Genomic DNA, 72,089 nt, shown 5'->3' on the forward strand with positions numbered 1-72,089 from the left:
CAATTCATCAGGGATACATGTTTCATAAAAAATCCTTAAATTGTGAGTATCTCTGTAACCATCTATATAACTTTGTTCGAAAAATAGTGATATAAATGTGAGACTCTTTATGAATAGAAGTCTGGGTCAAAACTCTTCTGCTCTCCCAATTCACCTATCTCCCTTTCTGCACATTGCTAGGGAAAAGACGCTGAGTCATTTATCTTAGTTTATCTTAGTTTATCTCTTCAAATCCTAGACTCTAAAGATAAAATTTAATTAATTTAATTGATATAGTTCCTTCACCTACAAAAACGGATCACCCCTACCTTACCTACGTGTGCACATAGGCTGAACTGTGCATAGAGAATAATTAATCTTTTGGGGGCTTTGCCAAAATGAGAACGAATGCACCAAACTATAGCCCCATCCTGGACACAAAAAGCACCCCATCAGCACAAGGCACTCTGTACTCTTCTCTCCTTTTATCAGTCAATGGCACTTTACTCACCATGTAAATAAATACTTCCCTGCTGCCAATTCCTATGATTAAGAAAAAGTATTGTGTCCTTCAGTTTGCCTTAAAAGAATATTTAACATTTTAATAAAGCTAAAAACATGATTTGTATGATAGAATTAGCTATATAAATTCTGACAGTGGACATTCCCAAGAAATGCCCAGTTCCAAGACCTCAGCTGCAATATCTACTCTGCTCTCCTCTCTTAGCTGTCCCCAACCCCTGAGGTCAACTCTATTACTATTAGTGGGATATCTGACTGGCTCCTGAGTCACTACCTCTGAATATCAATGATAAGAATGACAAGAGTGGCCTAATTTACTAACGTAGCAATAAATACAAAACATGCAGATATTTGGAATCCTGTCTGGAATATCTTGACCTTGAACGATGTTCATTTTGTCTCAGAAGCAAGGTGGGGTGCCTAGCACACATGTTCACCTAGGTCCCAAGCATTGATTCAAGATATGAAAGCCACCAAGAAGGTACAAAGCAAAAGTAATGAAGAGTGAGAGAGGAAAAAGGAGAAATCAGGACTGGAACGGGGAAAAAAAATGAGGAAATGGGCAAGAAACAAAAGGTAAGGAAGTAAAATAGGAAAGGAAAGAGGGCTTGAGGCAAAAGAAGTGAAGAGCTGTGAGGCCCCAGAGAGGCACTTACCAACTGCTGCCCTGAAATGGGAAGATAGAGGCAACATGTGGAGAGCAAAGAGAAGATGGACAAAGCAGCAAGAGACAGAGAGCATCCAGCTTCTCAGCAATTACACCACTTGTACCTAATCCAGATCGCCATCATCATCATGGACTATTATAATAGCTTCCTGATGTCTTCCGGACCCTTGTTCCTGTTTCTTCTCTACCCAGAATCAGAAATGATCCTTTTAAAAAGGTAAAATTATGGTCACAGCACTTCCCTACTTAGAACATTCCAATGTCCTCCTTTCCCACTCAAAAATCCTTACTATAGCTTCTGAGGTTACACATTATGTGTCCTAATTCACATCTTCTTCAGCATGCTCTAAGGCTGACTTTCTTTCTATTCCTTGAATATATTAGGTTTATTTCCTCTTTGGGGTCTTTGTGTTTTGTGTTGGAACTCTCTCTTACCAGATCTTCTCTAGGCTGACGCCTTTTTATACTGTAGGTTATAGCTCAAAAGTCATTTTGGCTGTGTCTAACTCAAGATAAAACCCAATAAATATCTGCTGAATGAATGAATGAGGATAATGAAAACTTCAGCATAATATTAGTAATTGATGAATCTGGGGCACAAAAAAAGAGTTGGTCAATGGAAATGTTTGTCTGTCCAGATGATGTAGGAATATCTTATAGAAGACATTAATTTATGTTCATTTAGAGCACAGAAATAGTGCCAATGCATGGAAGTAACAGGAATATAAGTTCCAGACTAATAAAAAAAACTTCCTAAAAATTAGGGCAGTTTATACATCATTGTATTGAGCTACTCACACAGCAGCCAATCCACAGAAGTATAAAAGGAATCAATTGAATTATTTACTATATACATGGAGTTGATTGTTTTACTTAAATTTCCAAGTGGGGTCAGTTGTAATGATTTGCTTTATTAAGAATTTACACCAGACTCCTATTTCACAGCATGCATAGCTATCCTAAGGTCAAGATTTATTTGTTTTCAGGAGACTCCTCCTGTTTACTCTCTGAGCTACAGACTTCACTTCGTTGCTGATGAATATGATAATCTCAGTTGCTATGAACCTGCACTCCATCAAACTGGATCAGCCAGGAAGCAAAATTCCCAAGTCATGTCCACACCTGTCTTTTCTTACGTGTCCTATATTCAAGTAGCATGTTTCATTGTCCACCTACCTGAATAAAATCTCACATATGATGAAAACCAAAAGAAAATTCTTCCAAATCAAATTTTACCATCTTATTTCTAAGTCCATTACTGACCCAATTTTCAAGAGTCACTATCTTTTCTGTTGTTAAATGATATGCTCCCTGTTTAGAATTACATCAGCCCATAATCCCATAATCCCATAATCCCCACCCCACCCCCAGTGCCTGCCACTCTACCCCATCCATCTCCTCTGTGCTCAGCCTTTTAGACTCAGGGAAAAGCTTTAGCTCATCTTTAAAAATTCCTCAGTCACCCAAATCCAGAGAATCCTCTCTTTCATATAAATCCCACAGCAATTAGGGCCTAGACCACTCACTAATCAGCCACTGAAGTAGTTTATTGCTAAACATGACCTCCAAAAAATGCCTCTACTACCTACCTACTTTTCCTCACATCAAGAGGGGGATTTTATTTTCCCAACTCCATCTCACCAGCACAGGCTGGTTTTGTGGCTGCCTGGGCCAATAGAATGGGGTGAAAATGGATATTCTGGTACTTCTGATCACAGGACGTAAGAGTACCAAAAACTTCTACTTCCTGACTCTTGGAAACCTAATGTGTAATATAAGGAAGTCACACTGGTAAAAGAGGCCACATGAAGGTGTTCTGGAGGATGAGATATTATGGGAACACCCCCATCTCAGCTATCATCAGACTGCAATGGTATGAGCGACTTCAACTGAAACCAGAACTGCCCAGCTAAGCCCCAGCCAATCCATAGAATCATGAGAAATAGTCAAATTAATGACTGTTGTCTTAAGCCATTAAGTTAGGGTGATTTGTTATGCAGCAATAACCGAAATAGCCAGTCATGTTAGCAGCATAGATATTTATGACTGGAGTGGCTTTAAATATTAATAAACTGTCCTGTCTTAAGGGCAAGGAATGTGTTTTAATGGTTTTTATGTCCCTTATTCTCTAGCACAGTTTCCCCAAAATTATGGGTACTGATTATTATCTTCTCCACAGACTAAGTACTTTAAAGGCCAATCTAATTTCTTCTGGCTCTTGTAAGTTTTAGAATAAAGTTAATTTTATTTTAAAACAATTTTCTTACATATAAAAACCTTCGAGGACTAGATTATTAACAAGTTTTCATAATCTAAAACATAATTTTGATATTATTTGCATCTTGTACTTTTATTATTTTTATATGTGAAGAAGCATTGCTATATAATTATTCAACTATAATAAGAAAATATAATTATTTTTGAGGCCTCCCTTAGAAACAAACAAACAAACAAACAAACAACTCAGCTGCATCTAGAAAAAGAGTAACATTTAAAATTCCAAATGACTATGAGTAACATTTTAATTATCCAAGGGCATAGAATCTATATTGCCCATGACATCCCACAGCATTTTAGAAGACTTATGTGAGTAACAATGAAATGATTCCATTTCCAGAAAAGACATGTAGCAAGCTTATTGCTGGTTCTTTCTGCACTTCAGTGATTCAGTCTTTTGGCTCTATGTTTTAACTTCTTTTGCATCGTTGGAGGCTTTTTCAAAACATACTTTAAATAACCACGTAGCTTCAAAGCTTCATTCTTAAAACATTCAAGAATATTTGACCAATTCAGTGATCTTATTGGCTAAATATCTTTAGCTATACAATTTTGCACTGAAGTCACATATCATTTGGGGAACAAGTACTATGCATACCTGATAATCTGGCTAAACTTATTTCATATTATAAAATTGTTACAAGTACACTGGTCACTTAATTTAAAGGTTTACCTTCATCTGGGATCATAGGTATTAGAAAGAACATAAAATACACAATTTTGAAAATATAATTTAGTATATTGTTTTAATACTATAAACATGATTATAAATTAAAATTAAATTTAAAAATATTTGAAATCACATATTTATGTAATAATCTTCATATTTATAAACTGGTCCTCAGAATACATGAACTTCTTACATTTTTGCCTGGGTATAATCTGGGTTTCCTCTGACATATAGTTTGAGAAAGCAATCAGATCAAAAACAGTAACAAATGTCCTGAGTCAGTATTCAGACAGCTGAAAGAACTACATCCCAATATGTTAAGGTTTTTAACTTTATGGTTTAATCGATTTTATTGTAAAATCAGTGGGTTATACAAAACATCTCTTCCGCCAGACACCTACCTAATATGTGCTTCTCCTTTTAATGACAGAACTCTTGCTTGGAGAGACAAAGTGCCAAAAACAATAAAATACTTAGGAATAAAATTAACCAAAGAAGTAAAGACCTGAATATTGAAAACTGTAAAACACTGAAAGACACTGAAGACACAAAAAGGTATCCCAGGTTCTTAGATTGGAAGAATATTGTCAACATGCCCATATTATCCAACGTGATCTATAGATTCAATGCAATCTCTATCAAAATCCCAATGGCATTTTTCACAGAAATACAAAAAAAAAATCTTAAAATTTGTATGGAACCACAAGAGATCCCAAATATCCCAAACAATCCTAAGAAAGAAGAACAAACCTGGAGGCATCATTCTTCCTGATTTCAAGCTATTTTAATCAAAACAGTATGGTACTGGCATAAAAACAGTCACATAGACCAGTGAAACAGAAGAGAGAACCCATATATATGGCCAACTAATTTTTAGCAAGAGTGCCAAGAACACAAATAGGGAAATAACAGTCTCTTTAATAAATGACACTGGGCAAACTGGATATCACATGCAGAAGAGTGAAACCAGACCTCTATCTTACATCATACAAAAATTAACTCAAAAATGGATCAAAGACATAAATGTAGGACCTAAAATCATAAAACTCCTAGAAGAAAACATAGGGAAAAAGGTCCTTGGCATTGGTAGTCTTGGCAATTACATCTTAGATAAGACACCAAAAGTACAGACAACAAAAAGATAAACAGGGAGAACTACACCCAATTAAAGGGCTCCTGCACAGTAATAAAAACCAACCCACAGCATGGGAAAAAACACATGTAAATCATGTATCTGATATCCAAAATATATTTTTAAAAAACTCATACAATTCAATAGCAAAAAAGAAAATAAACCAATTAAAAAATGGGCAAAGGGCTTGAATAGACATTTTTCCAAAGACATACAAATGACCAACAGGTATATGAAAAGGACTACTGCAATGGCTTAACATCACTAGTCATCAAGGAAACACAAAACAAAACCACAATGAGATAGCACCTCACACCTGTTAGGAAGTCTATTGTCAACAGGACAAGAGCTAACAAATGTTGGAGAAGCTGTGGAAAAAGGGAACTTTTACACACTGTTGGTGGAAACATAAAATTGGTGCAGCCATTAAAGAAAGTATGGAAGACCCTCCAAAAACTGAAAATTGAACTACCATATGATCCAGAATTCCCACTCTTAGGTATATATCTAAAGGAATTAAAATCACTATCTCAAACAGATATCTACACACACATGCTCATTGCAGTATTCACAGTTTCTCAAATATGGAATCAATATAAAAGTCCTTCAATGGATGAATAGATAAAGAAAATGTGCATATATACACACAAATATTATATGGTATCATTTATATGTGTAATTTAAAAAAAAAAAAGGCCAAGCTAATTCATAGAAACAGAAAATATAACAGTATTTACCAGGGAAGGGAGGAGGACAGGGGGAAATAGGGTGATGTGGATCAAAGGTACAAGTTCTGATGATCTAATGTACAGCATGGTGGTTATGGTTAATAATACAGTATTGTATACTTGAAAGTTGCTAAAAGTAGACCTTAAGCATTGTCACCCGAAGGGGGAAAAAAGTTAGCTCTGTGAGGCGAAGGATGTATTATCTTGATATTGGTAATCATTCCACAATATATATATGTGTGTGAAATGACATTGTACACTTTAAGTATATACAATTATTTTTGTCAATTGTTTGCCAATAAAGTTAAAAAATCATTTTCTCCAGACTCCCCTGCCACTAGTAGTAGTTGTAAGACAAGTTCAAGTCAATAGGATAAAAAGCTCCTTCTCTTCAGATACAGGTATCACCTTTTCTGTTTGGTCTTTTGTCCTCTAGTATGGAACATGAAAGTGGTATATGGAAATGCACCAGCAATTTCGAAACAATGGGAATATAAAGAAAGGTCTTCACCCCAAGACTGAGAGGAAATATGGAGTCCAAGCCCCTGATGAAACATTTAAGCCACTGCAGTAGTCCTAAACTGCCACTTCCCCTTTCTGCCTAGATTGCTGTATTTGGGCTTTCCATAATCCATCTTTACTTTCCTCAAAGTCCTCTATGTCATGGTTTAAATCACAACTATATTTATCAGTATCTACTCCTAACTGGTTAAAATTAAAAGTTGAAATAACATAGACACTAGACAAATTATATATAAATTCTTTTTGTGGGTTCTCCCAGATCTAGTATCTCCTATTTATTTCAAAACTTTGAACCTTTTATGTAATTACTTTATATTTGAACATTGTAACAGCTTTTAAAGTAGTTTCACTGTCTCTATTTTCTCTTAACCCACTCATGGTTATTAAAATAATCTTTAAAAAACAAAAAATAAAAAATATTTTCTTTACTTATAACCCCACTCAAAGAGTCTCACTGACTACCTGTCCCCTGCACTGACTCTAAATTCCTGATGTTCACTTTTCCCACAATTTAGGAGTCTTCCATACATTCTCCTCAATCTCAGCAGATATACCCCTGTACTCTGATCTTGAGTTCATCTTATGGTTTTTCCTTCCTCCTTGTATGTATCATTTCCTGTGTGTTTTATGTCAACTTTCAACCCTCCATTATCCTTTTCCACCAAGTTTGAATTTGGTGTCCCCTGCCAAAACAAAACAAAGCATCTTCAGGAAGTTTTTCTGATTCAAATCCTTTACATTAATTTCTGATTACTATGACTTTGATTTACAAAAAATACACACACACACATATTTAAGCAAACTCTATAGTAAAAACCCTCATATAAATAGTTAGATGTTATTCTTGAATGCAGAGATTCCTCTTTCCTATTCCTCTTTCACTATACTTGACGGCTTAGCACATAGCAAGTACTGAAATAAATGAATATGCCCAACATGATTATTTGAGTGTATGGCATACACTTACAAATTTAGAAACTATTTCTAAGATGACACTCAAAAGACATTATTAGATCTCAAAGATAACTATGCAGGTATGGGTTCATTAATACTTAATTTAATCCACTTAAAATCTAAATTGATCAAAAATGTTTATATATCACTGACAATAAATAGGTATTTATTAAAATTAGGACTGTTCTTTTCTTCTGGGCACTAAACAGTCAAGTTACAATGAGTTGAGGGAAATTGGAAGGGGAGGTGAACCATGAGAGACTATGGAGTCTGAAAAACAACCTGAGGGTCTAGAAGGGGCAGGGGATGGGAGGTTGGGGGAACAAGGTGGTGGGTATTAGTGAGGGCATGTGTTGCATGGAGCACTGGGTGTGATGCAAAAACAATGAACACTGTTATGCTGAAAATAAATTAAAAAAATCTAAGAATATTTAATTTTCATAGCACAGGGTGCTCTATGTACAAAACTAGTTAGGAGAATTTAATCAATTTACTGATCTGAATATCTCACCAACCCACCTCCTCTCATCCCCCAAGTGCTCCATATTGGTATTTGTAACTAAGTATATTGTATTTGTAAGTACATGATATTATAGATAAACTTAAATGCTGTATGATAATTTTAAAGATAGAAAATTTAATGTTATAACTAAAACTTCAATAAGTTTTCTAAAATAATTGAAAAACTTGCATAGTCTTGAAAATTTCACTTCATTAGCCAGACTGTGCAAGAAATTACTCAAAGAAATGTATTCTTTTTATATATAGGCTTCATAATATAAAGTATAAAATAATTTTTTGAAAAATTATAGAATAAAACTTTCATAAAAGAAAAAATTATTTTCAAGGCTCTAACTTCATTTTATAATACAAATCAAATGTAACTACACATTAATTAGACTTCACTGGCTTTTCCCTTTGTAATAAATACAAAAATAATAGAACAGTCTCAACTTTATTTCAAATTTGAATTTTTAGTATTTGTTTTACAACTGCAAAGCCTTAAAATTAAAGTCAGTAGGGATCAAAATCAATGTTTTCTTTATTTAAATCTTGGTAGCCTTAACTCTCAAAGCCCAGAGATAAAATTTGATTTAAAAGCCGACTAAGAACAACTGCTTAATCAGAAACCTTGACTTTACAATTAAGAAATTTCACCACCCACAAAATATGGGGGGAAGGGAACTCCTACGGCCACAAAACATAAAAATGCTCATTTTCATTTAATGTTTTGTAGATCAGAGTGAGGGAGAACAAAAACAGGGATTTTTTCTTGCTTTACTAGTTATTAAAATCCATAAATGGTAGCTTTAGAAGATCATCATAAGCACATATTTTTATATAAATATAACATTATATTTCTTTACACTGTGATATCCTAGTTGTGGTTTAATCCCAACTCATACAAATTTCTGAAAATATTTAATTAGGTAACAATTCCATTTTAATCATCTTTGACCCCTATATTTATAATATTTAAAGCAGGATTAGGCCAGTTGACCTGAGTTCATTATAATGCACCATCTCCAGTAGTCTGTGGTTCTACCTGAAAATTAAGAAATAAAAAAATTCCAGTCATTTCACAGCCTCGTCTCAGGACTTACCAGGACATTTTCCTTTAGCTTTTTAGTCTACATGAAAATTTTCAGCCACAGGCAATTTTGAGCATGATTATAAGAATATCAAGTTACTTCTCTCTGAATCTTAGTTTCCTGGATTGTAATTTAAGTGAATAATTATAAATAACATCTATTTTATAGGATTCTAGTAAGAACTAAATATCTTTACCATCATGCAGATGGGGTGTCTACTGACCTAGTTTTATTCACTCATGATTTGCCTGGGTATTAAATTTACTTTATATGTCCCATACTAGTTCAGCAATTCTCCTTGATGACTCTCAATTCTGGTTGGGTGGTTGAAAAAGAGTTGGAGAGAAACAAGAAACAAATTTCTTTCATTCAAGTTTTCTTTGACATATAATAAAGTAAACAAATTTCTTCACCCATTCACAAGAGTAGATTTTGAAGAGAAAGCAACCTTGACCAAAAAATTACATTTAGAATGGACTGGAACATGGGGACAGCACCAAACATGGAGGGTCACATGATCACAAGAATCAGGATGTCTGAAAGTTCTATGCAGGAAAAGAAAAGCTAGCACTGAGGGTGAAAAATGGTGCTGACACTACTCTGGAGGGTGAAAGCAACAAAAAATTGTAGCAGGTTTCATAAATAGGGAAAGGAAAATCTATCTCAAGAAAATTTTAGAAGCTTTCTGGGTGAAATGCTATAGAAAACACTATACTGTGCCTTTAATGGATGAATAATAGAAGATAGAGTCTTATCTGCATTATTCTTCAAAACCTTTGAAAGCAGGTTTCTGTTTTCTTGAATGTGAAACAGCAAAGACCAGGCTAAGTGGTCAATTTTATGTGACTTACATTACTTATCCATTCAACAGATGTATAACTGAGTGCCCAACTGATGTAGCCAGAGTAGCACATTTTGCAGGGCTACCCTCTAGAATTCTAGATCTCAGATTTAGTACCAGGGACACTAAGAGATGCTACAGAACTAAGACTCGAATGCATTTTCACCATGTCTATCAAATTCTTGGGAGTCAGGATGCAATGGATTGAGTAAAAGATAGCTAACTCTGTGCTATTTTGCTTCCTGGTACAGCATTATAAAGGAAAAAGACATTATTGAGATGAGCACAACTTGAGAAGATTCCTTTTGGTGCTGAATATACAAAGAGCAAATCCTGTATAGCACTATTACCTGTGCAACATATACAGGAAGTCTAAGAAACTCCCTTAGGAAATTGCAAATTGGACATGAATTTTAATCCAACTTATATAATACAAGAAATCTTGAACTTGAGTTACTTTTAGAAGGGTGGGATAAGGTTGATCGAGGAGATATGCTTGGATAGATTCAAACACTTTGCCCTCATCTGTTGCCAGAGACCAGATTCTTTAAGGACCTGGCTGCTACTATTGGACTTAGAACAAGCCTTGGAGCCAGTGGTACAAGCTAATCCTTGCAAAAATTTTGGAAAATACCATGCTGAGAAAGAGAACATAACTGAGTCATGGCTAGGGCATGCCACTAAAATTGGCAGGAATGTCAAGAGAAAAATGCCAATTTTTAAGTTTCCAAATAGATTGTGAACTCAAATGCTTACAAAGGTGCAGAGTTAACATAAGCAAGTAAAGCAGACTGATTAAGTGGAGTGAAAAAAATAATGGTGTCATCTGAAAGAAGCTAATATTTAGGCCCACTGATAATGGATGTATTATTTCCATATTGTCTAAATTTACAGATGAAATTTAATTTTAAAATGTAATTAACTCAATTAAAAACACCAAAACTATGTGTGTCAAGCAAAACTCTGCAGCCCAAATATAGCACTTGAACCACTTAATTTAATTCATGGTGGTTTTCACACTCCACCCGTTATAGGTAGTAGCTGATGAAATCCCTCCAATATGAACATTAACACTTCCCCAACTGGTCTAGTTGTTATGAAGTCAACACACACATCCCAAATACTCTTTATTTAGCAGTATACTGTCTTCAGGTAGTGCTGTTATTCATTAAGGAAAGAGATTTCAGTGCCTGTGGGTCCACAAAGAATCCTCACATTAACACCTAACAGACATAAGCTATTTTTCTATTAATACATTTCTGTGTTAACTACAAAGGTTTTAGTAATGAAATTTAAGTATACAGGGCAAAACCATCCCACCCTCACCAAGCTATCCCTTTGAAACAATATCTATCTTCTAACAGTTTTCCTCTCCTCATTATATGTAGCATTAGATAAATTAAGAAGAGTATGAATCTTAACTCTGACTTGTTTTCAGTACAATTACTAAAGAAAATCATAGGGAAAAAATTAGAAATGAAGAGAACATAGGAAAAACAACTAAATGCAACAGATTTAAGAAAAGTTACCAATAAAGTTTGTCTCCTTTCAGTTTTTATGCAAATGAAATTAAAGATATTAGGGAGCTCAGAAGTGTAATCATGGTGGTTCATGGACTTTAGACAACGTGGATTAAGGCTCTGATACATCCAAATAGAACGTATTCCATATTACCTTTCTCAGAAACCCATCTATTTTTTATTTTTATTTTTGAAGAGCTAGAAGGAATGTTAGAAACTACTGCCTTCAAGTCCTTAATTTTATAGAGGGAGAAACTGAAGCTACTTTGCTTAAGTGTAGTTAATGGAAGCATTGAGATGATTATTAATACTTCTTAAAAGAAGCAGCAAAGTTCTATCCTTTGGATTATTTTTGGAGTTTGGTAAGGTTATGATATACATAAGGATGTATATCTGGATATATGTAACCAAAAGAATTGGTACTACATCTCCATCAAGCCCTGCCCATTGAAAAAACAGTCCTTTCAGGAATTAAATAAAAATCTGTATATGGACTTTGAGGGATTAAATAATTAGAAGCTCTTACTCTAGAAGAGCTTCTATTCTATGGGCAAAACCAGAAATGAATATAAAATGACAATTAATAATATAACCTGAAATACAACTTAAGACAGCATGAGAACTATCACAAGGCAGGTGCCCAAACTTGAATCATGTACAGGATATTCAATCTAGCATTTTAAAACCTATATCTCCATTAATAAAAAAAAAAAAAATCTGCCTTTGTAGCATTATTTAGTGGACAAACTATTTTTTCAAACTTTAAATATCAGTGAAAGAAGATCCAGCATCTACAAATGAAACAAACTATTTCTTGAGGATAATGAATACAACTATTCTGTCTCAAAAGCACAGTGTTCCCCTGTCTCACTTTTCTATGGTGTTCAGTAGCTATGAAGCACTAGAGCACTGAGTCCACTGCTTTAACAAAGGATACACTGGTCAGCATGAATTTTTATTTAGACACAAAAGTTTCTGATCAGAAACATTTTAGAGTCATAAAATACACTTTAAAAAGAGATAAATGAAAGTTAGTGTTTGTATAAAACAACTCCAACTCTAAGGAAGAAATAAATACTATTTCATTTAAAACATTTAAATAAAAACTATTTCAAAGACAAACCAATGATTTTACCAACTTCTGCTTAAAACAATTAACAAAATAATGATTAGATGATCTTCTAAAAATTTCTAATAGGTATAATTTTTAAACAATAACTATTTGCATCTTCCTGAAATATTTATTCATGAAAATATTGACTATAACAATCTTAAGGTAAATAATTTAACAAAGAACCTCAGTGTGAAAAGTAGTCTCTCTCACATGAGTCTTATTTAAAGTACCTTCCTACATATTAGTTCTATACTAAGTTAAATTTACTAACTTCTGCTTCTGGATGGCTTAGAATTAAGATGACCAACTGTCTCAGTTTGCCAGGAAGTGGAGAGTTTCCTGGGATGGAGGATCTACAGTGCTAAACTGGAACAGCTGGGCAAACTGGGATAGGTGATCACCCTCACTGAAGTAAATTTATAGCCAACAAGTGTTCCCTCTGAGAACAAAGTAAACTAGGTAATATACAGAAACCATTTATATGAAGACAAATGAGATTTGCTAAGGTAACAAGAAATGGAAGGACTAAGACTCCAGAGGGCAGAACTTTAAAAAAGTAAGCTAATATTAGCAGCAAATTTTACCTTGGAGGCATCTGCCAATTCTAACAAAAGAAGAAGGTTGCAACTCCAGGCTACTATAGCAGAGCTTTTAATGGAGACCTGGAATGTTGGATTACAAGATCAGTTTTTCCATCAGAGCATTTACAGAATTCTTAGGCCTATGCAGCAAAGACACTGAGAAGTGAAGCAGAGTTTTTGGCATTCTCATGTGTCAAAGATTAGTATTCGGTGCATGCCAGAAGAAGAGCCATCAAAAAAACATAAACAAGCTCCTGGTTAAAACACCTGGAAGGCCAAGGGCAGGTAAGGGGTGAAATGAATCTCTTCCAAACTACACCTCAGCCATGAGTTGGCATAGTCACCAATTGGATTAAGGTGATCAGCCATCACTATCTGCATAGTGCAGGAGAGAATGACCCCTCTGTAGAGAATAACTTTTTTTCAACAAAATATCCAGATTTGAGCAATATTTATTAGGCATGCCATAAGATATAACTACATGAACAAAAAAAAAAAAGTGAGGAAGGAAAAAAGCCTCAGATAACCCAAATATTGGAATTCACTGATAAGTATCTTAAAATACAATTAATATGTCCAAGACAATAGAGGAAAGGATGGGTAAAAATTAAGAATTTCAACAGATGAATCAGCTGCAAGCATTCAAGGGGAAAAAAAGATCTGTAATTTAGAAATTATCAGATATGTTTCAGAGCAGATGAAATAGAGCAGAAGACAAAAATTAGTAAACTCAAAGTCAAGCGAACAGAAATGTCCAAACTAAAGGATAGAGAAAAAAATTTAATGTAAAAAGCATTTAGAGTGTAAGAGATACCTACAGAAGTCTAATATAACACATAATTGGAATACCAGAAGAGGAAAAAGAAAATGGCCAGAATCAAAATGTGAAAAGATTATTATCTTCTAAGAATCTTCCAAAACTTATGAAAGGTACCACCTTATTTTCAGAAAATTCAGGAACCTCAAGCAAAATAAAAGTGAAAACAAATAATTAAAAAAAAAAAAAACAGGGAAATTAATCACACCAACACTGCTAAAGACCAGAAAGGAAAACCTTTGTTAACAGGAAAAAAAAAAAAAAAGTATTGCTGTAAGTCTTATGAACGTCTCAAGGAAGCCTGAAGATACAGTATAACATTTTTAAAGTGCTATAACAGTCAGTTCTAGAATTCTAAATCTAATGAAAATACCTTTCAAATTTGAGGATTAAATTTTTGGGAAGCCTGGGTACCTCAGTCAGTTGAGCATCTGTCTTTGGCTCATGTCATGACCCCAGAGTCCTGGAATCAACCCCCATATGGGGCTCTCTGCTCAGCAGGGAGCCTGCTTCTCTCTCTCCCTCTGTCTGCTGCTCTCCCTTGCTTGTGCTCTCTATCAAATGGATAGATAAACATTTAATTTTAAAAAAAAAAGATGAAATTTTTTCACAGACAAAAAACAGAATTTGTTACCAAGAAATAGACACTAAAGAAAATACTGAAAGGAGTTCTTCAGGTAATTTCAAAAAAATTCCAAAGAAAAACATGGAATTGTAGAAATGATCAAAGGGTGGACATGAAGGTAGATATAAATATACACTGAATACTGGCAGTATCAAGTAATAATAATCCCAGTATGGTTTAACATATGTAAAATTAAAATAATCAAAAGACAGAAGTAGGTAAATGGAATGACAATGTCCTAAGGTTCTAGAATTAGGCACAGGTACTTCTTGTAATCTCTAGTAAAAGAGTACATAGATTAGTAAATAGTATAACAAGTGAATGATACATATTATAATCTCTAGTATAACAATGTATAACTAGGGTAATAGTAAAATGAACCATAAAATTCAAAAGAAAACAAAAAAGAAAAATGCTTGATCACATAGAAAACAATTAGTAAAAGAATAAATATGAACCCAAATGAAGGAGTGTTAATTAAATATAAGTGGACCACAAATTTCAATTACTAATATTATCATATTGGATAAAAGAATAAAACCCAGAGCAAGATGGTGGAGGAGTAGGAGACTTAAATTTTATCTGGTCCCTGGAATTCAGCCAGAGAGTTAGCAAACTATTCTGAATTCCTACAAACTCAACATGAGATCAAAGAAAAGAATAGCAGCAATTCTATAAACAGAAAAGTGACCACTTACTCAAAGGTAGGAGGTACAGAGACATGAATCTGAGGCGATATACAGAAAGATAAAATGTGGGGGAGAGGGAGCCTCCATCAGCTGGCTCCTGCTAAAGGATAGAAGAGTGGAGCACAAAATCAAAAATTTTAGAAGTCAACTCCACAAAAGGACGTTCTCCAGTGGCTAAGTGGGATGTGTGTGTATGTATGTGTGTGTGTGTGTGTGTAATCCTTGCTGGGACAGTGTGGTCTCAGGACCCTCGGGGTCATAGAAAGACCAGGGTTACCTCAGTGTGGCAAAGCTCCCAGGTATCAGAGTGGGGAAGCTGGCTGCAAAGACAGAGCCTAGGAGGGGCTCTCAGCTTGGGGTTACCATAAACTGTGATCCAAGGCACATTTAGGCCACTACTCTTTGAGCAGGGACCCCACAAGTGGCAGATCCGGGGAGACTCCTGCTTTTCTCCACCGTAAAGAGCAGCATGAGAGCACGCTGCAAGAATTTGCTGGGTTTGGAGGCTCCAAACAGGGCTGTGTGCCTAAGATAGAAATGTTCAGTCACAGACTGGGTGAGCTTGGAGTGTGGCCAGAGACCAGGGAGACAGGAGTTATTGACTGCTTTTCTCTGAGGGCTCATAGAGAAGTGGGACCCCAAGCTCTCGGCTTGTATGGGGCTAGAGATTGGGAGGCTGCCATTTTCATTCCCATCCTCCAAAGCTCTACAGAAAGTGTTCAGGGAACAAAAGCTCCTAGAGCAAACCCGAGTAGATTACTTAGCCTGGTCCCTGACAAGGGCGGTGCAATTCCACCTCCAGCAAAGACACTTGAGAATCACTGCAACAGGCCCTTCCCCAAGAATATTGGCAAGAACATCCAGCCAAGATCAACTTTACTGATGAATGAGAACTGTAAAACTCCAGTGCCAGGGGAATATAGAAGATAGAATTCATGACTTTTCTCCCATGATTCTTTAGTCTTTCAAAGTTAAACTTTTAAAAAAAAATTTTTTTTCTATTTTTTGAATTTTTCTCTTTCCTATTTTAACCAAGATCTTATCAATACCTCTTTTAAAATCTTTTTTTAATTTTCATTTTTATAATCATATTCTATCCCTTCACCATATTTTTAAATATATCTTGATTTTTTGTATATATAAATTTTTCATTAAAATTTTGGGATACGCTTTGTTCTAAGAGACCAAAATATACCCTAAATCCGTGTATTGCTTTTTTCTAGTCTCCCACCTGATCACATTCTTTTTTTTTTAAGTGTTTTCATTCTTTTTTCAACCAACTTCTTATCTTATCAATTCCTTTTTTTTAAATCTTTTATTATTCTCAGCTTCACAATCATATTCTATTCCTTCTTCATATTTACCCTTATTTTTGTATATATATGTTTTTCTTTCTTTAAAATTGTGGGAGGTTGTTTCTTCTAACCAACCAAAATACACCCAAAATCAAGTGTGTGGTTCTGCTCTATTTACCAGCCAGATTATTAATATAGATAGATAGATAGATAGATCTATATCTATATCTATAATCTGGCTGGTAAATAGAGCAGAACCACACACCAGATTTATATAGATATAGATAGATATATCTAGATATCCAGATATAATAAAATATATATTTTTTTCTTTCATTTCCCCCCAGTTTCAGATCTCTTCTGATTTCTTTAGTGTATATTCTTCTGAGGTCGTTGTTACCCTTTTAGCCCTTTGTTCTCTCATTCATTTATTCTTCTCTGGAAAAAATAATAAAGCAGAAAACTCACCTCAAAAAAAGAACAAGAGGCAGTACCAACTCCTAGGGACATAATCAATATGGACATTAGGAAGATTTCAGAACCAGATTTCAGAATGAAAATCATCAAGATGATACCTGGGCTTGAAAAAAACATAGAAGATACTAGAGAATCCCTTTCTGGAGAAATAAAAGAACTAAAATCTAACCAAGTTGAAATCACAAAGACTATTAATGGGTTGCAATAAAAAAATGGGAGGCTCTTACTGCTAGGATAAATCAGGCAGAAGAGAGAATTAGTGATATAGAAGATCAAATGATGGAGACATAAACAACTACTGAATCACAAGGGGAGAATTTAAGAGATAAGTGATACCATAAGACAAAACAATATTAGAATAATTGGGATCCCAGAAGAATAAGAAGGGGAGGCAGAAGGTATATTGGGGCAAATTATAGTGAAGAACTTCCCCAATTTGGGGAAGGAAACAGGCATCAAAATACGGAAGGCACAGAGAACCCCACTCAAAATCACTAAAAATAGGTCAACACCCCATCATCTAATAGTAAAACTCACAAGTCTCAGAGACAAAGAGAAAATCCTGAAAACAGCTCAGGACAAGAGGTCTGTAACCTACAATGGTAGGAATATTAGATTGGCAGCAGACATATCCAAAGAGACCTGGCGGGACAGAAAGGATGGCCATGATATATTGAGAGCACTAAATGAGAAAAATATGCAGCCAAGAATACTGTATCCAGCTAGGCTATCATTGAAAATAGAAGGAAAAAATTAAAAAAAAACCACCCCTACAGGAAATATTGAAAGGGGTCCTCTAAGCAGAGAGAGCCTAAAAGTAGCATAGACCAGAAAGGAACAGAGACAATATATAGTAACAGTCACCTTATAGGCAATACAATGGCGCTAAATTCATTTCTTTCAGTACTTACCCTGAATGTAAATGGACTAAATACCCCAATCAAAAGACACGGGGTATCAGAATGAATTAAACACACACACACACACACAAGACCCACCAATATGCTGTCTGCAACAGACTCATTTTAGACCTCCCAAAACCTCCAGATTTAAAGTGAGGGGATGGAAAACAATTGAATATGCTAATAGACATCAAAAGAAAGCTGGGTGGCAATTTTTATATCACACAAATTAGATTTTAAGCCAAAGACTATAATAAGAGATGAGGAAGAACACTAAATCATACTCAAAGGGTCTGTCCAACAAGAAGATCTAACAATTTTAAAAATCTATGCCCCTAACATGGGAGCAGCCAACTATATACACCAATTAATAACAAAATCAAAGAAACACATCAACAATAATACAACAATAGTAGGGGACTTTAATACCCCCCTCACTGATATGGACAGATCATCCAAGCAAAAGATCAACAGGAAATAGAGGCCTTAAATGACACACTGGACCAGATGGACATCAGAGATATATTCAGAACATTCCATCTCAAAGCAACAGAATACACATTCTTTTCTAGTGCACATGGAACATTCTCCAGAATACATCACATCCTGGGTCACAAATCAGGTCTCAACCAACACCAAAAGATTAGGATCATTCCCTGCATATGTTTGGGGCACAATGCTTTGAAACTAGAACTCAACCACAAGATGAAACTTGGAAAGAACTCAAAGACATGAAAGTTAAAGAGCATCCTACCAAACAATGAATGGGTCAACCAGGAAATTAAAGAAGAATTGAAAAAATTCATGGAAACAAATGATAATGAAAACACAACTGTTCAAAATCTTTGGGTGCCGCAAAGGCAGTCCTAAGAGGAAAGTATATAGCAATACAAGTTTTTCTCAAGAAATAAGAAAGGTCTCAAATATACAACCTAACCCTATATCTTAAAGGAGCTGGAGAAAGAACAGCAAACAAAGCCTAAAAGCCTAAACCCAGTAGAAGATAAGCAATAAAGATCAGAGCAACAATCAATAAAACAAAAAACAAAAGAACAGTGGAACAGACCAACAAAACTAGGACCTTGTTCTTTGAAAGAATTAATAAGATTGATAAACCCCTGGCCAGACTTACCAAAAAGAAAAGAGAAAGGACCCAAATTAATAAATCATGCATGAAGGAGGAGAGATAACCAACACCAAAGAAATAAAAACAATTATAAGAATATATTATAAGAAACCATACGCCAGCAAATTTAACAATCCGGAAGAAATGGTTCCGTTCCTAGAGAAGTATAAACTACCAAAACTGAAGCCAGAAGAAATAGAAAACCTGAACAGATCCATAACCAGTAAGGAGATTGAAACAGTCGTCAAAAATCTCCCCAAAAACCAGAGCCCAGGGCCAGATGACTTCCCAGGGGAATTCTATCAAACATTTAAAGAATTAATACCTATTCTCCTGAAAATGTTCCAAAAAATAGAAATGGAAGGAAAACTTCCAAACTCATTTTATGAGGCCAGCATTACCTTGATCTCAAAGCCAGACAAAGACCCCACCAAAAAGGAGAATTACAGTGAGGATGAACATGGATGCAAAAATCCTCACCAAATCACTAGCCAACAGAATCCAAAAGTATATTAAAAGGATTATTTACCATGACCAAGTGGGATTTATTCCTGGGCTGCAAGGTTGGTTCAACATCCGCAAATCAATCAATGTGATACATTAATAAAAGAAAGAACAAGAACCATATGATACTCTCAATAGATGCCTAAAAAGCATTTGAGAAAGTACAGCATCCTTTCTTGATCAAAACTCTTCACAGTGTAGGGATAGAGGGTACATACCTCAATATCATCAAAGCCATCTATGAAAAACCCACAGCAAATGTCATTCTGAGTAGGGAAAAACCGAGAGCTTTTCCCCTAAGGTCAGAAACATGGCAGGGCTGTCCACTATCACCACTGCTATTCAACATAGTACTAGAAGTCCTAGACTCAGCAATCAGACAAAAAAAAAAAAAAAAGAAAAAGAAAAAAGAAAGAAAGAAATTAAAGGCATCCAAATTGGCCAAGAAGAAGTCAAAGTATCACTCTTTGCTGATGATGTGATATTTTATGTGGAAACCCCAAAAGACTCCACTCCAAAACTCCTACAACTCATACAGGAATTCGGTAAAGTGTCAGGATATAAAATCAATGCCCAGAAATCAGTTGCATATCTGTACACCAACAGCAAGACAGAAGAAAGAGAAATTAAGAAGTCGATCCCATTGACAACTGCTCCCAAAACCGTAAGATACCTAGGAATAAACCTAACCAAAAAGGCAAAGAATCTGTACTCAGAAAACTATAGAATACTCATGAAAGAAATTGAGGAAGACACAAAGAAATGGAAAAACGTTCCATGCTCATGGATTGGAAGAACAAATATTCTGAAAATGTCCATGCTACCTAGAGCAATCTACACATTTAATACAATCCCTATCAAAATACCGGCAATTTTTTTCAAAGAAATGGAACAAATTACCCTAAGATTTATATAGAACCAGAAAAGACCCCGAATAACCAGAGGAATGTTGAAAAGAAAACCAAAGATGGCAGCATCCTAATTCCAGACTTTGAGCTCTATTACAAAGCTGTCATCATCAAGACAGTATGATACTGGCACAAAAACAGACACATAGATCAATGGAAAGAATAGAGAGCCAAGAAATAGACCCTCAACTCTATGACCAACTAATCTTCGACAAAGCAGGAAAGAATGTCCAATGGAAAAAAGACAGCATATGGTGCTGGGAAAATTGGACAGCCACATGCAGAAGAATGAAACTGGACCATTTCCTTACAGCACACAAAAAAATAGACTCAAAATGGATGAAAAACATCAATGTGAGAGAGGAATCCATCAAAATCCTTGGGGAGAACACAGGCAGCAACCTCTTCGACCTCAGCCAAAGCTACTTCTTCCTAGAAGCATCGCCAAAGGCAAGGGAAGCAAGGGCAAAAATGAATGATTGGGTCTTTATCAAGATCAAAAGATCAAAAGATTTTGCACAGCAAGGGAAATAGTCAACAAAACCGAAAGACAACGGATAGAATGAGAAGACATTTGCAAATGACATGTCAGATAAAGGGCTAGTACCCAAAATCTATAAAAATCTATAAAAAACTTACCAAAACACCCAAAGAACAAATAATCCAATCAAGAAATAGGTAGATGTGTCTTCTGGACCCACAGTGTCCAAAAAATATTGTCACACGGAGAATAAATGACAACAGGATTAGAAGTGTCGCATAATAAAGAAAACAAACAGAAGAGCCAGGAGAGTTCCAAGAGCAAAGAAGAAAACACATCCGATAGGTAGTTTGGGTAGAAGCGTTCTCAATAAATGAACACTTTTACTTTTGCCATCAAAAAAAAAAAAAAAAAGAAAGAAAAAAAAGAAATAGGTAGATGACATGACCAGACATTTCTGCAAAGAAGACATCCAAATGGCCCAGAGACACATGAAAAAGTGCTCCACATCACTCGGCATCAGGGAAATACAAATCAAAACCACAGTGATATACCACCTCACACCAGTCAGAATGGCTAAAATTAACAAGTCAGGAAATGACAGATGCTGGTGAAGATGTAGAGAAAGGGAAACACTCCTACATTGTTGGTGGGAATGCAAGCTGGTGCAACCACTTTGGAAAACAGCATGGAGGTTCCTCAAAAAGTTGAAAATAGAACTACCCTACAACCCAGCAATTGCACTACTGGGTATTTACCCTAAAGATACAAACACAGTGACCTGAAGGGGCTTGTGTACCCGAATGTTTATAGCAGCAATGTCCACAATAGCCAAACTATGGAAAGAACCTAGATGTCCATCAACACATGAATAGATAAAGAAGATGTGATGTATATATATATACAATGGAATACTATGCAGCCATCAAAAGAAATGAAATCTTGCCAATTGCAATGACGTTTATGGAACTAGAGGGTATTATGCTTAGTGAAATAAGTCAATCAGAGAAAGACAACTGTCATGTGTTTGTTAAATGAACAAGATGGGTAGATTTGAACCTAATATATTTGGGCAACCATAGAAACACAACTAGCAAGAAAAGCAGCCTCTGGATTAGTAATTTGCCATTTGGCAAGTCCAGTTTAAGCAATATAGCCAGATTAAGAAAAGAATGATCTAAAACAGGGTCAAACTTTCTGTTAAGAGCCAGAAAGTAAGGGGCGCCTAGGGTGGCTCAGTTAGTTAAACATCAGCTTAAGGCTCAGGTCATGATCTCAGCAATCCAGGATAGACCCTGGGGCTCCCTGCTCTGCAGGGAGTCTGCTTATTCTTGTGCCCCTCCCCTACCTCATGCTCTTTCTCTCTCTCAAATATATAAAATCTTTAAAAAGAGCACTAGATAGTAAATATTTTAGGATTGCAAGACATGTAGTATTTACTGCAACTAATCAACTGTACCATAATTTGTTATCATGAAAGCAGTCATAGATAATAGGCACATGTGTGCCTATATTCCAGAGATTTATAAAACTTTTGATCTAGTGCAACTGTTCTCAAAAGTGTAGTCTCTAGATGAGCAAAATTAGCATCACCTAGGAACTTGATAGAAATAGATTCTCAGTTCTACCCCAGATCTACTGAATCAGAAATTGGAAGAGATTAGACATGGCAATCTATACTTTAGGCCCTCCAGGTGATTCTGAAGCTTAAGAAAGCTTGAAAATCACTTATCTAGGGAGTATGGCATCATGAAACTCATCTCCAGTCACCTCCGTACTGAATGTCAAGATTCAAATACCAAAGAGGACAACTAAACACCCATCTTTAGATACTATATCACCTTCATGTTCAGCAATCAAGGCCTAAAAGTGTTTAAGGGATACAGTGGGAAGGAGAGTACATAGCCAAAAACAAGTTACTACATTACAGATGAGGAAACTGAGCCAACATTTAAATTACTTGTTTTAAGGTCTCACAAGCCCTCCTCAACCTGCAGAACACAATTCACTTAGTCTAACATTAGTTTTTTCCCTACCTCTCCTGGAACTCATATCCTAGATTCTCTTCATCATTTCTAACTGAGATGTGAGGGATGGATGGCATATAACTTCAAGATACATTAGACAAGCCAATAAATTTCTCCTACTATTCTTCTATCTTCATTGTGTCTTGATTCTGGCTTTCTTCAATTTCTAACTCTCATGTACATGTTGGAGTTATATAGTTTACCAACATAGCAAAATTTCTACCTGTAACAAAAACCTCCCAGAAGAGATGCTAAACCCCCAAAGACACCATCATTATTACCTCTACTGACTCTTACTTCTACCAACTTCCCTCATCCCATCCCATTCCTCAGGCTGCACACACACTTCTTCTGGTCTTGTATTTTCCCGGTGGTTAGCAATATTATGGTCTGCGATGATGGGGGCAAAAACCCCCAAGCTTTTCCAAACACCCAATGAGAATACTTACTATTTTGCTCTTCAATTGGAGAAGCTTAATCTTAGCCTACTCTTAGTTTTCATACTTAAAGGTTAGGGTGAGGTAAAAAAAAAAAAAAAATGCATATAGAAACCTAATATAAAGAATAAAAATAAGTCCAGATTATTTTAAAGTCTTTTCAGGAAGTGGTAGTGGGCCTAACTGCATTATGATGTTCATCTGTCACTGTGTAAGAAATAGGAAGGATAAGAAAATCTCATTTTTTAAAATATCTAATGATTCACAAATTTGCATGTCATCCTTGAGTGGGGCCATACTAATCTTCTCTGTATTGTTCTAATTTTAATATATATACTCCCAAAGCAAACATAAGGGAAAAACTTGTTTTTAAAGTAACTTAAATATTAACTCTAAATATATTAGTTGTAGTTTCCTGGGTCCAAAGATTCCCTAATCTAGCTCTTAAAGTGAAGTCAAATGAAAAATAAGATTGATATTACATGTATTTACAGAACTCTTCAGCATAAATTACACATTCTAGTTGTGTGTGTTTTCAAACTTAGACATTCTCATGGAAAATCTTAATATTTATCTATAATTTATGTTAAACATAATTTTATATTAAAATGTGTATTGTATGCAAATAAGATGTTGAAATCTTGGCACATTAATGCTTTGTAAGTATTACATTCAACATAAGTAAAGAATTCATGAGGTTTTCTGTTCAAGACTGACCACACACACACACACACACACACACACACACACATTTTCTTTACTTAGACTCCATTAAAACAATAAAGCATTAAAGGGTATAAGCCAAAATTGAAGAGATAATATACAGATATTCAATAGAGTTCAAGAAACTTCTAGATGCAAAGAGTACCGAGGTAGAGCCAAAGAAGTCACAGGTAACAAGAGAAGATGCTGCAGCTAACCTGGCCAGGCAGAACTCTGGGGCTTCTCCTGAGTCCAGACAGCCATGTACAAATGGAAAAAGAGTAAGATAGGGCAATAACAAAATGACTAACTAGTCATCTATGTGGGGGACAGTCCATTCTCCAAAACTTTATCCCAGAGGGGAAAAAAAAAGTGTGGGGTACAGATTTTTCTCTAAACAAATTAAATAAATTACACAGAGGATTAGGTCACTAGAATGGATGTACATAGTATATGATAAACTCCATATATATGGATATAAATTCCACATCATCTCTATGGATATAAATTCTACATATAAGACTCTGAAAAGTAGAGCGAAAACAGCAGTCTACCTAGAAACTTGAGACCAAAAAACAAACAAAAACAGTGAGGAGTACCCTCGGTTTTCTCTCCAGTTCTATCCTAGACTGGATTATTAGAGAAGGAGGCAACTCAGAAACACCAATAAGCACAGATGGGGGGGAAAACTGAAAAATCCTCAAAAAAAAAACTACCTTCTCTAACCAAAAAACAAGGGGTATCCTAGCAAAACAGAAAATTTTAGACAATAACCAATCTGTTCCAGCCAAATAGCACAGATAAAAACTGCAGCCTCCATTCCCCACTCCCTTCAGCAACCATCAAGTAGACAGCCTAGACTTTTATTTTTGCAGAGACATAATGTAGCTTTCTAAATCCTGCTATCAGGGTGTCAAAGACCAAGTGAGGAGGTAGTAATTTCATCCTGAGCTCAGAATTTCATCCTCAAAGAACTAGCAGTGAGAAGGATTTTCAGCCTCTTGTTGTTGGGGAGGGATCAGAAACCTGGAGAGGCAGGGCTGTTACCACTCAGCAGTAATGAGGGTATACCCTCACAGTCAGTGAAGACCTCATAAGAAGTCTGGTATTTCACACTTATGCTGCAGTAAAAAAACAAAAACAAAACAAAACAAAAAAACACTTATAACTTCCCCATTGGGTGGTATTAGAGACTAGTCAAGTTGGGGCTTTTCACTATTGCTCAAGGGTAACATGACTACCTTCCTACATCATCAGTGGAATACACGCAAATAGCAGTAATAAGGTGACTCCTCCCTCTTCCAACCAGGATGGTATCAGCAAAGACCTAGTGGGGAGCCTAAGCTCCCACCTCCTGCCCAGCAATAAGAAGAGACAGCTCCTTCCTTCACCATTACTGGCGATCAACAGAGGCCAAGTAGAGAACTTGGACTTCTATCCTCACCAGCAGTAACAAGGCAGTACCATGTTTTATCCACTAGAATGGTGCCCAAAAAGTCCTGTGATAGCACAAGATTTAAATAAGATCCAGTCTTGTAACATCCAAGTTTCAATAAAAAATATCACGCATAATACCAAGAATCAAGATGCAAATTTCATGATAAAAAGCAAATTTCAACACCAAGATGGTACAGATTTTAGAATTATCAAACAAAGATTTAAAAGCATCCATCATAAAAGTTCTTGAGTAATTACAAACACACTTAATGAAGAAAAAAAAAAAAAAAGGAAGCCTCAGTAAATATACAGAAGTTATAAAGAAAAAGCAAATGGAATTTTAGAATTAAAAAGTTTAATAACTGGGGAAAAAAATGAGACAACAGAATAGTGAAACAGAAGAAATAACCAGTGAACTAGAAGACAGAACACAGAAATTACCTAATTGGTGAGAAAATATACACCCCACCCCCAAAAAAGGGCCTCAGGAATTTATGGAACTTAAAAAAAAAAAAAAAAATCTGACGTTTATGTCATTAGAGACCCACAAGGGAAGACAGATGGGCTAAAAGGTATTCAAAAAAGCAATGACTGAAAATTTCCCAAATTTGGCAGAAACAAAACAAACAAACAAACAAAAACCAGATTCATAGTGTAATCTCCAAACAGGATATATGGAAAGACATCCATTCCACAGCACATCATATCAAACCTAAACAAAGACATAAAACAAAAATCTTGAAAGTAGCCAGAGAAACAATGCATTAATTACAGATTTTTTTTTCCCCATCAAGGAGCATGGAAGCCAAAAGGAAATGATAAAACATTTTTCAAGTACAAGGAACAGTCAAACCAGAATTATCTATCCAGTGAAAATATGTTTCAGGAATGATGGAGAAATCAAGACATTCTCAGATGAAGGAAATGAAAATTTATCACCAGCAGCCCTACCCTAAAAGAATAACAAAAGGAAGTTCTCTAAACAAAAAGGAAATGACAAAAAGACACTGATGAAGAAATCAAAGATGTAAATAAACAGAGACATTCTATACCCATGGATTGGAAGCCTCAACAAAGTCATGATGCCAATTCTCCCCAAATTGATATACAGGTTTAATGCAATTCCTATTAAAATTCTGGCAAGCTAAAATTTATATGGAAAGGCAAAGGAACTAGAAGAGCCAAAACAATTTTTTTCCTTACCAGTTTTCAACAAGCTTTTAAGTCTGTCTCAGATAGCCATTTAAAAACACAGAACACAAGAATCTGCATGTTATCCTTGTACAGAGGCCATGCTAATCTTCTCTGTACGGTCCTGATTTTAGTATACCTGCTGCGGAAGCCAGCACGAGCCAAAACAATTACGAACAAGAATCACATGAGAGGAATCACTCTGATTTCAAGATTGATTATATAGCCACAGTAATAAAAACTATGTGTTATTGGTGGAGAGACTGAGAAAAAGTAAATGGAACAGAGAATTCAGGAATAGCCCCACAAGTACGACTAACAGATTTGTGACAAAAGTGCAAAAGATCTTCAATGGAGGAGATAGTCTTTTCAAACTAATGGTGCTGAAATAATATCCAGACAAAAAAATAAATAAATATTGACCTAAACCTCATACCTCATATAAAAACTGACTCAAAATAAATCAGACTTAAATGTAAAATAAACTATAAAACTTGTAATAAATAAAAAGAAAGGAAGAGAGAGAAAGAGGGCAAATCTTCAGGACCAACGACTTGGTTAAGAGTCCTCAAACATTACACCAATACCATGAAAAGGGGGTGGGGGGACCCAATTAAGATGGACTTCATCTATTAAAAACTGTTGATCTTCACAAGACCCTGTTAAGAGGGTAAAAGACAACAGGAAAAATATATATATATCACAAACCCCGTATCTGGCAAATGACTCATACTAGACTAATGAACTCTTAGAATTCAACACTGTAAAAACAAACAATCCAAATAAAAAAATAGTCAAAAGAAATGAAGAAACATTTTACCACAGAGGAAAAATGGATGAGAAATATATATGAAATTATGTGCAACATCATTAGCCATTAGGGCAATGGAAAAAACCATGAGACAGACTCTCATCAGCGCAGCTTAAAATAAAAAATAACAACACCAAATGTTTATGAGAATGTGAAAAAACTGGATCTCACATAAATTGCTAATGAGAATATAAATGGTACAGCCATTCTGCAAAACAGTTTGGTCATTTCTTTTTTAAAAAGTAAAGATAAACTTACCATTCAACCCAGCAATCACACTCCCAGGCATTTATCCCAGAGAAATGAACACTTTTATCTGTATAAAAACTTGTACACATTGGTTCATAGAAGTTTTATTTATAATAGCCAAAAACTGGAAATAATCAAAATGCCCTACAATGGGTGGACAGCTGCAGAAAGTGTGGTACATAAATACCAAGGGATATGACTCAGTAATAAAAAGGAACTGCTACATGCAACAACTTGGATGGATCTCAAGGAAGTTATGCTGAGTGGGGGAGGGGGACACAAATCCCCAAAAGTCATTACCTGTATGATTCCATTTAAAATGATAAAATTATAGAGCTGGAGAAGAAATTAGTGATTGCCAGGGCTTAGGGACTGGAGGGGAGGGGTGTCCATAGAAGGCTAAGTGTTAATTATAAAAGGACAGCATGATGGAGAACTTTCTGGTGATGAAATACTTCTGTATCTTGACTATAGTGGCGGTTACACAAATCTACACATGATAAAATGGTACAGAATTATACCCACACAGTGCTAATATCAAATTCCTGTTTTGAGTATTATAACTATTTAAGATGTAACCACTGGGGAATAAAAATAACTTCAGTTAATACACAGTAAACTTCTAAAGGATTCCTTAGGGGAAATAAAACACCCACCTATTAAATCCACTTAAAATAAGTCAGATTGCTCTATTATTTTTTTGACTTGGAAGGAGAAGCAGGTTTTGAAAACACCTTGCTGATGTTTCTAGTTGAGAAAGGTCAATAATGGTGTAAAGTAAAACCTGCATTGCTTTTGTGACAGCATTAAATAGTTAAAATCAGTACCTAGATTGACTGCACATTGTCTTTCTTCAGAAATTGATTCCATAGTTAATTGTAACTAAATCTAAATCCTTGTAAACAATTCTAACACATCTCTTCAAACTACTTCATATGTAAAATGTCATTTTTGTTATGTAAAACATTTGTAATATCAACAAAATGGAAGTAAAATGAGGCTACTGAATGTGAATGAAACAATTTATCAAAAAAACATTTAAATAGTCCTATGTGTTTGAGATATTCCAGTATCAGTTAAAAAAAAAACAAACAAACAAAAAAATACATCCCTCAACTAGTCAATATTTTAATAATAAACAATCTTAGCTGATACGTGAAAAGTGCTTTCACAGTCTGTTACCATCTAAAATAACACATCATATAATTTTCAAAATGTGTTCTTTGACTTCTAACCTCTGCTCTTCTTTAGAATTACCTGTGGGGGGGGGAAAAAATGAAGATTCATATTATACCCAAGGCAAATAAAACAGAATTCCTCTACAAAAAGTTAAATCATCTATGTGCATAATATGCAAGAGTCTGAGTTTATAAAACCCAGTTTGGGAGGTGATTATGGAATGTTTTACTTTATAAATGGTCCTAGACTTCCCCCTAAAATAGTCCACTTCTCATTTACAAAATCTGGTTTTATAGTAACTTCTGAATGTCAATTTCTTCAAATATAAGCCCAAAGTACCCAGATTAGTGGTTCCCAACTTGAATTTGTAGACAATTTGGTAATCTAGGAAGTTAAAGAATTTTCCAAGTCAAAATCCTATTATAAATCAGGCATTAACAACTATAAAGCAATACAAATCCATTGCAACACTAAATTTCTTATATTTGAGCTAGAATTCTATCAATTTAGAGATAAAGACTAGTCATCATATGCTAAAAAAAAAAAAAAAAATTAGGTAGACAATTTTCAAAACATACAGCCCATGAGAAAATAAAATAAAACCAGATCTTTAGCTATAAAAGATCGGAAGCAGTAAACCAGAATATATCCAGAAATTTTTTAAAGAACTATAAGTACACCTATAATAAAAACAAAATCTAAATTTAAAATACACACATATACTCTTCAAGCTCTTAGCCTTACTTTTACCTGCAGAAAAAAAAATACTTACATTGCCTTTAATAGTCTAGAAACATATTGAAATATAAGCAAATTTGAAGCCCCTAAAAAAGTACTAGGGCATGCAATTTCTAGGCTTCCACAGAGACCTTCGAATAGATCTGTATCCCAGGCCAGTACTTGTACTTCTCTGGTTCTACATGTTAGCATTAGCACTACAAAAGAAAGTACAACATACTCAAATTTGGTGAGTATATTATGTACCCAAATCTCTACTATGTTAAGTTGAACAGAGTTCAACAAATTTCTTTACCTCTGTTTCTCATAAACTTTCATAACTTTACATAACTATAGTTATATAAAGATGATAGCATTGTGGAAAACTGGATAAAGACACATGGGAACTCTATTATTTTTGCATCTTCTGTGAGACTATAATTATTTCAAAATTTTAAAAAATTAAACAAAAGTCCACAAAGTAGACTGTCAAAAATATGTATCTCTCCCACATCATCCACCAGTCAACCATGGTTGCCAATTTCTTACATATTATTTTAGAAACAAGCTCTCTATATAACATTGTGACTATTCAATTTCTCTGACCCCCAAAAATTGTTATGGTGGGCCATAAATTTGATTTCATTTAACATCAAATGAAAATAATAATCTTAGAGACATATTTAGAAAAAACTATCCTAAGTATCATATTCTTACATTATATAGAAATACCAGTAAGAAGTAACTTTCTCTGCTTATATAAATGATTTGATTCATAAGTCATTATGACTTATGACATATCATAAGTCACCTCAAAACAAGTAAATAGGAAAACTTAAAATGATCAAGAAGTTTTCATAAATTTAAGGTGATAAGCCTTCTCAACTATATATAGCCTACTTTAAATCATACAGTTTAACAGCCAAACGTTCATTTCCCTTAAGTAATAATAAAGTATTGGCCATGCATCTTCCCATCACAAATCCATAATATATACTATAGAAAAAGAAAATCTCCATAATTAAACCCATTAACATAAAAAGCCACATATCCCCTGTAAGCAGCTGCCTATGTTGCCTTGTACCTAGGTAAGAGTTACAACGCTAGAGAAATAGCAGCTGACAACTGGTTAGCATTCTGTTGCCAATTCTGTTGTTAACTATACCAGGATGCCAGCATAACCGAGGTAGGGTGGGGAAGCCAAACATCAGTCAACAAAGTTAAATAAGGAATCCAAAGCAGACAGAACTGATATACAAGATGATATTTTTTTTTAGTTAATTCTTGCTCAAGAAAAGAAAGATTTTACCTTTGCTGCAGCCTGTACATGCTCCTTCTTAATGATTCCATACTTATTCTCAAAAGCATTCATTCTGGACTCTTCTGCTAACCGATGAACAAACAGTAAACAATTCAGGTGCACCTTTAAAAGAGAAAATTCAAAAGGAATTCTTATTTTTTTCAAGATTTTATTTATTTATTTGAGAGAGAGAATGAGGGAGAGAGCACAAGCAGGAGGAGAGGCAGGCAGAGGGAGAAGCAGGCTCCCCACTGAGCATGGAGCCTGACATGGCACTGGATCCCAGGACACTGGGATCATGACCTGAGCTGAAAGGCAGACACTTAACTGACTAAGCCACCCAGGCACCCTCAAAAGGATTTTTAAACTCAAACACTGATGCTTTGAATAATGATTTTTTGAAAGATTCCAAAATTTGTTGTAGTATTTATTAGTGTGCTTAAGTCCATTCATTTTTATTTAAAGTAACACAGAATTCAATTTAATTTAAGTCCAACTTAAATTCCATACAAAAGAGACTTAGTATCAGGAATACATAAACCAAGGCTATATATAAGGCTGACCAAGTCCACAGACAATAACATTTTGTAAAGCATAATTACAAAGCTTAGGTAGGACTCTATTAAGTAGCAAATATTCTTGCTTCCAACTCCAAATAAATTTAAATTTATAATGGAATTTCCCAAAAATTTAAAAACAAAACATATCAAAAACGTGTAAGGCCGATCATCTCTCATTCTACGAACCATGGGTTTAAGATTTTTTTAACCAGGTATTTAATTCGAAAATTCTATTCAAAAACATGTTAATAACTGGAATGTTAACCTTCCTGAAGTGAAAAGTATATGTATAAAGGTCAAGTTACTTGTCCATCCAACATATCAAGATAATTATATCTACTATTAATCTTTGAAGCCCTTAAGAAATTAAAATCGATAATATATGCAGATAAATAATATTAATTACTTGAGTACAATTAGAAAATATCTTTAATATATTGGTGATTGATATATTACACCTTCTTTGCAGTTAGAACAATACTCATCTAATATTCACTACAAGTACTACACACAACCACTCCCCCCCCAGTTTACTAACGTTAAATAACTAGGTAATATAGTGTTTTAAATTTAAATATTATGCAGAAATCTTTGGTGAATGGTTATAGATGTTTAAGAATGTTTGAGTGATATCTGGAAAAAATAGGAGTTTGGGAATTTAAAATTTAATAAGATAAAGAACCTATAGAAGGACATCTTCCTTTGGTACTTTTTTGATTCATGGTCTCCTTTAATTCTCACAAGAACTCTAGGGTAAAGCACCCAGTTCTGATCCTTTATGTAATACCATGTTATTCGATACCTTTTTTTTTTTTTTAACATATAATGTATTATTGGTTTCAGGGGTACAGGTCTGGAAATCATCAGTCTTACCTTCCCCAATGTCCATAACCCAGCCACCCTATCCCTCCCCCTAACTCCCCAACAACCCTCAGTTTGTTTCCTGAGATTAAGAGTCTCTTATGGTTTGTCCCCCTCCCGATCCCATCTTGTTTCATTTTTTCCTCTCCTACCTCCCATGACCTCCCACCCTGCCTCTCAAATTCCTCATATCAGAGAGATCATATGATAATTGTCTTTCTCTGACTGACTTATTTTGTTTAGCATAATACCCTCTAGTTCAATCCACATTGTTGCAAATGGGAAGATTTCAGGGTTTTTTGATGGCTGCATAGTATTCCATTGTGTGTTTATGTTTGTGGGTGTGTGTGTGTATACCACATATTCTTTATCCATTCATCTGTTGATGGACATCTAGGTTTTTTCCATAGTTTGGCTATTGTGGACATTGCTGCTATAAACATTTGGGTGCATGTGCCAGAAAACCATAAAGTACTCATGAAAGAAACTGAGGAAGACACAAAGAAATGGAAAAACGTTCCATGCTCATGGATTGGAAGAACAAATATTCTGAAAATGTCTATGCTACCTAGAGCAATCTACACATTTAATGCAACCCCTATCAAAATACCATCAATTTTCTTCAAAGAAATGGAACAAATAATCCTAAAATTTATATGAAACAAGAAAAGACCCCAAATACCCAGAGGAATGTTGTAAAAGAAAACCAAAGTTGGCAGCATCACAATTTCAGACTTTAAGCTCTATTACAAAGCTGTAATCATCAAGACAGCATGGTACTGGCACAAAAACAGACACATAGATTAATATTCAATTCTTTTTTAAACTTCCAATGACATCCCATTTCCTATTGCAGCACAAACATTACATAACATGACACAATTTCCTATTAATCTAGATTTCCTACTTCTAAAGATAAATAGCTTCCAGATATGCCCAAGATAAATTCCTTAATACTAAACCCCATTTGACTAGACTTTTCCAGTTTCATCTCCCAGCTTACAGTTGTATAGTAAGTCTTTTGAACTTCTTTCCATATTCAAATAAAACCTTGCCTACAGGCATCCTACTAGTTTGTAAACGTCTCTGAAAAGTCCAACTGCCCCGAGTACATAAGGTTACGCACCCTGAAATTCCTACCACTGCACATACTACATACACCATGAAGCAATTTCTTACTTGTCCTCCTCAATGATATATAAGGATAAGAACTATGTTTACCTTCACCAACATTGTATCATCAGTGATCTCTAGTCCATGCACAATACATAGTAGGTAGTCAACAGTTATTGCATGAACAAAAGATTCCTTCATATCGCCACAAATTAGGCAAAAAAAAATTTTTTTAGTCATTGCCAAGTAAACCACACCCACTGTTTTAGAGAACTGATGGATAATGGAGGGGAAAGGGTAGGGGGATGGGCAAAATGGGTTTAGAAGTGTTGGAGATACTGGCCTCCAGTTATAGAGTGAATAAGCCATTGGAATGAGTAAATCACGGGAATAAAAGGCACAGTTTAGGGAATACAGTCAATGTACAGTTACAGCACTGTATGGCAGTGGTAGTTACACTTGTGATGAGCACACCATACAAACTTGTTGAATCACTATGTTGTGCATCAACTATACTTCAATCTTGAAAAAATGAAAAGCAAAAATGAAAAGGGAAAAAACAAAACAAAAAAAAAAAAACCCACACTATTTTGAGACTTGGTTCACCTATTAATCTATATGGAAAGTCTTTTCCTCTTCATAAGCATGAGCCATAGGTACTGAGACAAATTAATATAACTCTGTCACAGAATTTTTTTAAGCAACCTAACCCTCTCCCATAAAACAGTTAATTGAGTGATGCCACTCAAATGCACTAAGGTTCTTTGGGTTTGGTTTTGTTTTGTTTTAAGATTTATTTCTTTTAGAGAGAGAGCTTGTGGGGCGGGAGGAGACAGAGAGAATCTCAAGCAGACTCCCTTTTGAGCACAGAGCCTTAAGTGTGGCCTGACCTCATGACCCTGAGATCACAGCCTGAGCTGAAATCAAGAGTTGGAAGCTCAATCATTTGCGCCACCCAGGCACCCCTGCACTAAGGTTTAAATTAAAATAGTCAAAACAAAAATAAATTTTAAAGTATTCAGCTAGACATTCAAACTTGAAAAAGGCCATTCCATCAAAAATTTACCTGAAAAAAAATCACCTTGCTTGAAAGGTAAATCAAAACATAATTTACAAAGAAATATCCATTCCTTAACAGTCAATTTGGTCAATTGATCAAAACACTGAGCCAGTCTGATTTCCCCCTCCCTTCATCATAGGACTTTTGAATTTTACATAAACCATAAGCATCCAGAGATTTCCTCAGTGAGAAATCTGAAAACCCACTGAGCCATGAGAAAGCTGAACAATTTATACAGATTAACAGATGTGCTCCCTAGTACTGGCCCTGGGGATATACAACCAAATAAAGCATATAATAAAACAAAAAAACTGGTGCAAAAGAACTATGAAATAACACAAAGAAATTATGAGTAAAGTGTGAGAAATAACAATAAATCCACATTAGTTACAATGCATTCCCAACATTATTTGTACACTCATAACGTTCAAAGTATTATGCCGAACATTAGAAACACAAAAAATTCCCAGTTCAAAGTTTCCACCCAATGAGGGAACCAAACCCATATGAAATTAATGACAAATGTGTGACAATAGATGATAAAGATAAAGTTGGTCCTAAAATTAAGGAGGACTCAGGAAGTGGCTAGCATTTGAACTGGATTTTGAAATTGGAGTCTGCCAAGTGGAGTACAATGAGGTCATCTTCAGGCAGAAGAAATAAAATATAACATAAGACAGCATAAAAGTAAATTAGTTTTGTATTAAAGATAATGGGAGACAAAAAAAAAAGGAGACCTATATGGTTCCTTCCTCTCAAGAAGTTGCGTATCACACTGGGAGACAAAACGACATATGAAACTTATAGAATAGTGTCAGAGTCTCAATAGTTTAATTGTATGATGTAATTCTTATATTGTTATCAAAATTCAGAAAAAAGAGATCAAAACAGAATGCCCTAATTGTAGAAAAGTTTATGGATGATGTGAGACGCTTGTTGGGTAAGATTACGAAGTGTCAAAGGTAAGCAGAAGGCCATAATCAAAGAAACCAGGGTGATGCATGCCATATACAAGACAGTGAGAGAACCAATGCAAGCCAAGACAAGCATACAATGTAGGAATAGATGCCAACGGAAAGAAATTCCTTTCCCCTACCATTCCCCAACTCCTTTTTCCCACAACATCTGAATTCCAATCCCACTCCACAAGAGAGTCCAGGTATCCATGGGTCACTTTGAGGCAGACAGCTATGATGTGGTAGGACTCTACTTGAGAAATTTTTGCCAAACAATCTGCCCCAGCTGTTAATCTCCAGATATTCCTGAGCAGGTACATTTCCTCCCCATTTAGAACCCAGTTCCAATGAAAACTCCAGAATAAATTCCTGAAAATGTTCTGCAGATCAATTTCACTTATCCAGTTCCCTTATGTTACCTTTATCACCATTGGGCGAGGCATTCAAAATAGTAGGTACAGGCTGACCCTTGAAAACAAATTTTTTAAAATAAATACAGTACTGTAAATGCATTTTTCTCTTTCTTATGATTTTCTTAACATTTTCTTTTCTCTGTCCTATGCTATTGTAAGAATACAGTATATATTTACAAAATTGTGTTAACAACTGTTTTATGTTATCAGTAAGGCTCTGGTCAACAATAAGCTATTAGTTAAGTTCTTGGGAAGCCAAAAGTTATACAAGGATTTTCAACTGTGGCAGGTTAGAGGTGTCATTCAAGGGTTGTTCAAGGATCAACTATATTGTCTTTCCTTACAGGGTCTAAGAAAAGAACGGCAAGAGACAGTAGAAGAGCTACTCTTCCAAGAAAGCTGCTTTGGCTTCAGACACCAAATAACAGGATAATAAAGACAATTCTATAGTAGTGTAGCAAAAAGAAATGCTGCACTTGCAGGCAACAGATGGGAAGGCAGTAGTGAACTTGGGGAGGCTGTAGAGAAGAGGGTTGGAAAAACCCAGTGTAGTTTAAGAACAGATGGATGATGCATTTGAAGACATTCTCCAGGCCCTGTGCCCTGGCTAGCAACAATTCTTTACCTTGACTTCCTGGAAATCAGGTGCCCACTTATAAATGGCTCCTTTATTCAAAAATCTCTTGTGATAAAAGGGAGGAGTTGCCTCTTATGGTTTAAACCTAGGGAAAGAGTGTTTATTCTGCTAGAGAAACGTATGTTCCAGGCACTCAACATAAAAACTCCGAATTTGTTTCAACACAGAAATATACAGTGGTTTGGCTATGGCTATTAAGTGAGCATTATGCTGCAGGAATTCTAAGTCAGAGAAACAAGTCTTCGTGGTTTGCCTTGAATACTCAACTAACAGGTGCTCTATTTGTCTAGGAAAATGAATTCACAGTTGAAAGCATACTACTTACAAGTAAAGAATCAGGGTTCTTTAATAAGTAAGCTATAGTACAGGAAATAGGGAAATATGTTTGGTTAACGACGTAAAAAAGGGAAAAAGGCAAAGGAGGCACACACATAAAAGGCCTGTCAGTAATGCCTTTTACAATCGTTCAATAAATATGACCCTGCCTGAATTCCAAAAGTTACTTTTTTTAACTCTATCTTTCGCAAGTTCACTAAGCGCAGTACCAGACTATGCCCTGGAAAAGCCATAAGCAGGAAGTGAACGTTAGTTTTCCCCCTTAAGATGATGTGGCTAATAGCCTCCCGTGAAAAAGGTCCGGATACCTACATTTCAGAGGAGGACCCCAGGCAACTAAGCGTCAGGAATATGAACTGACGGGTCCCGCGAGGACAAACCTGCCTCGTCATTGCAGGAAACGCCTTCAACGTAGGCCTGACGGAGCTGGACTCGCTAGGGGTGACGAAATAAAAGCTGGGGTTTATTTCCTCTATCTCCCTCTTGCTCCATCCCCAGCCAAAGAAGGGACAGAATCTCACCAGTAAGTCGCTACTTGTCTCTAGACGAAGGTGAGGCTTCTGTCGCTTGAAGACGCGCTTAAGAAAGCCCCGGGGAGCCTTCCGTTTTATATACTTTCTCTGGCAGACTGTGGTCGAGAACGCCATTCTCTCCCTCAGGCACCAGCCTCCTTAGCTTCCGAGATCCTCCGGGACTGCACAGGAATTCACCCTGAAGTGAACAGCAGGAACCACTCAGCCGCTACGTTGCTTCTTCAGGCCCCAAAACCCCGGCCCAAACTTTTGAATCAGCCGCCGAAAGAGCGCGCCCGGCGCTAGGTAGTGACGTCAACAGAGTGCAAGCCCCGCCCCTGGAGTGCGGGCTGTTCACGGAAACACCCTGGGTAGGCGTTCTGTGATGTCCTTAAAGGTTGAGGCTTCCTTTAATCGCTACTTGTATTGTACCTGCGCTTTGGTACAGTTCTCCTGTGTTTCTCCCGTGTTTCACAGTTCTGTTGAGAAACTGTGGAAAATGTTGGTATGCCAGGGCAGTTACACTTACTCTATATACTGAGCCTAATACCGGGGAACTAAGAAGTAGATGAATAGAAGTTTGTGATATTTTTTTAAAATATTTTATTTATTTATTTGACAGAGAGAGAGAGAGCGATCACAAGTAGGCAGAGAGAGGAGGAAGCAGGCTTCATGCTGAGCATGAATCCCCGGGCCTGGATCCCAGGACCCTGAGATCATGACCTGAGCCAAAGGCAGAGGCTTAACCCACTGAGCCACCCAGGCGCCCCAGAAGTTTGTGATATTTTATCAGGATTCCTAAAGATTCAATGCCTTCCTAGCAGGGCATGACTTTCTAATATTAATAGCTAACAATTTACACTTTTATGTAATTTCACTTCATCTTACTTAAGGTCTTTTCATGATTCTAGCTTTTTGTTGTTGTTGTTGTTTGGTTGGTTGGTTTTTGGTTTTTGGTTTTTGGTTTTTTTTTTTTTTACAAATGCTGCTCCCTTTCATGTTAAGTTCCCTGCACTTAATCTTGCAATTACTTCAGATATAGTTTAAATGCTCCTCTTTGAAATCCTTGCTATTTCTCCAAGCAATTAACTTTTCTATCTTCTGTGCTATCAGTACAAGTAGTCCCTAAACTTCACTGTGATCAGAAGAAGCACCACTGGCGGGGGGGTAGGGGGCATTGATTCCATAGATATGTATGGGACTTGAGAATTTGCATTTCTAACAAATAGGTCATGTTGGCCCTGCTAGTTTGAGGACCACCCTGAGATCATTGTGATGTTCACTGTAATTATCTCTAATACTATACCTGTAGTAATTTTTGTGATTTCAGTATACACCAATGATCCTTCCACCATCTGGTCTCCCATTTCAAAGACCTCTCTGCCAGAGGAGATGTCTATCAGCCACTCACACCTGCAGTTATACACTATGGCTTGTCATTACCAAACACCATACCCTTCCATATTCTCAGTTAATTGTCTCACTTTTCAACCTCATCTATCTTTTCAAATCGCTCCTTCTGATGTTCCAAATCCAATAATTCTTAGAAATCACTTAGATGGGATAGCAGTCTCTCTCTATCCTTATCAGGCCGCCAGCCCTTCTATACTCATTCTCCCTCCTGTGGTCCATTGCGCATTATTAGAATATTCCCTTGCATTTCTCCTCAGTTCTCTAGCCATCTCCAGCTAATTCTCTTCCCTAATCAGATGTGCATATCCAATTCTCTACTGGACTGGAATTTTAAGTCATCTTAAATTTAACATATCCAAAATTAGCTCTTGATTGGCCCCTATATCCCAAACCTGCTCCTTACACCAACTTCCCTATTACAGTTGATGGTACTTCCATTTTTCCAATTACTCAAGCCAAAATCTTGGAATCATCCTTGGCTCCCCTCTTTTTTTCACCCCACACTCAAACTTTCATCAAATTTTGTTAGCTCTATTTACAGTCTCTGATCACTTTTGGCCAAGTCACTATCATTCCTCACTTGGATTATTGCCAACACCCTCCTGACTGCATCACCTGTTTCTCTTTATCCTCAACAGAAGAGGCAGGTTTAACTCAGATTATATCACTCTACCCCTCAAACCCCTTCCATTTCCATCAAAATAAAATTTCCTACGATGACTTTTGAGGCCTTCCCTGCCTGCCAAGTACAAACACTTAAAAATGCACAATGAACCCTTTGACCTTATCTCCCACAATTAAGGAATTCACTCTCCTCCAGCTGTATTAGCATACTTGATAGCCTTTAGATACCCATGAAATCCACCAAATACACCAAACACTCATCCATCAAGTGTTTGCACTTACTATTCCCTCGGCTAAGAATATTTTTTCCTCATTTATTTGCATAAGTGTCTCCATCACTTCCTTCAAGTCTCTGCTCCAACAAGTATCAGAGAGACCTCCTATTTAATATAGAAATGCCACACATGTATACATGTACATACCTAGACACACACGGGTGCACATACACATACACAGGTCCAACAGTGTGCAAAAGCTGACTTATCTTCTCAGCATTTTGTTCAGTGACATTTTGTTGGTAGCTAAAAATATTTACACCACTGGAATTGGCAAATACACAAATCAGGGGTTCTTGTTTTTGTTTTTTGGAAAGAAAGTTGTTAAACATTTACCAACATAACACTGAATATATCTCTGCTGAGATGAACATCCTAACCCTGTGGTTTATTTTTCTCTCTAGCATGTTTCACAGTATTATATTTGCTTCTACATATAGAAAAATGTTATTGTAGCATTATTTATTAATAGAAATAATTGGAAACTGTTGATATTCATTAAGAGGGGAATAGAAATACCTATGGTTGTAAGTATTAGTTTCCTAGCATTGCTGTAACAAATTACCACCAATTTAATGTAAACAGGACAAACTTACCATCTTTCAGATTGCCAGTCTGAAATTCTAAAATCACAGGGTCAGCAGCACTGCCTTCCTTCTGGGGGCTATAGGAGAGTGTCTGTTTCCTTGACTTTTCTAACTTCTAGAAGCTATTTCCATTCTTTGACTCAAGGCTGTTTTCTCCATCTTCAAAGCACATCAATCTACTTTCTGTTTTGATCAGCACATCTTTTTCAGACTTTGATCTGCCAGACTTCTCCTAAGAACCCCTGTTATCACATTGGGCCTACCCAGATAATCCAGGATAATCTTCTTATCATGAGATCCTTAACTTAATCACATCTATAAAGCCTCTTTTACCAAGTTAGGTAACATTTTCAGATTCTAGAGATTAGAACATGGCTATCCTTAGGGGGAGGGAGAGCATTATTCTGTTTACTACATGATCTCTTTCTGGGCTTGATTCTAGAGTAGAACTGTTCAATAGAACATTCTTCATGATGGATATGGTCTATATCTGTTCTGTCCAATACAGTAGCAATATGTGACCACTGAGCATTTGAAATATGGCTAGTGTGACTAAGAATATCATTATAATAATTTTATTTAAATGTCATTTAAATGTACATGTACATTTACATTTACTAGTCACATGTCGCTAGTAGCTTCCATATCAGACAGTGCAGTTAAAGCAAACTAACAAGTAATTCCAAAAGTAATTCTCTCTGACATTTTTGTAGGTATGTGGAAGCCAGGGAATGGGATTAAAAAGGACTTTCAGCTTATCTGCAGTTTTCATACTTTCTACAATGAGAACACTTTTATTTAAATTTTTGCACATTTGAAACAATAGTTAAGTAGAGTATGATGGTAATAATTGTATTTATCCCTGTGGTGAAGCATTTCTCTAGATACTATCTTATTTGATCTTAACAAAACTATGATATTTGTAGGGCTGGTATAGGGTGTTATTATTTCTACTGCACATGAAATTAAGTGATCAGAGAGCTTGAGTGACCCAAAATAAAAAAGTTTATGTGGAAAATTTAAGGCATTAACTCTGGTGTTTTCATTTTCCAATATATTACACTATCTTTAAATAGAAGAGAAGTTTTAAATTCTGCTCAATTGCTTTCCTTCACCTTCACAGAGTAAAACATTGGAAAATTTCATCACAGCCTAAATTTTCAAAACGTTCTTCTTTTCTTTTATGGTTTTTCAGTAAGTACGTTCCTTTGATTCAACGGGTGAAGAATCACAAGGCAGCTATTGGAACCCTACCCACAAAACTATAATCTTCCCCCAAAACTGAAAGTGTCTTGAGTGATGACAGCCCTAAGTCCAAATCCAGGGAGAGTAAAGGACATCCAAATAGAAAGAGCAAGATCTGGACAGGAGTAGCAGTGACACTAGAAGGATAAATACATCCCCTTCTTTATCCCAACTAGTCTTTTAATGTAAATTTTGCCCTGATTTGAAAAGCACAAAGCCCCATGTGCTACTGCTGTTTACTTTGACATTTTAAATAAAACTTGTTCAAAGAAAATTACTGAGAGATTTTTCACTCCTCTCATTCGATTCTAGTATGTGAGAAATAAATATAAGTATAGATTTTCAGAATCTTTGCCTTTTTTGTTGGTGACATCTTTTGATGTCTGTTAAGATTCTTTTTTTAAATAGGGATGCATTTTTTTTTTCAGGATCTAGCCTACAAAATTTATCCTAAATAGAAAATCCATTTTATGCACAGAGATTTTTAAAATATTTTAAAAAAACAGGGGCACCTGGGTGGCTCAGTGGGTTAAGCCTCTGCCTTCTGCTCAGGTCATGATCTCAGGGTCCTGGGATCGACCCCCGCATCAGGCTCTCTGCTCAACAGGGAGTCTGCTTCCTCCTCTCTCTCTCTGCCTGCCCCTCTGCCTCCTTGTGATCTCTGTCAAATAAATAAATAAAATATTTTTTTAAAAATTAAAAATAAATAAAAATATTTTTAAAAACATATCTAACATAACATATTAAAAAAACATTGTCTAATGTGGAAATTTGGGCACATACATTCATTCAGTTAACTATTATTGTAGCCATATTAAAAATGACACTGATGAAAGACTTGAGCCTAGAAGAAGGTGATGTTAATGTCAAGTGGGAGAAAAATATGTGTACACCAAGTTAAATAGAGTATGACCCCAAGAATATTGAAAAACATGTATGTCCATGCACCCAGACACTACACTGAAAAGAAATATACCAAAATATGAACTTAGTTTTTAGATAATGGGAATATGGATGATATATTTATCATTTTAAATGTCCAATATTCTACAATAAACATACTTTAAAAAAATGATGACATATTTCATATTTTAGCTAACATGTTTACTGAATAAATTTCATTAACATATTTCTCTAAAAAAGCTACATTGAAAAACTTTAAAGAATAATGTATAATACTTTCTGGTATTTGACACCATCTTGGAAAATGATTTGCTTTTGTTTTTCATATATTGAACTAATGCACACCTATGGAATATGTTACTAGATAATGCTTTCATATGAATTAACATTTTTGGATCATTTTAAATGAAATGAATGGCTTAAAAGATTGTTTCTGATTTGTGCTTTTGTGCTTGTTAACAAAGCATTATGAAAGTGTCAATAATAGTTAACACTGTGTAGGTAGATCTTTTAATTTGCAAAAAGTTTGACACATTGTTTTACTAGAACATTAAGAAAATTGGGTTATTGTAATAATGATTAATCTTTGACAAAGCAGGAAAGAATATCCAATGGAAAAACAACAGTCTCTTCAACAAATGGTGTTGGGAAAACTGGACAGCATGCAGAAGAATGAAAGTGGACCACTTTCTTACACCATGTACAAAAATAAATTCAAAATGGATGGAGGACCTAAATGTAAGACAGAAAACCATCAGAATTCTAGAAGAGAACACAGGCAGCAATCTCTTTGACCTCAGCTGTAGCAACTTCTTACTAAACACATTGCCAGAGACAAAGGAAACAAAAGCAAAAATGAACCGTTGGGACATTATCAAGATAAAAAGCTTCTGCACAGCAAACAGTTGACAAAACCAAAAGATAACCTACAGATTGGGAGAAAATATTTGCAAATGGTATATCAGATAAAGGGCTAGTATCTAGAATCTATAAAGAATTCATCAAACTCAACGCCCAAAAAATAAATAATTCAGTTAAGAAATGGGCAGAAGACATGAATAGGCATTTTTCCAAAGAAGACATACAGCTGGCCAACAGACACATGAAAAGATGCTCAACATCCCTCAACATCAGGGAAATGCAAATCAAAACCAAGATGAGATACCACCTTACAACTGTCAGAATAGCTAAAATTAACAACGTAGAGTACAACAGATACTGGCAAAGATGTGGAGAAGAGGAATTCTCTTACACTGTTGATGGGAATGCAAACTGGTGAGGCACTCTGGAAAATAGTATGGAGGTTCCTCGGAATGCTAAAAATAGAACTACCCTATGACCCAGCAATTGTACTACTAGGTATTTACCCAAAGGATACAAAGGTACATGTACCCCAATGTTTTTAGCAGCATTATCAACAATAGCCAAACTATGGAAAGAGCCTAAATGTCCATCTACAGATTAAGGAATAAAGAAGAAGTGGTATATTGATAGATAGATAGATAGATATAGGTATAGGTATAGATATATTGCTACATATATAGGAATATTACTCAGCCATCAAAAAGAATGAAATATTGCTATTTGCCATGATGTGGATAGAGCTAGTCTGTATTATGTCAAGCAAAATAAGTCAGTCAGAGAAAGACAAATACCATATGATTTCCCTAACATGTGGAATTTAAGAAACAAAACAGATGAACATGTGGAAAGGGAAAAGAGAGAGAGAAAGAGAGAGAGGGGGGGGGGGGAAGCAAGCCATAAGAGACTCAGCTATAGTGAACAAACTGATGGTTGATGGAGGGAGCTGGGTGAGGGATGGGCTAGATGGATGATGGGTATTAAGGAGAGCACTTTGATGAGCACGGATGTTATATGTAAGTGAGAAATCATGAAATTCTCTTCCTGAAACCAATACTATATGTTAATTAGAACTTAAGTAAAAACTTGAGTAAATAAAATAAAATAAAAATTTTAATCTGCCAGATGCAGCACATATGCCAAAACTTTTTGTAACTTTAAAATACCTCTGTCATAGCTTCTTTCATCATTTGTGAGCTACAGAATTTCAGAAAACTTTGGAACCTGCACCATTTCAGTTTTTCATGAACAGAGTGGTTTGTAAGACAAATTATTCCAGAAGCTTTGGAAACTTTCAGCTTTCTTATGCATCTCTTAATTAATATTCATGTTTCAAGAGTTTGGCTCAGCTAGGAGCATCTTTCCTAATCCTCTTCCCCCACTGATTATCCCATTTTTCATATGGAATATGAAGTGGTTATAGGGACACAAATCTATGTTTCAGTGTTGTTGATGGGTATTGGCTTTGAAATAATTCCTTGTTAGGAATCCCAGAAACCTTGGGCTTTTTGATGTGTTTTCCATGACTGAAAGATGGCTTTGAAACAGGACATAGTATTCCAAAACAAATGAACTTTGTTAGGAAATATTAAGTGGGAATAAAAATCATTAACTTGGAGCAAAAGCTACATTGGAAACAATTTTTCTGTAACTTTTTTTTACACTATGAAGAACAATTGCTACTAGAACATTATTTGGAATAGAACAGGGCAAAAGAGAAATACTGTAATTTTAAAATTTTCCTCAACTGGTAATAGGCCCACATCAAATCATCAGTATGTTTTTCCTCTTCACTTAGGTACTCTAGAGAGTTTTCAAATTGGCACCACTTTCCATAGATAAATTATTAAGGATTCTGTGAGAAAATAACATGACATCAGTTGGCCAGTTGTCAATAAAAGTAGAAGAAACTAATTATTTCTTTCCAGATAAAACTTTTTCTCTTCTATCCCTAAAACAGCCACATTTTTCCAGGGGGAGGGAAGAACTTTTAAGCAAATATAGAAAATTCCAACATAATTTATTATTTAGCAATTTTTATTAGAAAGTGAGAGGGAGGGGCACCTGGGTGATTGAGTGGGTTAAGCCTCTGCCTGCAGCTCAGGTCATGATCTCAGGGTCCTGGGATCGAGCCCCACATCAGGATCTCTGCTCAGCGGGGAGCCTGCTTCCTCCTCTCTCTCTGCTTACTCCTGATCTCTCTCTGTCAAATAAATAAATAAATAAATCTTTAAAAAAAAAAAAAGAAAGTGAGAGGGAGAACTAGGATAAAGTGAAAAAAACAAGACTCCTCCCTCCTTCTACTTCAGGTTTCTCAGTTGGGATCAGGTACAAGGACTGGGAAAGAAAAGTTTTAAGTTGGGTAAAAGTTTAAAGTTTTTATTATTTCTCTGGACTGAATTGAAATGGTAGATAATTATGAGAATAGACTAAACTTTTAATCATCTAAATACAGGGGTTTTTAGTTTATCACCTGAAGACAATTACGTCCTGAGACTTCTATCTAAAAAAAAAAAAAAAAAAAAAAAAAAAAAGAACAGGTTTGGAGAGAAGAAGAAGAAAAAAGTTCATTTCTGCCTACACTTCCTCAAGTCTGGCTTGTTCAATATATTTAGCCATTACAAAAAAATATGATAAAAATAACTATATTTCTGTGAATGCTTACCATGTGCCCAGACTGCTCTAGATATCAACCACATCTGCACACATCTAATCTTCTCTAGAACTCCAGAAATAAGTATTATTATTATCCTCTTTTACAGAGAAGATAAGGGAGACCCAGTGGTAATCTTGTGAAATTTACACCTCCAGTGTAGATGAGATAAAGTTTATCACAGCAAAACCTGGGAACAACATAAAATGTGCAGTTAAGTAAACATAGTCTGTCCTTGAACTGTCACTTAGAGCATGATTTTTTTTAAAGATTTTATTTATTTATTTGACAGAGAGAGATCACAAGTAGACAGAGAGGCAGGCAGAGAGAGAGAGAGAGGGAAGCAGGCTTGCCGCTGAGCAGAGAGCCCAATGCGGGACTCGATTCCAAGACCCTGAGATCATGACCTGAGCCGAAGGCAGCAGCTTAACCCACTGAGCCACCCAGGCGCCCTTAGAGCATGATTTTAACCACCAGGTGAAAATATGTAAAAATGTAGCTTAATAATGGTAAATGAAAAAAAAATCAAGATATTCTATCATTGGTGACTTAGTTTATACATCTTTTGTTAAAAATAAAGTTTATAAAAAATGGTCATAAGAAAAATCACAAAATGTGATTGAAAGGGTATTAATTTTATAGGTGATTTTTTTTCTCTGTAATTTCCTATTTTTTAATGTAGTAAGATTGCATCTCTACTGGAAGAATAAATTAATAAAATGGAAAAAGTAATTCACAAGCAGAAGGGAAGTACATGCCCCTTTCTCTAAGGTCAGTATCTGAAAACTACACATAACACATCACTTCTATACCTTTGAAAAGAATTTCGATACAGGATGACGCCAAAACATAAATCAGGGTAGAAAATGCTATTTGTATTTGGGCTACAGTGTGCCCAGCTAAAAACCAAGGGAAGTATAATAACTGGCAGCTTTTGACACATGAGGTTTTACTGAGAGTCAATATAAATAGAGATTAGAATGGTTAAAGTCAAATAAACTAGAATCTGAGTATATATCTATAACTTAGCTTTGAGACCTTAGAAAATGGCTAATCTCTTTAACCATGAATTATATGATCTGAAAAGGGGGAAATACCTAATATTATGACTATAGTATACATTTGCCTATATAGTATATAACTATATAGTATAGTTTTGGCTGCTTCCTATTTTGGCAGGAAATAATGATTGCATGAGTCTTGTAAAACTGTCATCACACTGCATGAGATATGAACAATTTTCTGTTTACATTACTGCTCCTATTATAATTTGTTATTATGTTCTGTAAGATGTTTTCCAACCAAAAACTAATCATCAAATTCTATGATTAGTTCAATTATCATAATAATACGCAAATATAAAGGTATGGGGGTTTTTTGGTTTTGTTTTTTTAATCAGTCTCCACACCCAATGAAGGGTTTGAACTCATGACACTGAGATCAAGAGTCGCATGCTTTACCGACTGGGCCAGCCAGGGACCTCGAAAAGATGTGTTTTAAAAGAAAACTTTTGCATTTGACTACAGAACAGGTGATGAAAACAGTATCCTTGTAATATTCTCCAACATCCAAGCTTCTATTTTCTCTACCAATCTACCTCTATACATAAATTTCTAATGAAAAATTAAGGAACATGTATGATACTCTCAATAAATGCTGAAAAAGCATTTGACAAAGTACAGCATCCCTTCCTGATCAAAACTCTTCAAAGTGTAGGGATAGAGGGCACATACCTCAATATTATCAAAGCTATCTATTAAAAACCCACCGCAAATATCATTCTCAATGGAGAAAAACTGAAAGCTTTTCCGCTAAGGTCAGGAACATGGCAGGGATGTCCATTATCACCACTGCTATTCAACATAGCACTAGAAGTCCTAGCCTCAGCAATCAGACAAAAAAAGGAATTTAAAGCATCCAAATCAGCAAAGAAGAAGTCAAACTATCACTCTTCGCAGATGATATGATACTATATGTGGAAAACCCAAAAGACTCCACTCCAAAACTGCTAGAACTTGTACAGGAATTCAGTAAAGTGTCAGGATATAAAATCAATGCACAGAAATCAGTTGCATTTCTGTACACCAACAACAAGACAGAAGAAAGAGAAATTAAGGAGTCAATCCCATTTACAATTGCACCCAAAACTATAAGATACCTAGGAATAAACCTAACCAAAGAGGCTAAGAATCTATATGCAGAAAACTATAAAGTACTCATGAAAGAAATTGAGGAAGACACAGAGAAATGGAAAAATGTTCCATGCTCCTGGATTGGAAGAATAAATATTGTGAAAATGTCTATGCTACCTAAAGCAATCTACACATTTAATGCAATCCCTATCAAAATACTATCCATTTTTTTCAAAGAAATGGAACAAATAATCCTAAAATTGATATGGAACCAGAAAAGACCTCGAATAGCCAAAGGAATATTGAAAAAGAAAGCCAACATTGGTGGCATCACAATTCCGGACTTCAAGCTCTATTACAAAGCTGTCATCATCAAGACAGCATGGTACTGGCACAAAAACAGACACATAGATCAGGGGAAAAGAATAGAGAGCCCAGAAATCGACCCTCAACTCTATGGTCAACTAATCTTCGACAAAGCAGGAAAGAATGTCCAATGGAAAAAAGACAGCCTCTTCAATAAATGGTGCTGGGAAAATTGGACAGCCACATGCAGAAAAATGAAATTGGACCACTTCCTTACACCACACACGAAAATAGACTCCAAATGGATGAAGGACCTCAATGTGAGAAAGGAATCCATCAAAATCCTTGAGGAGAACGCAGGCAGCAACCTCTTTGACCTCAGCTGCAGCAACATCTTCCTAGGAACAACGGCAAAGGCAAGGGAAGCAAGGGCAAAAATGAACTATTGGGATTTCATCAAGATCAAAAGCTTTTGCACAGCAAAGGAAACAGTTAACAAAACCAAAAGACAACTGACAGAATGGGAGAAGATATTTGCAAACGACATATCAGATAAAGGGCTAGTATCCAAAATCTATAAGGAACTTAGCAAACTCAACACCCAAAGAACAAACAATCCAATCAAGAAATGGGCAGAGGACATGAACAGACATTTCTGCAAAGAAGACATCCAGATGGCCAACAGACACATGAAAAAGTGCTCCACGTCACTCGGCATCAGGGAAATACAAATCAAAACCACAATGAGATATCACCTCACACCAGTCAGAATGGCTAAAATTAACAAGTCAGGAAATGACAGATGCTGGTGAGGATGCAGAGAAAGGGGAACCCTCCTCCACTGTTGGTGGGAATGCAAGCTGGTGCAACCACTCTGGAAAACAGCATGGAGGTTCCTCAAAATGTTGAAAATAGAACTACCCTATGACCCAGCAATTGCACTACTGGGTATTTACCCGAAAGATACAAACATAGTGATCCAAAGGGGCACGTGTACCCGAATGTTTATAGCAGCAATGTCTACAATAGTCAAACTATGGAAAGAACCTAGATGTCCATCAGTAGATGAATGGATAAAGAAGATGTGGTATATATACACAATGGAATGCTATGCAGCCATCAAAAGAAATGAAATCTTGCCATTTGTGACGACATGGATGGAACTAGAGGGTATCATGCTTAGTGAAATAAGTCAATCGGAGAAAGACAACTATCATATGATCTCCCTGATATGAGGATGTGGAGATGCAACATGGGGGGTTAGGGGGATAGGAGAAGAATAAATGAAACAAGATGGGATTGGGAGGGAGACAAACCATAAATGACTCTTAATCTCACAAAACAAACTAGGGTTTGCTGGGGGGAAGTGGGGTTGGGAGAGGGGGAGGGGGTTATGGACATTGGGGAGGGTATGTGCTATGGTGAGTGCTGTGAAGTGTGCAAACCTGGTGATTCACAGACCTGTACTCCTGGGAATAAAAATACATTATATGTTTATTAAAAAAAAAAAGAAGAAAGAAAGAAAGAAAGGATGAATACCCAACTTTTGTAGCAACATGGACGGGACTGGAAGTGATTATGCTGAGTGAAATAAGTCAAGCAGAGAGAGTCAAGTATCATATGGTTTCAGTTATTTGTGGAGCATAACAAATGACATGGAGGACATTGGGAGATGGAGAGGAGAAGGACGTTGAGGGAAATTGGAAGGGGAGGCGAACCATAAGAGACTATGGACTCTGAAAAACAACCTGAGGGTTTTGAAGGGGCGGAGGTGGGAGGTTGGGGGAACCAGGTGGTGGGTAATAGGGAGGGCACGTATTGCATGAAGCACTGGGTGTTGTGCAAAAACAATGAATACTGTTACGCTGAAAAAATAAATAAATTTTTTAAAAAAATTAAGGAACATGTGAAAAAACTTACGAGCTGCAGCAAGCACAAGGGAAGTAATAGGCATCTGAAGTAGATCCTCAAAATATCTGATAAAAACATGATGGACTATAGTATATAAAATAAATGTTTAAATTTTTTTTAATTAGAAAGCAACTCATTACAAAAATGAAGCCAGCCATATTTTTTCAAAAATAAAGTGGAATATTAATAAATTTTAAAGAGTATTATTTAAAATTAAATAATTAAGGCATTGGGAGTGGCAAAATAGGAAAGCATTGACTTGTAAACTGAGGAAATTACAAAGTGATGGAAAATATGAAAATTTTTTAAATATGGAAGACAAAAATAGGAGTTCAGGAGGAGAGAGTAGATAGAATGGAAGAAAAGGAATACTCAAAACATAATGGCTAGGATTTTCCAGAACTGAATTTTTACTTTCAAGCATCATCATACATCTCAAGCAGGATAAATAAAATCCAGACCTAGAAACATGTTAGGAAAACTATGGGATACCACTGTCAAAGGGAATATGGTAAATGCATCTAGAGATTAACCACAGTCTTCAAAAGAAGAAAAATAAGCTGAGAATATAATTTACTATAGATTCGATAGAAACCAAAAGATAGTGATATAACAACTTCAAACCACTGCAGCTAATTAGACTCAAAACAGAATTTTATAACTAACCTATCATTGAGGGCAATATAAAAGACATTTTCAGACAAACCAAAAATGATCATTACCATCAACAGCTTTTACAGAGACAATGTCTAAAGAATGTCTTTCAGGAAGAAAGAAGTTAAAACCAGAAGGAAAAATTTGGATTAAGTATACAAGTGAGTAAATCCAAACAAGCATTGATCATAAAGGGTAATAATATTCAATTGGGAGAATTTGGTGTAAGTTAAATACTAAACAACAATGACATTTGAGATAGGAGGAAGAATAATCAGAATCAAAATAGTGTGATATTATTCTGTTTGGGGGAAGGAAAGTAGAAATATTGGATAACTTTATATTTTATTAAGTATGTATATTAAAATATGAAAGGATTAAGAAAAGAAGAGAAGATATAATATCCACCAAAAATATCCAAAAGAAAACAGAATTAGTCAAAAGCAGAAGGTATAAACAGCAGCATTATTATCCACAAGTGTATGAGATAATAGAACAAAATTTTGAAGGAGAATCAGAATTCTTAAAGTGAGTAAATGCATAAAAACTAAAGAAAGGATTACTAAACTGGAAAATAAATCTAACAAATTACCTACAATGTGGAACAGAGATATAAAATTATAGAAATTCCTAAAGAGAAGTAAGAGATGTTGAGGATAGAATGAGAATGTCTGACATAAAGATGATTCCATATCAAGGGAACAGAGAGGATAAGGGAGAAGCAATACTTTTTCGAATGGCTTGGAATTTTCTAGAGTTGACAGAAGATAAAAAATCTCAGACTCCCGAAGTACAAGCAATGAAAAAAAAAAAGAATTAATATACAACAAATGCACTGTAGTGAAATTGCAGAAAACCTAAGAAATAGAGATCTTAAGAGGAACAAGATGACAGGCAAAGTTCTTCACATTTTTTTTATGATAGGAGTATAATTTTAACATAAATCGAGATAAGGACAATAAAAGAAAGAAAAATAAAAGAGGATATTACTTATGGGCTAAGTAGAAAATTCTAAATAAAAATCTTAGCAAAAAAATTAGCAACATATTAATAGATTTAACCCAGGATTATAAGATGATTAACTTTGTAAGAGCTACTGTCACAAGCACCCTATGAAGGCATACCCATGAGCTTCCATAGTGTCAGCTTCATTCAGTCATAAAGGAGGGTTAACATAATTAGAAAGCAGATTCAGGATTCCAAACTCAGGGACATTTCACCACATGATTAAGTTGACTTCTTACAACAGCACATAAAGCAGAACACAAGATGAGTTACACACAAAATAACTCAGGGAAGAGGAAGCTGAAGAACCAAACCCAAAGTCAGTTTGGTGGGCACAAGGTTGAGATAAGGCCTTGGTCCCATCTGGGTCAGCTCTGGGCACTTACTGCTTGTTGTGATCAAGCAGTGAAGGATCTCAGTTCTGTCAGGAGATCAGCTGGGCAGAGCTTGGCGGCAGCCACCTTTTTGAAGTAGTCAGACATAGAGGGGTCAGTGTCTGAGGAGGAGTCAGAGTTTGCTGCAAAAATCCTCTCTTTTTAAAGGAATTTAATCAGTCTTAGGCCCTGCAGATCTCCTCTGCTTCTACTTGTTATCAGTTCTGGGGTATGGTCAGCTGGTGGGGGTCTGGACTTAACTGCTGGAGTCATTGCTTGACACACAGGTCCCAGCTTGACATGAGTGACTCCATCTTGCTCTCTACAGCTACTACTGTAAATTCACCACAGTTACTTTAAAGGAGGGGGGAAAATCATATGAATATTTCAACAGAAGTAAACAATTATGATAAAAATGTATAACTTAATAAAACCACTAGCAAACTAGGAATAAAAGGAACCTCCTCTCCGTGATGAATGTTATCTCTCAAAATCCACTGCAGATAACAAACTCAATTTTGAAACGTGACAAGCAATCAGAGCATGATAAGCAATGCCTTATAATGCCGAAACACTGTTAGTCAGCATTATATTGGAAGCTCTTTACAGTTAAATAAGGTAAAAGGTATAAAAAATAGGAAGTAGAAGAAGCATTTGGAAATGAAAAAAGAAAATGTCACTATTTATAAAAAACAAACAAAAAATTATTGTGAAAATCTGCAGATAATTTCAGTAAACAAAAATTAGCAAGTTTTTTTGACATGAGCTCAGTACATAAAACCAATGGCGATCAATTTACTTGAGCAACAAACAGAAAAATGTATTTTTTTAAAGATTTTACTTATCTATTTGACAGAAAGCGAGAGAGCACAAGCAGGGGGAGCAGCAGAGGGAGAGGAAGAAGCAGGCTCCCTGTCCAGCAGGCAGCTGGATATGGGGCTCCATCCCAGGACCCTGGGATTACCACCTGAGCTGAAGGCAGATGTTTAACGGGCTGAGCCACCCAGACACACTGAAAAATGTATTTTAAAAAAGATATCATCTACAATAGTAATAAGAACCATAAATTTCCTGAGAATAAATCTAATAAATGAAGTATAACATTTACAGAATATAGTAAAATATTATTCAAAGGCATATAAAAGTCTTACATAAGGGCTACAAAATGTTTATGAATAGCAATCATTAGTAATAAAACTATGACAGTTTCTCCCAAAATTAATCTATAAAATTAATGCAGTTTCAATCCACAGGATTTTTATGGAACCTAACAAGTAAATCCAAAAATTTACATGAAAAAGTAAAGGGGCAGGATAGAAACTGGAATACAAAATAAACATATGAAAATATGTTTAAAATCATGAGAATATAAATTTAAGTAATGATGAAATACAATTTCAGAATCATCAGATTGACCTAAACTATTCGGTTAGATAGTATCAAAGTTTTGTGAGATGTGAGGAAAGGCAAATCAGTTATACATTCTTTTTTTTTTTTCCCCTTTTTATTAATTTTTTCAGCGTAACAGTATTCATTCTTTTTGCACAACACCCAGTGCTCCATGCAAAACGTGCCCTCCCCATCACCCACCACCTGTTCCCCCAACCTCCCACCCCTGACCCTTCAAAACCCTCAGGTTGTTTTTCAGAGTCCATAGTCTCTTATGGTTCGCCTCCCCTCCCCAATGTCCATAGCCCGCTCCCCCTCTCCCAATCCCACCTCCCCCCAGCAACCCCCAGTTTGTTTTGTGAGATTAAGAGTCATTTATGGTTTGTCTCCCTCCCAATCCCATCTTGTTTCATTTATTCTTCTCCTATCCCCCTACCCCCCCATATGAGGACATGGAGAAGCAACAGTTATACATTCTTGATGAGACTGTAAAAAAGCAAAAAAATATGCACATACTCTACTAATACTTCTAAACAGAAATATTTTTTAGTGCTTTTTATTTATTTACTTAAAAGAGAGCAAAAGTGAGGGTGAGAGAGCACAGGGAGAGAGGCAGCAGGGAGCTAGATTGACAACTTTCACATACATACGCAAAGAAACATGTACAAGGATGGTCACTGAGCACTCTGCAACAAAAAAAACTTTGGAAAAATACAACTACCTCCCAATAACTGGCTTCCTCATGCAATGGAATGATGCCTAGAGCTGTTAAAAAATTATTAAAGTAAATCTGCATGCATTAATATGGCTAAATCTCAAAAGGACTGTAGAAACTGATATGTAGTATGATAACACTGATATAAAAATATTCAAATGTAAAGCAAGCAGTGTAGTTTTACATACATGTATAGCACATACTGGAATTGCACAGAGCAACTTCAGGGTAGTGGTTGCCTCTGGATATGGGGGGATGGATAAACAATGGGGCCTCAGCTGTTGCTGTTTCTTCAAACTAAAAATGAGATATTCACAAAGATTGAAACAAGTATGACAAAATATGGAAAACTATTTTATTTCAGTGGTGAGGACATATTTTTGTATGTTCAAAATTTTTTAAATATTCATACCTGTGCATAAAGCTGTATGTACAAAGAGTTTTATTGCAGCATTGATTATAATTGCAAAAAAAAGCATTAGAATCAATTGAATATCCATAAATAGGGAAATGAGTAAGTAAATTATGATACATCATAATGCTAGTGTACACCTATATGAATGTGTATTTAGTTGATTGCATTGGTGGCTCCACTTTTTATGCTTCTGATCAAAGTCAGGGCATTCTGTCCCACTCTTTGACTCCAGGATCAACTACAGCATTTGCATTGGCCAAGGGAATGTTATCAAACATGACACAACCGGAGGTGAGAAAAATTCTTGTGCACTGTGACTCGACCTCTTGCTCCTTACCAGAATCATGAGAACATGCCGGCGCTAGTTTGTTGGGGAAATATGAGGAATACCAGGAGCAAAGCTGAGTCATCACTGGGTTGAACATCCTGCAGCAGCTGGCCCCCTCAGAGCCTCCAATGCTGAGAGAGAGAGGGCTGAGAGAGTCCTGCTTTGATCAGTTAAGCTAAACCCAGATCAGTAACAACGCCCAGCCAATCATAGGGTCATAAGACAAAAATTAGCTTTCAGTCCTTTCACCAAAGCAATACATTTCAAGGAAAATTCTGAGTGGAAAATGACTGTAATAGAATGTTTACAATGTCATTTTTATAGTCAGAATTTTCCCTGATAATTTATCTTTTTGGTAAAAGAATAGAAAAGCATTCTTCACTATTACTTCCCCATAACTGTCTTCTTCCTTAATGCACTCTAAAGAGAATTGATTGTGCATTCAACACTCCAATTACAATCGGTATCTACAGTTTTACATTTGCTCATAGTTTAGAGTTAGAAAGCCTCAGCTTACATCAGAAACAAATTTCTGCTAGGACTAGTGTTTCCAAAATATAATATTTTAACAAGCAGTTAAAGGGAATTATTAACAGGGTTTTAAAACAAGTCTAAAAACAGTCTCTTCACATTAAAAATGTAAATGGATTTTACAATTATAGAATCACACAACTGAAAGAATCCACAAGAGATTGCTTGGTTCTGACACCTGGTAAATAAGTTAAATTTTTAAATTAGCATTTGTTTTAAGATATAAGTTAATACGTGCACCTCTATTTATCTCTGCTCTCTATTTTATTAAAATATATGCTATCCAGAATGGCGTCATGGTTTGCTTGCCAAATTTTTGCAAAGCAGGTACTTTTTTAGCGAACAAATAGCAGACATGTTTTTCTGTTTAGGTAAATGTTAATAATAACAGCTGGTTTGGTAATCCAGTTATTCGGCAAAGACATTGTAAACTACTTGAAAAGAAACCATCTGGTTTGCAGTTGTAAAACTGAAACCAATTAAAACATTTAAATGGCATTTTGTTTTTCATTTTAATCTGTAAAAATGTATTTTCCAAACTCTAATTAGTGGTTGATTTTTCTCTATTGCTTTTATAATATGACTCTGACTCTCAAATAATTTTTAAGTTCAACAAAGGTGTTCCTATAATTAATATTGTATTGGGACATCAGATGAATTAAATGATAACACAAAATGTACATGCACACCGGCACAAATAATGCAGTACACAGAATTTCTATATATCAGACGTGATAAAATAGAAGTTCTACCACCTCACAAGAATTGCTTGGTTAGGTATAGCCTAAGAACCTGATAATGTAGCTGAGGGACTACATCCGCTTAATAAAGAAAAAGAAAAATGTAGCAAGCAAGCAAGAAAAAAAAATAACTCAAAGATTATAATCAGAAATGCACTTTTTTCCCCCTATCCACTTTCCTTTAGAAATTTATTCAGTGATAAGAACTCTTCACTTTTACTCTGGAATAAAACACTAGCAGCCCTGTAACTGTTCTCACTTACAGATTAAAAAAGAAAAAATATAGCATGATCACTCAGGGTTTCAAAGCCCGGATTTAGTACTTAGCATGTCGAGTCTCATGTAATAGTCAGAGTATCCAACTTCATTGAAAATTAGAGGTACACCCAGATCCTGATGTGGAGTTTATAGGCCTATTGTAAAAAGCCAATAAAGTGGTGAGAGGTACGCATGTTGCATCTTTTTCTCTCTTACTCTTCTCCTTAGGCCTTCAGTCCTACACCACTATCTTGCTAACTGTGGTTATTAAAGCTTCCCTCTAGAGCTACTCTGAGAGGAAGAACAAGAGATGAGCTGGAGCAAGAAAATTCTTACCTGACTGCCATTGTCTGAAGTTTCCTTCTATCTCTGAAGAGCTGGCAGATGGTTAAAGCTAACACTTTCTCTTCTGGGGAACTTTTATATTTGTTTGGAATGCCCTACTCTACCCTCCTCCCTTTTGAGGTGGTCTCTGATCTGCCGTTCTCTAGACAAGGGTAAATGCACTCCACTTCTGTGGTTGCTTACTTCTTCTCTGCCATATTGAGTTTGGTGATTCACCTCTAGCTTCTCCTTTTGAGGCTTGTTTGCCTTTTATGGACCTGTTTGTATACTATCTAATAAACATCTTATGAAAATTCTCTATCTCAACCATATATGATGAGCACAAATCATTTGGGCATCCTTTTCCCACATAAGCATAGCAGGACAATCCCAACAGAGGAGCTACATTCCACTCCCATTATAGCTAGCCGTTCCCTCACCTCTACATTTTTGTGACTCCCTAACTCCCAGGCCATAGTTCAGTCTCTGAGTAATCCTGTTAGAAATCCTTGCTTGACTTTAAAAGAAGAGGGAATCCTAATTTTGTTTAAAAAAAAATCCTGTTCACTAATCTCCACTCCCTCTCTGCTCTTTGTTATTTATATTCCCAATGAGAGTAAGAGATTTTTTAATGTCAAGAAGCCCATTTACAGACATTTCCTTTGAAAATGTTCTTCTTGGTCTGGCATCTCACTTTAGAATTTCATAGCCCATTACATCTAATATTTCAATTAAAATTTCACTTTAACATCTGGCCTCAATACTGTTTTGTTTTGTTTTGTTTTTCATAATAATCCCTAGCTAGAGAAAATACTTAACTGCTGTACAGACAAAATATTTCCACCTTTAAATTAATCGCACCATTACAAATATTTGACACTGATATAGATCTATTTTTCTGTAATCTCAAAGACGTTACATAATGAGGCAATAAAGTTTAATGAAATAAAAATTATTCAGTTCTCTTTGTAGCAGCAATTGCTATTGTTGGCCTGGCATCGCCATCATCATCCTTTAAAAAAAAAACAATCCTGGGGTGCCTGGGTGGCTCAGTGGGTTAAAGCCTCTGCCTTCGGCTCAGGTCATGGTCCCAGGATTCTGGGATCAAGTCCCGCATGGGGCTCTCTGCTCAGCAGGGAGCCTACTTCCCTCTATCTCTCTGCCTGCCTCTCTGCCTAATTGTGATCTGTCTCTCTGTCAAATAAATAAATTAATCAAATCTTAAAAAAAAAATCCTATATCTTGGGAGGTTGAGGAACCAGGTGGTGGGTAATAGGGAGGGCACGTACTGCATGGAGCACTGGCTGTGGTGCAAAAACAATGAACACTGTTACGGTGAAAATAAACAACAACAAAAAAAAAGAATAAAAAAAAAATCCTCTATCTTGACCACAGAGGTCATCATGAGATCAAGGCTGGATAACTCATATTTTACTTTAGTTCTGGCTACACCCATTGGTCCAGGGATGGGCATATGTGTTCAGGAAGCCAATCAGAGTAATTCCCCAGGATTGTTCTGCTAGAGATCTTTCCTTTCTGATCATTTACAGACATTTCCTTTGAAAATGTTCTTCTTAGTCTGGCATCTCATTTTAGAATTTCATAGCCCATTACATCTAATATTTCTTTTCCTAAGAATCTCCTTCCTTTCCGATCATGAAAATCAAATTCCAAGACATCAGAATTACCAGCAGCCATGTCTCTAACACACAGAAAAAAGCACTGATTAGAAGTATAGAGCTTCTAATATCCAGGCTGTCTTGGTTCCTATTACCTTCCTTAGTGGTCCACCCTGGCATTTTTATGAATCTCCTTTTTAACTTAAACTAATTTGAGAGCTAGTCCTATCACTTTAGCCAAACATGAATAAGATCTTGATGGTTCATTTCTTAAAGTGTATATATTGTATGGAGTCTTAAAATATTTTAAGCCCAATTGACAGAAGTAAGCTCAGTTTTAGGGGCAACTGTAATACCATCGATATTAAAGTAGCTGCAATGATTGTAAAGGCATGAACAAAGACTAAAAGAAGACATTCTACTATTTAACATTCAAGGCAATGAGTTGGCTGTAGCAATAGAAAAACAACAAGCATATCTTTTTAATTTGGGGATTTTATGACACGTAAGTGGCTTATACTCCTATTTCTTTTAGGCCCTTTGTGGGGACTAAAAGTCAATGTAGCAAATTCGTATAGACTAATTAATGGTTAATAAAAGCATTATTTCACTTACAAAATATATATAATAGGAAGATAAATATGTAAATTTCTCTCCTCAACAAAAACAAAACACAAGAGAATACATAGAGTATTAATTACCTAAATCAAAACATTTCATAATGCATGTATTTGCTTTCACCTGTTTATCACTCTCTTTGTTCAAAAAAAAAAAAAAAGACTTGAAGTAGCAAGAGAACACTTGGATTCCAAACTTCCAATGATTTGAATATGCCATTCAAAGAGTCTCCAAAATATTTAAGATACCCTGTGTTCATAGAATCTTCTTATGAATAATTTTTCATTATTTACTTCTGGCTTCACATGCTTTTCTTAAAATATGTATTTAATTCCCTCAGAATTTGAAAACACTTACTACATAAGTAATATGGTTTCATAGTTAAATGGCTAGCTAAACTAAATTATATTCCTTATTCTACTATTCAAAGCATTTTAGATGATGGGCTTTAAAACAGGTTCAGGTAGAGTGAAAAAGAGTGTATCAAATCAGTAATTTATCTGTAATCCAGAATTTCAAAATAAATTTTCTAAGTACTTTGAATTAATTACTCATCACATATTAGTTTTTTTTTTTAATTTAACAAGTAAGTATTCAATCAAAAGACATTTTCTCTATCTTATAGACCAAACAGAAGAGGTGATAAGCAAAATCAGGGCATACATTAAGGTGTGATTTTGTCTCTAATGGAAGTGTGCATCTACATAAAAAGTAATAGGATTACAGAAGGAGGAAGATCTAAATTTAGGGTTGAGATAGAATTAAAAAATTGAAGAGAACTTCACAGAACAGGTACTATTTGATTTTAAAATTGAATTCAGTTTTCAGTTTAGGCATGAAAAATATATACTAGAGCAGAAGTGGCCTTGGTCACAATCCTCCTTTTCAGGGATCAATGTACAAATATTTACACAGTGGATCATGGATACTAGATTCAGATCGGAGGGGGACAGTTGAACGTAATAGGTATTAAATATAGACTGGGCAGAAGGCAATTGCCAGTGGAGCCAACTGAAGTCTAGCAGGACATCCGAAAACACATGGGGCTTCTTAATAGGGACTTCATATTCCTTAAGGCATAGTTAATTTTTTTATTATATTTTCATGTTAATTATAAATGGGTATTCTTGAAGTACCAGTTTTTCCAAATATCCTGTTAGCAAAAAAGTAGTATATTTTTAAAAAGAAGACAATAGTTTACCAGGATCTTATCATCACAAAGTAGTTTTGTTGTTAAATAGAAACAAGGCCACAAATCAAATACAATAATTTATCTTTTTAATTTATATTTTCTCTTTGTAAAGTAGAACATTCAGAACTGAAGAAACTTTGAACTCTATTGTCAAGAAAAAAGTATCTATTACCTTTCATGTGTTTCTCATAATCCTTTTAACTATCCCAGATGATTGTCAAAGCTATTTGTATTTAAACAGGGTTTTCCTTCCTCCCAACTTGAGTTCTCCAACTATTGGATCTTAAAGAGAAATGGTGAATTTGTGGCATCAAAATCCAACCTAGGGGAACCAATTGTTATTGTGGTCAGTCATGAATTTATGGTCTCGTTGTAACAAATGAGAAAAATTGCAGCAAAAGAGATTATTTGTACAAATTATTCAAACAGTAGTAAAAATTATCCTCGTAGCAATAGAAAAATAAAAGCTAACATTGCTCTTCCTTTATTACAGTCCTCAGTTTCTACACTTACTGAGGTATGAAGCAATCTTATTAAAAAATGAGTACCAGTATTTTTTTAAAGACCATATTCTTAAATGCATGAAACTATACACAGCTAATATGCAAATCACCATGTAATATCCCCATTTGATCAGATTAAATATTAAAGTTTGTGAGGAACAGTGAGAGGCCAGAAAGGAGGTGAGCTGGTCACATCTTCCAGGCCTTTGAAGCATATTTTTGGCATCCAAAACAAAGACAAATATATTATCCAATGCTCTGGTACTTTGGCACAAATGTGCTTTATGCACAAGGGTCATATATTTGTATTTTTCTCTATTGTAATGGATTAAGGTTGAATCCCACAGCGCTATAATATTTGTATTTACAAATAGAAACCATATTTATGCTGAATGCATTTGTAACTAAGTGTACAATTCACAGCTTTATCGCTTGTTTTATGAGTCCATTTGGCTTGGCACAGAAAAAAAAATAATTAATCAAGTCTGTAGATTTCAGGGCCTGGTCTTTATTTATGCAGAAACTGCTTATTTATTAACATTAACCATCTCCCATTTGGTCTCAAAGAGACGTATAGTTACATGGAAACAGAATAGCTTTCAGTAGATGATTGCACAAGTACAGATGCTTTTTTCCGACACTGTCACAGCTGAGGAGGTCCAACCAAATGAAAAACAGCTCTGATGAAGTGAGAAACAGAGAAGCGGTACCATGCAAAAGTTATGACATAATAAAATGCAGGCCAGCACACATTTTTTTTACCCTTTTTATTAAATTTATGTGAATCAAGAGGAAAGGGTGAAAAGCATATTTACCAATGATAAAAATGATTCTCTGGATAATTTCAGTCATCTCATTTAAAACTTCTTCTTTATAAGTTTTTACTTTTCCCCATTCCCCATTTCCTTTTAGGTCTCTGTCATCTACTCTGAAAGTTAGACTTTTTGGATTTAATAAAGAAATAGAATTTGCAGGTGGTATGTTCCTGAACAGACGGTCTAATATCAAGTGATATTACAAAACACTTAAATGAAAATTAGTAGGCTGTCCTCACTAATCCTGTTCTTTAAAATAGTTTCAGATGATTCATCTTCACTTGTTTCGACAGCATGTTGGTGTGTGTCTCTCTTGCCCCACTGGGAACAATGCCAGCCAGATAATGCATGAAGTCACAGGATGTGCTATAATGCTATCCCTGAAAGATTTCCAGCCTAAGTTATACTCAACAGCATTATACTACAGGGAGCCTAGAACCCCAGTGGATTCTTAAAGTACATGCAGATGTGTTTTCTGAATAAGCAGTCCTAGACATATTGCTTATTCTTCTGGAATGTGCTAATACAGAAACAGATACAAATATTAGAATAAGTAATTGTAAAACATACGTAAATGGATTAAGCACATTCATTTCTTGCTACCTAAAGTTCTTTTTGTCCATTACTTTGTGTAAATGCATATATGTATCTGTGTTTGTGTATGTATAAGTGTGTGTGTGTATATATACATACTACATATGTATGCTTACATAAAGCTTTGCCATATATTGAATTGTTTTCTTAAGTAATCATCTTTTTTAAAATTTTTTATTAACATATAATGTATTATTAGCCCCAGGGGTACAGATCTGTGTCTGTGAATCACCAGGTTTACACAGTTCACAGCACTCACCAAAGCACATACCTTCCCAATGTCCATAACCCAACCTCCCTCTCCCTCCCCTCCTCCCGCCCAACCCTCAGTTTGTTTTGTGAGATTAAGAGTCTCTTATGGTTTGTATCCCTCCAGATCCCATCTTGTTTCATATATTCCTTTCCTACCCCCTAACTCCCCACGGTGCCTCTCAACTTCCTCATATCCGGGAGATCATGTGATAATTGTCCTTCTCCGTTTGCTTAAGTAATCATCTTAAAGTATATTTCCTCATATTCAATTAGTGCACCTATCCTGGAATGGAAAATAATTTTTGTTCTTTTAATTTTTGCTATCATTTATTAAAAAATTATTAGTTGCCAGGAATCTGTTGAATGTTTAACATATATTATCTCATTTAATCCTTACAATGACCTTATAAAATATCTTTATATCTGTTTTACCAAGGAGGAAATTACGCCTCTGAGAAGTCAGGGCTTATGTGAGACAACTAGTTAATAAATGGGGGAGCCAAAATTCAAAATCAGACTCTAGCTCCAGAGTCACTGCTCTTAACCAATATTTCTTTCAAGTCAGCAAACCAATAAACTAACTCAATATATTAGCACAAAAGAGATATAAAAGTGATTCCAATTAAGTATTCTTCATTGAAGAGATTATAATAAATGAATAAAACATATTCACTTTAACTAAAAACAGTAGGAGGGAATTTATTGCTCTGCTTATTCTTTAGCCCTAAATATCTCCTTGCTCGCTCACACCAACATCCAAAACTATTTGAGATACAAATCTAACTTAGGGTCTGAGATATTTTGGCACTTTACATTTCTGTAGCATTTCTTGAAATACCGTTGATTATTTAAATTCTATAGCATTGTCATTTGCTCAAGTTAAAGTCACACAAGAATTCTTTGCATTCTGTTCTGTTCCTTCAAGAGATACCATCACACTTTAAATTTCTGTACAGTGAGTTCTATTCTCCTGGCATATAGCTCCTCTTCTGCATTTTGTACTCTCTTCAGAGGTGCTTCCAAAGATAGAAATGATAGGAATGGGATGAAAAGGGCCTATTATCTTAAACTTCAGAGAAAGCAGGATGATATATTATCGAAGATATAACAAAGTTGATAACATATTTGGATTTACTGGTTATCTGCGGTGTTATTTCCAGCATACATAGCCATTTCTAGTTCTTTTCCACAGGAAGTACAAAAAAGATGAAGCTGGCATTTACTTTAAGGTAATGAGTAAATCTAGAGTCAGCCTTACACATAGGCAAGGAATAGTTGAGGCCCCATCTACTGGATTTGTGGAAGTTCCTATCATTCCTTCTCAAGAGATAACAAATAGGGATGGTCTCCACCTAGAGTACATAAACAGTTCAATAAAGCATGCTTAGATGCCAACACGATTGTTTTTAAGAGAAGAGAGAGTCAATCCCTTTTTCAAAACATGGGAAATTAATTAGTACTGAACTTGTCAGTCTTTCTCCTCCTTCTACTCCAAGTGAACCCCTTTTCTCAAGGACAGAGAGAAATAGTGCAAAGAAAGAGTACCGTGAAAAGAAAGAAAGAAGGCTTAATTTTACAGCAGGTATTTTCCAGCCTAACTGGAGAATAAAAATCTTTTTATGTTGTAACTTTGCATGTATGTTTTCCTTAGTAATCTAGCAACACCAGCAGCTTTAGTCACAAAAATACAACCAAATGTAACTGATAAGGAACTGAAACAGCAGCAAATCAAGGGAATGTGAGTTCTGTACAGTCACTATAAAATCATAATAAATAGTGTGATCATCCTAACCCAGTCTATTCTGAAACACATTATGGGAACTAAAGAGAAAGAACACATGACTTGGAGTCAGAACAATCAATGACGAACAGGTTCTAGACAAGAGCAGGATAGAGCATTCCCATAACACATCTGAGCAAGCGTCTCATCATTTCATGATAATGAGAAATAACAAGTCAAAGCAAGTTTGTACTAACAAAATTAGAAATGCATGTAAACTTTGAACTGGGTTACTAATTATGGGAAGTGACATACATATGTGATTATCCACTGCAGCATTCTTACAACAACAAAAAATTGGAAACAACCCAGATTTTCATCAAAGGGCACTAGTTTTCTAAAAGTATATAATTGCAATAGAATATTATGTAGTTATAAGAAATAATAAGGTATCTCTCTATGCACTGTCTTAGTCCACTTGGACTGCTATGACAAATTGCCATAGACTAGGCAGCTTAAACAACAGACATTTATTTCTCACAGTTCTGGAGACTGGGAAATCCAAGATCAAGGTACCAGTAGGGATGTAGTTCTTGGCAAAGGCCATCTTCTTGGTTTGTAGATAGCCACCTTTTAGTTATATTCTCACATGATGGAGAGACAGAGAGAGTGCTAGTCTCCTCCTCTTCTTATAAGGACACCATCCCATTATGGAGGTTCCAACCTCATGACTTCATCCAAACATAATTACAACCCAAAAGTTTCACCTCCAAATATCATCACATGGGGGTTTAGGGAAAGTGGAGGGGAGACATAATATTTAGTCCATAACAGCACTACATGAGAAAAGCTTTCAAAGGCCTATTAAGTGAAAAAAAGCACTGTGCAAAACCATTTTATATAATTCTATGTGTTTAAAAGATGGAGCAAATTAGAATATATATTGACATTTTCTATTGGTTACATTTTAAAAATTCAGAAAGCCTATCATACTGGAAATTAATAAAAGTGTTTATCTGTGGATAAAGAATGGCAACTGGGAAGATGAAGAATACAGGTACTTCGTACTTTTTAACATCTGAATGATGTGACTGTAGTAAGTAAATATTTTAATTAAAGATAGAAGGGAAAGCCGGTATTGAAATTGGGCCTATTCTTTTGTCAAAATTCAACACCCATTATTGATGAAACTCTCACTAAACTAGAACTAAAATGAAAATTCCCTCATTAAAGAACCTTGTAGTTATTATACACTTAATGGTAAAAAAAAAAAAAATTACTTCCCCCCCCCCAAGATCAAGAACAAACCAAGGATATCTACTCTCATCCCTTCTATAAATAAGTCAATCGGAGAAAGACAACTATCATATGATCTCCCTGATATGAGGACATGGAGAAGCAACATGGGGGGGTAGGGGGATAGGAGAAGAATAAATGAAACAAGATGGGATTGGGAGGGAGACAAACCATAAATGACTCTTAATCTCACAAAACAAACTGGGGGTTGCTGGGGGGAGGTGGGATTGGGAGAGGGGGAGCGGGCTATGGACATTGGGGAGGGGAGGCGAACCATAAGAGACTATGGACTCTGAAAAACAACCTGAGGGTTTTGAAGGGTCAGGGGTGGGAGGTTGGGGGAACAGGTGGTGGGTAATGGGGAGGGCACGTTTCGCATGGAGCACTGGGTGTTGTGCAAAAAGAATGAATACTGTTACGCTGAAAAAATAAATAAAATGGGAAAAAAAAAAAAAAACATTGTATTGAAAGTCCAAGTCAGAGAAATAAGGCAAGAGGAAAAAAACAAAATATATACAGATACTTTTTTAAAAGAGACAAACTGTCTTCATTCACAAATAAGATAACTGAGTACACAGAATTGATAATGAATCAACAAAGGAAACTATGAGAATTAATAAGTGCATTTAGTAAGGCTGTAGGGTAAAATCCATATGAAAAAATATAAGAACATACAAAACTAATTGTATGAAGATATGCTATCAAAAAATAATTGGAAAATTCAAAATTATAAAATACTACTTATAAAGAAGCATAACCACAAAATACCTAGAGATAAGTGTGTCAAAAGATGTAAACTATTTGTCCCTGAAAATTACAGAATACTGTTATGAAAAATTAAAGAAGTGTGAAATAAATGGACTGGCATACCCTGTTTATTGATAGGAAGACTTACTATTGTTAAAATATCAGTTCTGCTCAATTGGCCTATAATTCTATGTAACTTCAACTAAAATACGGCAAACTTTTTGTAAAAATTGATATACTAGTTCTAAAATTCTTATGAAAGTATAAAAGAACAAAGTAGAAAGAAAATAATTTTTAAAAAGAACAAAATCAGAAGATTTATATTACCTGATTTCTATGCTTACTATAAAAGTGCAATAAAACAGATAATATGGTATTAATATAAGATTAGACATGCAGATCAAAGAAACAGAAGAATCTAGAAATAAACCCACATATATATGATCAATTGATTTTTTACAAAAATGCCAAGGCAATGCAATGCAGAAAGGGTAACCTTTCAACAAATGGCACTGGAACAATAGAATAGCCTTATTATTTAAAAAAAAAAAAAAAAAAAAGGAAGAAGAAACTTACTTCCTGACTCTTACCTCATTCAATACATGAAATTAATTTGTAATGTATCATAGGCCTAATATGAGTTGAAACTATGTAACTTTTAGGAGAAAACAGGAGAAAATCTGCTATAATGGGATGGGGAAAGATCTCTTAGGTTGCACACAAAAAAGAAGAACTATATGATTAAAAAAATTGATAAGTTAGACTTCATCAAAATTTTAAACTCTTGCTCTTCAAATGACATTGCTAAAGATAAATAAAAGGGCAATTACAGAATAGGAAAAATTCATAATACATACATCTGATTGAGGGCTTATATCCACAATACATAAAGCCTTCCTACAACACAATAACAAGAAAACAAACTGAAGTAAAAATAGATAAAATATTTGAACAAATATTTCACAAAAGAATAACAATATCCAAAATGTCTACAAAACAATGCTCAGCATCTTTATTGATCATTGATTGCCTAAAGGCAGAGCTGGGGGTGTTGATTATAAAGAAGCAAGAGGGAATTTGGGGAGAACTGGATATGATTTATGACTGCAACTGGAGTAGTGGATAAATAGGTATATAAGTATTTGTCAGAACCATCCAACTCTTTATTTAAGATCAGTACATTTTATTTATGTGAATTATACCACAAAATTTGTTTTAAAAAATTACCAAAAAAGGAGTCCAAATGTTAAGAGAGCAAAAAAGAGTAGCTAAGGACATAAGAAAAAATCCAAGAGTATGTGCATATTAGATACCTTTTGAACACTATCTAAAATACTCTTGGCCATACCTCCTACTACAACCATGCAGCAGTAACCAGTTCTGTGCAGTCTTTGACAAGCTTTGCACAGTTGCAACCCAACAGCTTCTCACCTCAGCCTGAGCTCTGGTTCCATCAATTCTTGCCCTCTCTAACATGCTGAACCAGGTTGGCACTAGCAATTTCTCAACCTGAAAATACAGGGAAATTAATGTTCATTTAGCTACCCGAATAACAGGGTATTAGACAATGAACAAATGTAGTCACTTTCAAAATGCATTACATAATCTCTCACAGATAAAACCATAAACTTGTGTTGGCTTTTCCTCCTTCCTTGTTTTGTTCCTCTAGTTCCTTACTTCTCCCTGGATCATTTCACAATAAACCACTTTCACACCAGCTTTGATTTCAGCCTCTACTTTCAGGAAACACAGAGTAGGGCCTGTTAGGAAGGTATCTAATAATAAAATGATAATAACTAAAAAGTATTATGCCCTTACCCTATGTTAGACCCTACTTTAAAATTTCTACATATATTAACTTACTTAAATCTAACAACCACCCAATTTATATATGAGAAAACAGAGGCAGGGAAAAGGTAAGTAGTAGGTAGGAAAGTGGTCAACAAAGACAAATACTACTTAAAAAATCATGAAATTTAATGGATTTTTATGAGTAGGCTGTTACTGCTGAATTTCATGCAAGCAACATCAGCAAAGTAATGGGAGAATCCAGATCTGAGGAGACCTTTTTTTTTTTAACCTTAACTGAAAATCAATACCCAATTGTGCAGAAATTTAAACACATAACACTTGGAGAAATAGAATTACTGTGTTGGTTAAGCTTAACAAAAACCTTTATAACCACTCATATTCTAAATGTTTTTAAATTCCTTCCACACAGTGATTTTGATATAGACTTGAGGATATGAAGAAAATGAATTTTTTCTGGGATTTTCAAATATATGGGTAATGTAGTGAATAAAATAAAATAATAATGACATGAGTTGTTGATGTAAGGGAAGAAGTAAGACTGAATGCAATAGTGGTAAGAGGAAACCCAAATATATTCAAGGCCAACTCTGATGGGCCTTTACCCATTTATCCCAGAGTGAATTTGCCAGAATATTATATTTCATATTTTAGTTTTCTTTGTGTCAAGGCTGGATTGCATACTATTATTACTCCAGAAATACTAAATTAAAAAGAAGAAAAGTATGAACATGAAGTCCTACAATGGACAATTGATTTGAAAGTCTATTTAATATTGGTTATATTTTTGTTATTTGCAGGCTGTATTGTTGGTCATAGGTAAACCTTAAGGCTTCAAATGTGTGACAAATGAATATGTGTCATGTTTCTAATGAACGTTCAAGGTCATGATTGTTAATCATCTTTTCCTGCTATGTTATTCAATACAGTGATAGGCTACACAGTTCAAAGCGCAAGTTCTAAAAACCCAGCCTCAAAACCTGGCCTCTTGTTTTGACTCTAACCAATCCAAAGTTCAGACTTGAAGTTAGCCAGTATGTCCAAATATAAATCCCAATAAATAAGGCAGCAGTTGATATTCTTAGTAGCTCAAGGCAATTGGTGTCCATCTGCCATCTCTGTGGGCACATCATTCCAGCTAGTATTCTCACCATTGTGTCAAGTGCTATCATTTATCAGGTGTTCATCACATTAAAATGAAACTAAACTAGAAAAAACTGAAAGCAAAACTTCATAGGACATCTGTACACTTCAGAAATAAGAAGATGTGTTGCAGGAATAAATATGTGCTGGCAACACATCTCTTCTCATATTTCAAGGACAAAATCGAAACCATATTTCCATGGGGTGCAAACATTGATTGCTATGTGTTCTTATAAACAGAGAACTACAAACAGTACTGTAGGATTCTCTTGATCCTCCTTTACTTTTATGTGAAGTCCAAAAATGTATCAGTTAAAGGAGCTTCTGAATTCAATTCAGAGAACGGGATTCATATGTAAAGCACAGAAACAGAGCATACTCTAGGTAAGAGTAAAAACAAACCAGACCACAGTTGTGTTCAATTTAAAAGATTTAAAACTATTATTCGCTAATGGGTATAAAATAAGTGAACACAAATTGAAGATTATCTCAAAGTTTCATTTAATTGTGAGTTTTGGGGGCGCCTGGGTGGCTCAGTGGGTTAAGCCTCTGCCTTCAGCTCAGGTGATGATCTCAGGGTCCTGGGATCGAGCCCCACATCGGGCTCTCTGCTCAGCAGGGAGCCTGATTCCCCCTCTCTCTCTGCCTGCCTCTCTGCCTACTTGTGATCTCTCTCTCTCTCTCTCTCTGTCAAATAAATAAATAAAAATTAAAAAAAATTGTGAGTTTTGTACTTTCATTTCTCCTCCTCCCTACACTAATGGTCAGGCGTGGTCATTCAGTCCCACGCAGATTAAATACTTAATCCCTCTCCACCTAATTCCCTCCAGGAGCTTTATCATCACTCACAAGGCACTGCATTATTTAGCTCCTACCATCCTTTGCAGGCTCATCTTTGCCTACTCTCCTTCTTTCTCTAATAAGCCCCAGTGACACTGAATTTTTCTCAGTTCCTTGAATCACCCCTACCCCCACCCCACGTCTTTCTGCCTAGGACATTAGCACGTTTTACTCTCTGCCTGAAAAACCACTTCCCATCAGAGTCCACGTGACTAACTTGTATGCATTCCTCAGATTTCAATGTTAATATCACTTACTCCAGGAAGATGACTGCCCCCCCAAGCAAGATTTCCCCAAGAGTCTTATCCTGTTCTTTTATTGCATCTGTTGCTTCTTCATAGCACTTACAATTAGAGCCAAATCCTTAATTTTCAAACCATTTAGTGTTTGACAGTAGGTTTCTGAAAGGCTGGTATCTTCACTATCTTGTAGGTCACTGAGTCCTAAACACCAGAATTAGTGATCTGAACACCTAAGTACATGAGTAATTATTTGGGAGGGAAAGAAGGCAGGCAGGCAAGGAGGAAGAGAAGAATAAAGAAAGGAGGAAGGGGAGAAGAGATACATGGAAGGAGGCAAACACAGAGGGAAGGAAGGGCAGGAGGAAGAAAAAAATGGAGAAAAGACTAAGTTCCTGTTAGCCAAGTTCTGTTTTATAAGACCAGAGGGCAACTGTCCAGCACTTTGTATAAGGTTCCAATGACCAGGTAGAATATTAGATTTAAAATCTGTCTCAAGAAAGTATCGAGATTCAAGGGGAAAACCTCAAAGAAGTGAGCTCAAATAGCAGCAAGTGTGAACATAGAGTGTAATGATTAATTTTATATGTCAACTTGACTGGCCAGGGAGCATCTAGATTAAACATTATTTCTGGGCATGTCTATGAGAGTATTTCAGGATGAGATTAGCACTTAAATACGTGAAGCAGTAAAGTAGATTGACCCTCCTAAAGTGAGTAGACATATCAATCCACTCAGCACCTGAAAAGAACAAAAAGTGGGGTGCCTGGGTGGCTCAGTGGGTTAATAATAATAATAATAATAAATTTAAAAAAAAATTTTTAATTTAAAAAAAAATCTTATTTATTTATTTATTCTTCTCCCAAGATGGGATTGGGAGGGAGACAAACCATAAATGACTCTTAATCTCACAAAACAAACTGGGGGTTGCTGGGGGGAGGTGGGATTGGGAGAGGGGGAGCGGGCTGTGGACATTGGGGAGGGGAGGCGAACCATAAGAGACTATGGACTCTGAAAAACAACCTGAGGGTTTTGAAGGGTCAGGGGTGGGAGGTTGGGGGAACAGGTGGTGGGTGATGGGGAGGGCACGTTTTGCATGGAGCACTGGGTGTTGTGCAAAAAGAATGAATACTGTTACGCTGAAAAAATTAATAAAAAGGGAAAAAAAAATCTTAAAAAAAAAAGAACAAAAAGTGTAGAAAGGAAGACTCTGCCCCATTGTTGCTTCCTGACTGCTTGCTTGAGTTGGGACATCTCATTTCATCTTGTCTGGTCTCAGACTGGGATATAAATCATTGGCTCCCCTGGTTCTTAAGCCTTTTGACTCAGACTAAATTACACCATTGACTTTGCTGGGTCTTTAGTAAACAGACAGAAGACTGTGGAACTTCTCAGGATCCATAATCACATAAGCCAATTCCTCATAATAAGTGAATGAATGAATGGAGACACACACACACACACACACACACACACACTGTTGGTTCTCTTTCTCAGGAGAACCTTGACTAATACACACAGGAAGAATCCAGAGATGAGGAGATCAAGGAAGGACCAGGGACTGCAAAGAAGCTTTTGTATACTATCTCAGATTTTCTTTGTATGATAAGCCTGGTCCATAAGGGGACCCACATAAAG

At 35.6% G+C, this 72,089-nt stretch overlaps 1 protein-coding gene, 1 non-coding gene and 1 pseudogene across 3 annotated transcripts; all 3 read right to left on the reverse strand.

Annotated features, from left to right (window-relative positions):
• Positions 1-23,633: 23,633 nt before the first annotated feature.
• LOC123942871 lies at positions 23,634-23,735 on the reverse strand. Its single transcript, XR_006818504.1, has one exon. It is a non-coding gene; the product is annotated as a U6 spliceosomal RNA (small nuclear RNA).
• A 3,036-nt stretch (positions 23,736-26,771) lies between these two features.
• On the reverse strand, positions 26,772-26,872 carry LOC123942895 (annotated as a pseudogene).
• A 1,028-nt stretch (positions 26,873-27,900) lies between these two features.
• Positions 27,901-37,709, reverse strand: CENPW (centromere protein W). Of its 2 annotated transcripts, none has more exons than XM_046005830.1 (3): positions 37,431-37,709; positions 30,983-31,096; positions 27,901-29,034 (listed from the first exon to the last, which is right to left on the reverse strand). In XM_046005830.1, exons 1-3 carry the CDS (start codon positions 37,554-37,556, stop codon positions 29,008-29,010), a joined length of 267 nt encoding a protein of 88 aa, XP_045861786.1. In that variant the 5' UTR covers positions 37,557-37,709; the 3' UTR covers positions 27,901-29,007. The 2 variants fall into 2 exon arrangements, with proteins under 2 accessions (XP_045861786.1, XP_045861787.1); XM_046005831.1 differs by lacking the exon at positions 27,901-29,034 and adding an exon at positions 29,536-29,891.
• Between the last annotated feature and the right edge of the window lie 34,380 nt (positions 37,710-72,089).

This window comes from Meles meles, chromosome 5, assembly GCF_922984935.1.
Source record: "Meles meles chromosome 5, mMelMel3.1 paternal haplotype, whole genome shotgun sequence".
NCBI lineage: Eukaryota > Metazoa > Chordata > Mammalia > Carnivora > Mustelidae > Meles > Meles meles.

Coding starts and splice junctions, on each gene's coding strand:
- CENPW (XM_046005830.1), bottom strand. CDS start 37,556: ATGGCGTTCTCGACCACAGTCTGCCAGAGAAAGTATATAAAACGGAAG. Junction 31,097..37,430: donor AGACAAGTAGCGACTTACTG/GTGAGATTCTGT, acceptor TCTCTTTTAAAG/GTGCACCTGAATTGTTTACT. Junction 29,035..30,982: donor ATGTACAGGCTGCAGCAAAG/GTAAAATCTTTC, acceptor CCCCCCCCACAG/GTAATTCTAAAGAAGAGCAG.